Source organism: Caretta caretta, chromosome 14 (assembly GCF_965140235.1).
Source record: "Caretta caretta isolate rCarCar2 chromosome 14, rCarCar1.hap1, whole genome shotgun sequence".
Taxonomy (NCBI): Eukaryota; Metazoa; Chordata; order Testudines; family Cheloniidae; genus Caretta; species Caretta caretta.
The window spans coordinates 37,550,723-37,611,238 of record NC_134219.1 but is presented as its reverse complement, the minus strand read 5'-3'; the positions used below and the strand labels follow the sequence as shown (position 1 = coordinate 37,611,238).

The 60,516-nt window shown below is 44.3% G+C and overlaps 3 protein-coding genes across 3 annotated transcripts; all 3 read left to right on the top strand.

The window, feature by feature from the left end:
• Nucleotides 1-11,127: 11,127 nt before the first annotated feature.
• LOC142068961 (olfactory receptor 11A1-like) lies at nt 11,128-12,078 on the top strand. Its single transcript, XM_075119077.1, has one exon. The coding sequence runs from the start codon at nt 11,128-11,130 to the stop codon at nt 12,076-12,078; it is 951 nt and encodes a 316-aa protein (XP_074975178.1).
• A 10,385-nt stretch (nt 12,079-22,463) lies between these two features.
• On the top strand, nt 22,464-23,406 carry LOC142068960 (olfactory receptor 10A3-like). The gene is made up of 2 exons (XM_075119076.1): nt 22,464-22,732; nt 23,019-23,406. Exons 1-2 carry the CDS (start codon nt 22,464-22,466, stop codon nt 23,404-23,406), a joined length of 657 nt encoding a protein of 218 aa, XP_074975177.1.
• Nucleotides 23,407-40,240: 16,834 nt separating this feature from the next.
• On the top strand, nt 40,241-41,194 carry LOC125621842 (olfactory receptor 14A16-like). Its single transcript, XM_048819201.2, has one exon. It carries the CDS (start codon nt 40,241-40,243, stop codon nt 41,192-41,194), a length of 954 nt encoding a protein of 317 aa, XP_048675158.1.
• Nucleotides 41,195-60,516: the final 19,322 nt, after the last annotated feature.

The following is a 60,516-nucleotide window of genomic DNA, read 5'->3' as shown; positions in this document are numbered from 1 at the left end:
CCTCGACCATCCTGCCCAGGATTCTGGCCAGTCTCCTGATTGGGGACAAAACCATTTCTGTCAGTGGCTGTATGACACAATTTTATTTTGTTAAGTTTTAGTAGATGCAGAATGCTGTCTGCTAGCAGTGATGTCTTATGATCGGTATATAGCGATATGCAAACTGCTTCATTATGCAGCCCTCATGAATGGCAGGTTCTGCCTGCAGCTAGCAGCTGGGTCTTGAATAAATAGATTTCTGGCTATGACCATAGTAATAGTTCTTATGTTACAATTAACTTTCTGTGACCCCAATGAACTTGATCATTTCTACTGTGAATCCACAGAAATAATAAATCACTACTGCAGTGACACCAACCGGACGGAGCTTGCCAATACCATTGTGGCTGCTATATTCACTCTGCCCCCATTTGTTTTAACCGTGACCTCCTACATGTGTATCATCTTCACCATCCTGAGAATCCCTCCTCCATCGGGAGGCAAAAGGCCTTTTCCACCTGCTCCTCTCACCTCATCGTGGTGACAATTTTCTATGGGACCCTAATCATTGTCTACATGCTACCAAAAACCAACACACTAAGAGGCCTAAACAAAGTGTTCTCTGGCTTTTACACAATTCTGACTCCTATGGCCAATCCCTTCATATGCAGCCTGAGAAACAGAGAGGTGAAGGTTTCAGAGTGGTAGCTGTGTTAGTCTGCATCAGCAAAATCAACAAGGAGTCCTTGTGGCACCTTAGAGACTTACATTTGTTAGTGTCTAAGGTGCCACAAGGACTCCTCAGTTTTTTTGGAGAGTTGAAGGAGGCCCTGAGAAAAATTGTCAATATATGTGTAGATTTTACAAGAATTTAGAAATCACAAGGGTGTTTTTTTTTCTTATTGTATTAAGAGAAAATGCTGAAACTCAGGGCTGATTTATTGTGTTACAAAGACGGATTCTGGGTGGTCCCTAGTTCTGGCTAGGTCTTTGGGAATGAGATGCTATAATATTTGTGTATGTGCAAATATCTGAAATGTGAGATCAATCAATACCAGGATCTTTATATTCAGAATAAAATTGAACTGTATTACACTTGGTTTGAGTTAGGCAATCCCATACACTAAGCCCAATTAAGAATATAAAATAAAAAAAAAAAACAATTTACACTGGGATTATCATAGGATCCTAAGAGGGTTAGGCATCCAAATTTCAATGGGATTGTGTTACCTAACTCCCTTAGGTCCCTTGAAAATCCCAGTTGAATGACAAAATATTTGAAAGTATATATTTATTTTGGGTGCCTCACCCCCCACTTGAGACATCAGGATTTTTCAGAGTACATAGCATTTTCATAATCTGTTGTGTGTTCAATGCTGGGAAATGATCAGTTAACATCATCCTATCTAGGTGTATGACAGGGCTGTCACCAACATATTAACTCAGCACCTCCTGGTCATTAACAATGGGACACCTCAAGAAAGAAGAGTTTGTTGATATGGGGAGAAATTATACCAATTTGAAGAAATATGGACCCTCTTTGTTGATACTTTTGAATAAAGAATGCTGAAATAATGCCTGACTTCCATTCCACAGGACCTCTCTGCTTTCTCCTTCCTACTTCCTGCTCCCGTTCCCAACTTACATTTTTTGCTAATTTGTGTCTTTTTAAAATGGTTGTTACCCCCTTCCTCTCTTGCAATGTTTGTCTGATTTAGTATTGTCTAGTCTTGAATCTCTGGCAAGTTGTAAAGTAGCATAATTGCATTTTTAACTAGCCTGTAAAATATGCACTGTTGGGTAACATGTACAGGTTGAAACACTTGTTCTTGTTAATTTCTTTTTGAAAATTAATAAAAAATGAATCACAAAAATAAAATGACAGGACTCCTCACAATACTCCCAGGAGGTATGGACTTAATATCCCCGTATTGCAGAGGCACAAGGCAGATTACGGGATATGCCCAAATCCATGCAGGAAATCTGTGGTTGAGCTGGAAATTGAATGCAGATGTCCCACAACATGCTCCAGGGTCCAATCACTATTCCATCCTTCAGCACCTGAGTGGGTAAAGCCTCCTCATTCCCATTGGTTCACCTCCTGTGCCTTCTACTGGCCACAAAATACTGACCCCACAAGCAGAAGGTAAGGTTTGAGAAACAGGCATTTATTCACTGTAAGAGCCATTGGATGGCAAACAAGGCAACTGATGACAAAGGGGATGCTGTACTGTTTATTCACTTCCGCAGGTAGGTATTGTAGTTGTAAGAATGCTTGATAGAGATCTTGTAGGTGTTTGTCTCTGTCTGAGGGGTTGGAGCAAATGCGGTTGTATCGCAGAGCTTGGCTGTAGACAATGGATCGTGTGGTGTGGTCAGGGTGAAAGCTGGAGGCATGTAGGTAGGAATAGCGGTCAGCAGGTTTCCGGTATATGGTGGTGTTTATATGACCATCGTTTATTAGCACAGTAGTGTCCAGGAAGTGGATCTCTTGTGTGGACTGGACCAGGCTGAGGTTGATGGTGGGATGGAAATTGTTGAAATCATGGTGGAATTCCTCAAGGGCTTCTTTTCCATGGGTCCAGATGATGAAGATGTCATCAATATAGCACAAGTAGAGTAGGGGCGTTAGGGGACGAGAGTTGAGGAAGCGTTGTTCTAAGTCAGCCATAAAAATGTTGGCACACTGTGGGGTCATGCGGGTACCCATAGCAGTGCCACTGATTTGAAGGTATACCTTGTCCCCAAATGTAAAATAGTTATGAGTAAAGACAAAGTCAGAAAGTTCAGTCACCAGGTTAGCCGTGACATTATCGGGGATAGTGTTCTTGACGGCTTGTAGTCCATCTTTGTGTGGAATGTTGGTGTAGAGGGCTTCTACATCCATAGTGGCCAGGATGGTGTTATCAGGAAGATCACTGATGAATTGTAGTTTCCTCAGGAAGTCAGTGTTGTTCGAAGATAGCTGGGAGTGCTGGTAGCGTAGGGCCTGAGGAGGGAGTCTACATAGCCAGACAATCCTGCTATCAGGGTGCCAATGCCTGAGATGATGGGGCACCCAGGATTTCCAGGTTTATGGATCTTGGGTAGTAAATAGAATATCCCAGGTCGGGGTTCCAGGGGTGTGTCTGTGCAGATTTGAACTTGTGCTTTTTCAGGGAGTTTCTTGAGCAAATGCTGTAGTTTCTTTTGGTAACTCTCAGTGGGATCAGAGGGTAATGGCTTGTAGAAAGTGGTGTTGGAGAGCTGCCGAGCAGCTTCTTGTTCATATTCCGACCTATTCATGATGACAACAGCACCTCCTTTGTCAGCCTTTTTGATTATGATGTCAGAATTGTTTCTGAGGCTACTACCCAAGATCCATAAACCTGGAAATCCTGGGCGCCCCATCATCTCAGGCATTGGCACCCTGATAGCAGGATTGTCTGGCTATGTAGACTCCCTCCTCAGGCCTTACGCTACCAGCACTCCCAGCTACCTTCGAGACACCACTGACTTCCTGAGGAAACTACAATCCATCGGTTATCTTCCTGATAACACCATCCTGGCCACTATGGATGTAGAAGCCCTCTACACCAGCATTCCACACAAAGATGGACTACAAGCCGTCAAGAACGCTATCCCCGATAATGTCACGGCTAACCTGGTGGCTGAACTTTCTGACTTTGTCCTTACCCATAACTATTTTACATTTGGGGACAAGGTATACCTTCAAATCAGCGGCACTGCTATGGGTACCCGCATGGCCCCACAGTATGCCCACATTTTTATGGCTGACTTAGAACAACGCTTCCTCAGCTCTCATCCCCTAACGCCTCTACTCTACTTGCACTATATTGGTGACATCTTCATCATCTGGACCCATGGAAAAGAAGCCCTTGAGGAATTCCCCCATGATTTCAACAATTTCCATCCCACCATCAACCTCAGCCTGGTCCAGCCCACACAAGAGATCCACTTCCTGGACACTACAGTGCTAATAAATGATGGTCACATAAACACCACCCTATACCGGAAACCTGCTGACCACTGTTCCTACCTACATGCCTCCAGCTTTCACCCTGACCACACCACACAATCCATTGTCTACAGCCAAGTTCTGCGGTACAACCGCATTTGCTCCAACCCCTCAGACAGAGACAAACACCTACAAGATCTCTATCAAGCATTCTTACAACTACAATACCCACCTGCAGAAGTGAAGAAACAGATTGATAGAGCCAGAAGAGTTCCCAGAAGTCACCTACTACAGGACAGGCCTAACAAAGAAAATAACAGAACACCACTAGCTGTCACCTTCAACCCCCAACTAATACCCCTCCAATGCATTATTAAGGATCTACAACCTATCCTGAAGGATGACCCAACACTCTCACAAATCTTGGGAGACAGGCCAGTCCTTGCTTACAGACAGCCCCCCAACCTGAAGCAAATACTCACCAGCAACCACATACAACACAACAGAACCACTAACCCAGGAACCTATCCTTGCAACAAAGCCCGTTGCCAACTGTGCCCACATATCTATTCAGGGGACACCATCACAGGGCCTAATAACATCAGCCACACTCGCAGAGGCTCGTTCACCTGCACATCCACCAATGTGATCTATGCCATCATGTGCCAGCAATGCCCCTCTGCCATGTACATTGGTCAAACTGGACAGTCTCTACGTAAAAGAATAAATGGACACAAATCAGATGTCAAGAATTATAACATTCATAAACCAGATTTCAGAGTAACAGCCGTGTTAGTCTGTATTCGCAAAAAGAAAAAGAGTACTTATGGCACCTTAGAGACTAACCAATTTATTTGAGCATAAGCTTTCGTGAGCTATAGCTCGCTTCATCGGATGCATACTGTGGAAAGTGTAGAAGATCTTATTATATATATATATTATATATATTCATGCTTTGTGTGTGTATAATAAGATCTTCTACACTTTCCACAATATGCATCCAATGAAGTGAGCTGTAGCTCACGAAAGCTTATGCTCAAATAAATTGGTTAGTCTCTAAGGTGCCACAAGTACTCCTTTTCTTTTATTCATAAACCAGTCGGAGAACACTTGAATCTCTCTGGTCACGCGATTACAGACATGAAAGTTGCGATATTACAACAGAAAAACTTCAAATCCAGACTCCAGCGAGAGACTGTTGAATTGGAATTCATTTGCAAATTGGATACAGTTAACTTAGGCTTGAATAGAGACTGGGAGTGGCTAAGTCATTATGCAAGGTAACCTATTTCCCCTTGTTTTTTCCTACCCTCCCTCCCCCCAGACGTTCTTGTAAAACCCTGGGTTTGTGCTGGAAATGGCCCAACTTGATTATCATACACATTGTAAGGAGAGTGATCACTTTAGATAAGCTATTACCAGCAGGAGAGTGGGGTGGGGGGAGAGAAAACCTTTTGTAGTGGTAAACATCCATTTTTTCATGGTTTGTATGTATAAAAAGGTCTTCTGTACTTTCCACAGTATGCATCCGATGAAGTGAGCTGTTAAGCTCATGAAAGCTTATGCTCAAATAAATTGGTTAGTCTCTAAGGTGCCACAAGTACTCCTTTTCTTTTTGCGAATACAGACTAACATGGCTGTTACTCTGAAACCTGATTTACTGTGTAATACTCTGATGCTGTGTGGCCCTTGTTTCTCCCTCCATTTTTGGTGATCTGCGCTTATAACTCTTGAGGATGTATAAAGATTTGAAAGTCTAAGAGGAATCAATACCAGTACTGTTAGTCAGAATAAAATTGAACTGTATTTTACTTGCTGAATGTGAGTAAATGATATCTTGGTGAATTCCATACACTGAAATAACTTAGGGCTAGATCCACAAAGGGACTTAAGTGTTGCAATGACTCAACTTTAGCGCCATACCAGCCAGTAGGAACCTCAGCCCTGAGTTTGGCAGCCAGGCTCCCTATACGGTGCATGGGGAGAAGTAGGCGGCTAAGAAAGGGATCCCCAGAGACCAGCATGCAGAGCAAGGAGCTACCTCATCTAGCCAAGCAGAATAGCCGGTTAGAAGAGAGTTGCCTTACCCCCATCTCTCCCCTGGAGTTAGACATTATCTTTGTTTGCGATTTTCAGCTGGGAACCCTAAAGGGGGTGGGGGGCACTCAACAGGGTGTTGGAGACCCAGGTTCAGTCCCCACCCCCCTCTAATGTGGAGCAGGGATTTGACTGTGGGTCCTACACTGAAATGATTATATTGACTGTACCCAATTGGACAATGAATTGGCTAGTGTGAATGTATAACACTGTCTTCTACAGGACAGAATCTGTACTGTTTGGTTGCTTATCAAACACTCCAGTTGACCAATCAGAGGCCTATAGTTCTGGTACAAGATTATCTAATTTGTACAATTCCTGTGGCACTGAAGATCCACATGATCCTGAAACTTGTCAGGGATTTGGGAAGAACTTGTTTGTACTTTATAATCTCAGGTTATAATCACAATGCTTGGATGCTCTGGGCTTTTCCAAGAAGCCGAAAGTAATTTTCCAAATTCTCACAGGAATTCAGTGGGATTTTGCTGTATATTGTATACATTACCCCCTTTTTAAAATCCCAGCCTAAATATGTAAAGCACCTTGTTCTACCTGCATTTTATCTGAGTTTCAATCGGGTAACATTATGAAAGACACATAAGCTAACATCAAAAGTGACTTAGGAGCCTGTCCTGTTGACTTTCAGTGAGACTTCGGCTGCTAAGCCTTGGTAATTAAGACACTTTTGAAAATAGGATTTAGGCACCTAAATCTCTTAGAGACTTTTGAAAATGTTACCTGAACTGATTATCCAATGTTATTGGAGGGGGACTGGGTACAAGTGTGGCTGCTATTGAAGGCAACAGGAGGTTTCTTTGGAGAAAATGCAAGCTCAGCTAACTATCTTGAGATTTTCAAAGCTGCTTAAGGGAATTGAATGCGACATTGGTGTCTAAATCACTTAGAAAAGGAGGACTTGTGGCACCTTAGAGACTAACAAATTTATTTGAGCATAAACTTTCGTGAGCTACAGCTCACTTCATCGATGCATCTGATGAAGTGAGCTGTAGCTCACGAAAGTTTATGCTCAAATAAATTTGTTAGTCTCTAAGGTGCCACAAGTACTTCTTTTCTTTTTGCAGATACAGACTAACATGTCTGCTACTCTGGAATAAATCACTTAGGCAGCTCTGGCAATCTCAGCCATGAACTTTATTCCTAAGCCCGTTGCCAACTGTGTCCACATATCTATTCAGGGGACACCATCATAGGGCCTAATCACATCAGCCACACTCGCAGAGGCTCGTTCACCTGCACATCTACCAATGTGATCTATGCCATCATGTGCCAGCAATGCCCCCCTGCCATGTACATTGGCCAAACTGGACAGTCTCTACGTAAAAGAATAAATGGACACAAATCAGACGTTAAGAATTGTAACATTCAAAAACCAGTCGGAGAACACTTCAATCTCCCTGGTCACTGGATTACAGACCTAAAAGTGGCAATTCTTCAACAAAAAAACTTCAAAAACAGACTCCAACAAGAGACTGCTGAATTGGAATTAATTTGCAAACTGGATACAATTCACTTAGGCTTGAATAAAGACTGGGAGTGGATGTGTCATTACACAAAGTAAAACTATTTCTCCTTGTTTATTTCCCCTCCTACTGTTCTTGTAAAGTGCTGGAAATGGCCCACCTTGATTATCACTACAAAAGGTCCTCCCCACCTCCTCCCACTCTCCTGCTGGTAATAGCTCACCTTTCCTGGTCACTCTTGTTACAGTCTGTATGGTAACACCCATTGTTTCATGTTCTCTGTGTATATAAAATCTCCCTACTATATTTTCCACTGAATGCATCCGATGAAGTGAGCTGTAGCTCACGAAAGCTTATGCTCTAATAAATTTGTTAGTCTCTAATGGTGCCACAAGTACTCCTTTTCTTTTTGAGGGATACAGACTAACACGGCTGCTACTCTGAAACCTAGAATTAATTAGTTATTACTTCACAATCAAAATAACATTCACTCAGGAAACAGAAATTTGTTTAAGGATGAAAAGTGTTTTCTCTCTCCATGACTTTCCCTTTGAGACTAGAAGTTTGACTTTGCTGACATCGCCTAGAAAAAAATGAAACACTAACTTTTCCTTATCCGTTACGTTCCCCACAGCAGTCATGCCTCGGGAGACTGCACCTTCCCACAAAAGGATATATAATGAATCAGAGAAGACATTCCCCATTTGGCGCAGGCTGTGATGCACAGGACATGTTACCAGACATAACAGAGCCATGGTAGCTGTTCTGGGATATGATGTTCTATGTACTGTGCACATGGAAGTATATGAATGTGGTGGAGAGAGAAGATGGACTGAATAACCTGGATCCTGGTCCCAGAAATGCTGCGTGAGGAGGTGACATCAGTTTCAAGTTTGTGACTCACCCGCCTTAGAGGTAAATCTACCTTTTCCTGCCCACTCCTTGAATCTTGAGGTTTTTGAAGCAATGTAAGTTTGTTGGATTCCCATGAAATTAGTTACCTAAGGGGAATTTCACAATGATCTCTCTTTAAATTCTCTACCCAAAGCAATATGACTGAATTTGGAAAAAGAAAATATCTCTCAGGTCACTGCTATCCTAGCTCCTTGTATGGCCCCCATCACCATAGTATCTGGGCACCTCACTGTTTTTAATGTATCTATCCTCCCATCACCCTGTGAGGTGCTATTATCCCAGCTTTACAGACAGGGACCTTACACCCAGAGGGACAGATTTATAGAGGTGTTTCAGCACCTAAAGACATAGACACCCCTAGTGGGATATTTAATCGATGGGCGTTAGGTACCGCACCTACTCAGGCATCTGTGTGCATTTTTACGTACCTACCGGCGTTTGGAAATCTGGCCTGAAAGTCACACAAGGAGTTTGTGAAGAAGCAGGGAATTGAACCAACATCTCTCAAGTCCAAAGCGAGCTCTTCAAACACTGGCACATCCTTCATTCCTCTTTGAGCTTCCCTCCATACTACATACAGGACTGTGCCCTTGATGGCAGCTCTCCCCTCACTGGGGTGTTGAGAGCATTAGTGAGATGAGGTGGGTAAAGCAGAGCTGATATTTGCTGCTGTGCTCAGAGCTCAGGGTGCAGACATTGGCTATAAGTAGGCTTGGCAGAATTTGCTTTTCTTTTTCTTTTGCCCTTTTGATGATTAATATTGGGATTTTTACCTTTATGATTATTCCCAATTTTTTCACTATTTCAATTATTACAGTTGCAGGAAATGCAGTGGTGGTAGGTTGGGGTCAGGGTTAGGGCAGTGGGGATGCGGGGGGTGACAGCAGGGATACAGTTCACTTTCTGCCAGCTGAGGGGTTCAAGACACCAAAGTGAGAGGGAAGGCGGCTGCTCTGGCCCAGTGGAGCAGAGATCCATGGCCAGGGCTGCGAGCGTGTCACTCATGTGACAGCTGGGTGCAGAGGGCTCTTGCACAGCTGCGGGGCCAGTGACACCCAACCCTGCAGGTGTAAGGCGCAGCGGGAGGCTGGACTAATGGCGACTGTTACTGATCTTTCCTGTTGTTGATTTCAGTGTCTCAGCTGATATTGACGTTTACCAACATCTTTTGACTGAAATCAAATCCTGCTGAGCTATAAGTGTCAAAGAAGGCTGAAGGAAATCAGTGGGCCCCATCCCTGAATCAGTGGAGATTTTATCTTTGACTTCACTGAGAGAAGGCTCAGACTGAACAGAATTATTCCCGATTTGTAAAATTAACTGTGCATAGGTGTACGCAGAATCAGGTCCTTACTTAGCAGGTAATAAAGATTAGTAAATTGGTCCAATAAAAGATATTACCTCACCCACCTTGCTTCTCTAAGGATTAGTAATGGCAAGAGAGATTGTGGCTCTCTCATCTGCCATTCCTAACAAAAAGATGGGTGAGAGAGAGAATTAATATTTTTAACCACTGGTAAAGAAGAAGAGGATAAGAAATAGAGCAGATTTTTTTTTCAAATGGAATATTTTTGCATCAGAAACTGTCAGTTCATTGAGATCAAAATGTTCCATGGGTACATATTAATTTCTACAAAATTTTGTTTAGGAAAAATGTTATTGTACATATTTTATAAAATAATATCAAATGAAATAAAATATAAAAATAAACTAATATAAAATAAATTTAAATTATCAAATAGATTCAAATAAAATACAACTAATATATAAAATAACATAAGTAATATAAAATAAAAATAGTCAAGAAATAAAATTAAAAATAGATAAATACATTTAAAAAAAGACAAAGTTGGAATGAAAACCAACATGGAAATCATGGAATTGTTGATGAAATGGAAATGTGGGTTCCACACCACTATCATACTATGAAAATAGCAAATTGTATAAAATTAGAAATTGGTAAGGAGAGTTTTTTCTTGCAATAGAGGATAAATGTCTACCTAAAACGGTGGTTTCTAGCTGGATTTTTGTTTGTTTGTTTGTTTATTTTTAATGAAGTTTGGGTCTCCGTGTAGAGTGTCCCACTGCAGGACAATGAAATATTGTCCTAGGGAACGACAGGTATTTGCCTGTTTAGGATAAAAACTTTCAAAGGGCTCTAATAGCGTTAGACTGTCCATTTCCACTGCAATTCACCTGGAGTTGGCCGCCCAGCCACTGCAGTTCCGAGCCTTATTTGCTTGGTTTGTTTCTTTGTTGTGGCTTCCCCTAAAATATAAAATCCTGACCCGTTTCAGCAGTGGAACTCCAGCCTGTCAAAGGACACTGTTCTGCTTTGATAGACCAGGAAGTGAAATGTATGACTGTTTGAACCAATATCTATCTGTGTTTCTGTATGGTTGTACATGAGACCCATCACCACAGTACTTAGGTGCTTGGTGTGATCTGTCCATTTACTACACAGGTTTCCAGAGAGATTCACGTTTTGTTTAACCTGCAGTCTGATCAGATGTGAAATCTATCCCAGGGGTCAAGTGAGATGTTTTTTTCCCCATTTCCCATCCCCTAGCCTCCACTCTCTACTTAGCTATTGTTCAATAGCTAGCTGGGGGACAATGAAAACAATGCTAATGTTTTATTGAGTGACTGTTCTTCATTTATATCCCAGAGTGAATTTCTTTCCCGTACACACAACCTATGATGAATCCAGAACAGGGAAATCAAACGTCCATTGCAGAATTCATCCTCCTGGGATTCGGCACTCTCCCTGAACTGCAAATCCTTCTTTTCCTGCTGTTTCTAGTGATCTACATTACAACCATGGCTGGGAACATCCTCATTGTGGTGCTTATTATCGTTTATCGCCACCTTCACAACCCCATGTACTTCTTCCTTGGGAACTTGTCCTGCCTGGAGACCTGCTACACTTCAACCATCCTGCCCAGCATGCTGGACGGTCTCTTGAGTGGGAACAAAACTATTTCATATAGTGGGTGTCTCACACAGTATTATTTCTTTTCTTCTCTAGTTGTTACAGAATGCCTTCTCTTATCTGTAATGTCATATGATCGGTATTTAGCAATATGCAATCCAATGCACTATGCAGCCCATATGAGTGGCAGGTCTTGCCTCCAGTTTATAGGTTGCTCTTGGACAGGTGGCTTCCTATGTACTGGCATAATAATATTGCCGATATCCCAGTTATCTTTCTGTGGCCCCAATGTTATTGACCATTTCTTTTGTGATCCTATCCCCCTGATAAATCTCTCCTGTAATGATCCTCACCTGATGGAAATGTTGGCTTTCACACTCAGCTTGATTTTCTTACTGGTCCCATTCCTAATTACCTTGATGTCCTACATCTGCATCATTGTGACCATCCTGAGAATCCCTTCCACCAGTGGGAGGCAAAAGGCATTTTCCACCTGCTCCTCCCACCTCATTGTGGTGACCATGTATTATGGAACTCTACTGTTTGCCTATATGTTCCCAACAACCAACACACTGAGAGACTTCAAGAAAGTTGTCTCTGTCATCTACACTATCCTGACTCCCCTGGTCAATCCCCTCATCTACAGCCTGAGAAACAAAGAGGTCAAGGAGGCTCTGAGGAAAGCTAGCAGTAAATTCATGTTTGGACGACACTAACCCATCAATTTCCATAGTTTAAAATAAAATAGACATACCATAGGCTGGTTTAGTGCCTGAACTGAAGCCTGGTATAGTCCAAGATCGTGTTTCCATTAGCTCATTAGGCTTCCTGTCAGACTCTTACAGAGTCACAGCCATACGAGAAAGTGGAGACAGATAGGTCCTTAAAAAATGGGGTCACAGGTTTTAAGAGGTCTATGTAAGATACCACAGGTGAGTACTACCGAGCTGGTGGGAGTTTGGAACTTGTGGCTGCTCTAAGTTCAGACAATGAGGGGCGATTGTGCTCAGTGAGAGGGTGCAGGGATAATGGCCTCACTTGGAATGCTGAACATCCATTCCTTGTACGGTGAGAGACTTACATAAACACACACACACACATAAAAATACATGATTCCTTCATTATACAAATATGCAGTTGAAACATCACCATGGAATGCTAATGTTAGGAAATTGTATCATTAAATTGTGTTTCTTATAGTGTATTTCATCCCCAGGATTCCTTCAAAAAGAGTAGAAAAGCAAAAGGAAACCTTCTAACCTCTGCCACAGAACACAGGATGCCCATATAGTGCCCATCTATAAAAAGGGAAGTAAGGACAACTGGGGAATTGCAGACCAGTCAGCTTAACTTCAGTACCTGGAAACATAATGGAGCAAATAATTAAGCAACCAATTTGCAAACACCTAGAAGATAATGAGGTGATAAGTAACAGTCAACATGGATTTGTCAAGTACAAATCATGTCAAACCAACCTGATAGCTTTTGTTGACAGGGTAACGAGCCTTGTGGATGGGGGGAAGTGGTAGATGTGGTATATTTTAACTTTAGTAAGGCTTTTGGTATCATTTCATATGACCTTTTCATAAACAAACTAGGGAAATACAACCTAGATGGAAGTGAGCTATAGCTCACAAAAGCTTATACTCAAATAAATTTGTTAGTCTCCAAGGTGCCACAAGTACTCCTTTTCTTTTTGTGAATACAGACTAACACGTCTGCTACTCTGAAACCTAGATGGAGATACTATAAGGTGGGTGCATAACTGGTTGGAAAACCATTCTCAGAGAGTAGTTATCAGTGGTCCACAGTCATGCTGGAAAGGGGATAACGGGTGGGGTCCCACAAGGATCGGTTCTGAGTCCCGTTCTGTTCAATATCTTCATCAATGATTTAGATAATGGCATAGAGAGTACACTTATAAAGTTTGTGGACAATACCAAGCTGGGAGGGGTTGCAAGTGCTTTGGAGGATAGGACTAAAATGATCTGGACGACCTGGAGAAATGGTCTGAAGTAAATAGGATGAAATTCAATAAAGACAAATGCAAAGTACTCCACTTAGGAAGGAACAATCATTTGCACACATGCAAAATGGGAAATGACTGCCTAGGAAGAAGTACTGTGGAAAGAGATCTGGGGGTACTCCCTTGATGATTACTCTCTGGGAAAGGTTTTCCAACCAGTTATGCACCCACCTTACAGTACCTCCATCTAGCCTATATTTCCCTAGTTTGTTTCTGCATTACAATGGAATGCTGATAATCTGTTCTAATCTACCAAGTTAAAAGCAGCCGACTGATGGAAAGAGAGGCCAGAGTGACTAATTCACAGTTTAGACACTTGCGGAGCATCTACACTGCAGCCGGGGGGGTGGGAGGGTGGGGGGGGGGGTGAATGGCAACTTCTGTAGACGTAGCCACTCTAGCTGTACTCCAGCTAGCTCGCTAAAAATAGAAGCGAGAAAATGGTGGTATCGGCTTCAGTGCCGGCTGCACAAGCAGAATATCCCCTGGGCAAAGGGGCACTGCGGGCAGCAGAGAGTGAGGGATGGGAAAGGGGCAGCTCTGCTGTATCATGGATACTAGGGATAGCAGAGGGTGAAGGCTGGGAAAGGGGCGGCTATACTGGAAAATGGGCATCAGGGAAAGTCAAGGTTAATGTGACACATGTTTTATGCATCTTTTCTAATGATCTCTAGATGGCAGCTGTTCATATGGAATGGCAAATAGTCAGGAATTGTTAAATCCATGACTTCAGTTAAAAAAATATTGCTTAAATCGTTAAGAGTCAATAATCTTGGAATTAAAAATTTAAGCCACAGTGTGTGAAGATTCTGGTCCATCCCTGTGTTAGAGCCAATTTTCCGTTTAGACATGTATCCTTCAAAGTGTTAGGCAACGGGATTTCCTCGCTGTCTGCAATAGTTTTGCCAGAGATTATTTAAAAAACAAAAAACAAAAAAAGAAACCTCTTTTTCCAAAATACAATGATGTGAGCCACAAATGTTCCACATTTGGGCATTATGAACAACAAAGCTTTGTGGACACACAATTATTCACACTGGTGATACATTGGACTGAGACCTTATGACATGGTTAGGGAGCAAATTATGCTAGGAGAGGACTGGGAATAACAATCTGCTAGTTTGTTTTGCTTTCAGAAATAAGTGCATATTTGTATTCTTCTGTAAAGGCTGGAACAAACCTTTCCTTCAGGACAAGAAGCACAGTTTTGTAGTCAAGTTGCAGAATATATTGCAATACACATAACTGAAATGATTATATTGACTGTACCCAGATTGGACCGGCTAGTGTCATAAATATAAAGGGAAGGGTAATCACCTTTAAAATCCCTCCTGGCCAGAGGAAAAATCCTTTCACCTGGAAAGGGTTAAGAAGCTAAAGGTAACCTCGCTGGCACCTGACCAAAATGACCAATGAGGAGACAAGATACTTTCAAAAGCTGGAGGAGGGAGAAAAACAAAGGGTCTGGATCTGTCTGTGTGATGATGCTTTTACCGGGGACAGAACAGGAATGGAGTCTTAGAATTTAGTAAGTAATCTAGCTAGGTATGTGATAGATTATGATTTCTTTAAATGGCTGAGAAAATTGCTGTGCTGAATAGAATGACTATTTCTGTCTGTGTGTCTTGACACTTAAGGTTTTGCGTAGAGGGATTCTCTATGTTTTGAATCAAATTACCCTGTAAGGTATTTACCATCCTGATTTTACAGAGGTGATTCTTTTTACTGTTTCTTCTATTAAAATGTTTCTTTTCAAGAACTGAATGCTTTTTTTTATTGTTCTAAGATCCAAGGGTTTGGGTCTGCGGTCACCTATGCAAATTGGTGAGGATTTTTACCAAACCTTCCCCAGAAAGTGGGGTGCAAGGGTTGGGAGGATTCTGGGGGGAAAGACGTTTCCAAACGACGCTTTCCTAATAAAAATAAACCCAGATAAATGTTTGGTGCTGGCAGTGGAAGTCCAAGGGCAAGGGGTAAAATAGTTTGTACCTTAGGGAAGTTTTAACCTAAGCTGGTAAAAGTAAGCTTAGGAGGTTTTCGAACACATGAGTTATGAGGAGAGGCTGAGGGAACTGGGATTGTTTAGTCTACGTAAAGAAGAATGAGAGGGGATTTGGTAGCTGCTTTTAACTACCTGAAAGGTGGATCCACAGAGGATGGATCTAGACTATTCTCAGTGATAGCAGATGACAGGACAAGGAGTAATGGTCTCAAGTTGCAGTGGGGGAGGTTTTATATTGGATATTAGGAAAAACTTTTTCACTTGGAGGGTGGTGAAACACTGGAATACGTTACCTAGGGAGGTGGTGGAATCCCCTTCCTTAGAAGTTTTTAAGGTCAGGCTTGACAAAGCCCTGGCTGGGATGATTTAGTAGGGATTGGTCCTGCTCTGGGCAGGGGGTTGGACTAGATGGCCTCCAGAGGTCCCTTCCAACTCTGATATTCTATGATTCTATGATCTGTACCCTAGAGTTCAGAGTGGGGAAGGAACCTTGACAGCTAGTGTCAACATATAACACTGTCCTCTATAGGACGGAATCTGTACTGTTCAGTTGCTTATCAAACATTCCAACAGACCAATTAGAGGCCTACAGTTCTTGTACAAGATTATCTAATTTGTACAACTGCTGTGGCACTGAAGATCAATGTAACCCTGAAACTTGTCAGGGTTTTGGGAACAAACTATTTGCATTTTATAATCCCGGGTCTCTAACCTCCATGCTTCCATGGTCTGGGCTTTTTGAAGAAGCCTAATGTAGTTAGGTGCCAAACTCTCATAGCAATTCCGTGGGAGATGGGTGTTTATTGTGTACGTTACCAGCCTTTGAAAATCTCAACCTAAATGTGTAAAACACCTTGTTGCATCTGCATTTTATTTGAGCAGCAGCCAGCACCTCTCGTTTTAGAAATGCCATTGAGATAAGGGTAACATTTTCAAAAAATCTTCAGCAAACTTCAAAAGTGACACAGGAGCCTAAATCCCATTGCCTTTCAGTGAGATTTAGGCTGGTAAGCCTTCGTAACTAAGACACTTTGGAAAATGGGATGTAGGCTCCTAAATCACTTAGACTCTTTTTAAAATGTTACCCAAACAGATTGAATGAGCTTATTGGATGGGAACTGAGTACACGTGTGCTTGCAATGAAGGTCAACAGGGGGGTTTATTGCAGAAAATGAAAGATCAGCTAATGCTCTGCTGAGATTTTAACAACTTTCTAAGGGAACTGGATGGGAATTCAGTGTCTAAATCATTTAAGTGGCTCTGAAAATCTCAGGTGTAAATTTTATTTCTAGGGTTAATGAGTTATTTCTTGACAGTCAACGTAGCATTCACGCAATAAAGACAGAGATTTGTTTTAGCATTAGAAGTTTCTTCCCTCTCCAGGTCTTTCCCTTTGAGATTAGAAGTTTGACTCTACTGACATAGTGTTTGGTTTATTTTTAGACAAACTTTTCCTTGCTTGTTACGTTCCCCAGAACAGATGTGCCTTGGGAGACTGCACCTTCCCACAGAAGGATACATAATGAATCAGAAAAGACTTTCCCCACTTGGCGGAGGGTATGAGGCACAGGGCATGTTACTTGACATGACAATGGCACCTCAGTAGCTGTTCTGGGATATGACATTCTATTTACTGGGAACATGGAAGTACGTCAATGAGGTAGGGAGAGACGATGGACTGAATAACCTGGATCCTGGTCCCTGATATTCTAAGTGAGGAGGTGACAACAGAGACTCCAGCTGCTGATAGACTCGTTTTAGAGGTAAATCCATCTTTTCCTTCCTGCTCCTTTCAGCACAAGGTTCTGGAAGAAACATAAGTTTGTCATATAACTGATTCCATGGGAATCCAAGGGGAACTGGGCAATGATCTCTCTTAAAGTCCCAGCCCAAAGCAAAATGACTGAATTTGGACAAAGAAACGACCTGCCAGGTCACTGCTATCTTAGCTACTTATCTGGCCCCCATCACCATGGTATCTGGGCACCTCACTGTAATGAATGTATCTATCCTCCCACCACCCCTGTGAGGTGCTATTATCCCTGCTTTCCAGATGGGGACCTGATGCACAGAGGGACAGATTTACAGAGGGGTTTGGCACCTAAAGATACAGAGACAGTCCTAGTGGGCGTTAGGTACCACACCTACTCAGGCATCAATCCACATTTTTAGGTACCTACCGGCCTTTGTAAATTTGGCCTGACAGTCACAGAAGTCGTTTGACAAAGGAGGGAATTGAAGCAACATCTGCCAAGTCCACGGTGAGCTCTTCAAACACTGGAGCATCCTTCATTCCACTTCAAGCTTTCCTCCATGCTACACACAAGATTGTACTTTTCTTTCTGGCACAGACCTCGCTGGAGCATTGGGAGGATTAGTGAGATGATGCGGGTACAACAGAGCTGATATTTGCTGCTGTGCTCAGTGCTAAGAGAGCAGACACTGGCTATATACAGGCTTGGCAGAATTTGATTTTATTTGTACAATTTCAACAAATATTGTTTTGTATTTTTAAGTTTCTTTGTATTTTTAACTATTTTAGTTGCAGGAAATTCAGTGTGGGGGGGTTGGGGTCAGGGTTAGGGCAATGGGGTTGCGGGGGACTCCCAGCAGTGACAACAGAGGTACAGGTGGCTCCCTACATGGCCGAGGGGGTCCAAGACACTGTGGTGTAAGGTGCAGGGAAGGCGACTGCTCTGACCCAGCAAAGCAGAGATCTGTGGCCAGGGCTGCGAGGAGGAGGAGAACTATGAGCCCTGGGCCATAGCAGAGGTACACCCCCTAGTTGAAAGGTTCCATCTATGGGTAGAAGCCATCCAGCAGCAGGGTGGCCTTCCCCACTGCCAGGGACTCCTCCTCCTCCTCGCAGACCAGGCTGTGTCTCTGGGTTCTTTCCCTCCAGGACCACAGCCTGTCCTGCACCTTGCACCTGCAGGGATGGGTGTCACCGTGCTGTGAGAGCTGGGGGCACAAGGCTCCCTGCATGTCTGCGGGGCCGGTGACACCCATCCCTGCTGGAGCATGGCATGGGGGAGGCTGTGCTAATGCCGCCTGTGACCGATATATTCTGTTGTTGGATTCAGTGTCTCAGCTGACAGAGACGTTTACCCACATCTATCAATTGAAACCGAATCCTGTCGAGTCGAGCTATAAATTTCACAGAAGGCTCAGAGCATTAGCTGTCCAAATCCCATTGAAATCAAAGTGTCCCATCCTTGAAGTCAGTGGAAATTTTATCTTTGATGTCCATGACAGAAGCTCAGACTGAACAGTATTATTCCTGAGGTGTAAAATTAACTCCGTGCATAACTCTGTGCAGGGATCAGGTCCTTTCTTAGCAGTTAATAAGGATTAATAAATGTGTCTAATAAAAGATATGACCTCAACCACCTTGTCCTTATGAGGATCAGTAATGGCAAGAGAGACAGTCATCATAGAATCATAGGTCTGGAAGGGACCTCAAGAGGTCTTCTAGTCCACTCTCCTGCATTCAAGGGAGGACTTAGTATTATCTAGACGATCCCTGAAAGGTGTTTGTCTAACCTGTTCTTAAAAATCTCCGATGATGGGATTGCCTCCCTAGCAATTTATTCCAATGCTTAACTACCCTGACAGTTAGGAAGTTTTTCCTGATGTCCAACCTAAACTGCCCTTGCTGCAATTTAAACCTATTGCTGCTTGTCCTATCCTCAGAGGTTAAGAAGAACAATTTTTCTCCCTCCTCCTTGTAACAACCTTTTATGTACTTGAAACCTGTTATCATGTCCCCTCTCAGTCTTCTCTTCTCCAGACTAAACAAACCCATTTTTTTCAGTCTTCCCTCATAGGTCATGTTTTCTTGACCTTTCATCATTTTTGTTGCTCTTCCCTGGACTTTCTCCAATTTGTCCACATCTTTCCTGATATGTGGCGCCCAGAACTGGACACAATACTCCAGCTGAGGCCTAATCAACGTGGAGTAGAGTGGAAGATTTACTTCTCGTGTCTTGCTTACAACACTCCTGCTAATATATCACAGAATGATGTTTGCTTTTTTTGCAACAGTCTTACACCATTGACTCATATTTAGCTTGTGATCCACTATGACCCCAGATCCCTTTCCGCAGTACTCCTTCCTAGGCAGTCCTTTCCCATTGTGTATGTGTGCAACTGATTGTTCCTTCCTACGTGGAGTACTTTGAATTTGTCCTTCTTGAATTTCATCCTATTTACTTCAGACCATTTCTCCAGATTGTCCAGATCATTTTGAATTTAAATTCTATCCTCCAAAGCACTTGACACCCCTCCCAGCTTGGTATCATTGGCAAACTTTATAAGTGTACTCTCTATGCCATTATCTAAATCACTGATGAAGATATTGAACAAAACCAAACCCTAAACCAATCTCTGAAGGATCCCACTTGTGATGCCCTTCCAGCTTGACTGTGAACCACTCATAACTACTCTCTGGGAACTGTTTTCCAACCAGTTATGCATTCACCTTGTAGTAGCTCCATCTAGGTTGTATTTTCCTAGTTTGTTTATGAGAAAGTCATATAAGATGCCTTTTTAAAAGTTAACATATAACAAAAGCCTTATTAAAGTTAACATATACCAAATCTACCCCTTCCCTCCATCCACAAGGCTTGTTATCCTGTCAACAAAAGCTATCAGGTTGGTTTGACATGATTTGTTCTTGACAAATACATGTTGACTATTACTTATCACATCATTATCTTCTAGGTGTTTGAAAATTGGTTGCTTAATTATTTGCTCCATTATGTTTCCGGGTACTGAAGTTAAGACGACTGGTCTGTAGTTCCCCAATTTGTACTTATTCTCCTTTTTAGAGGTTGGCACTATATTTTCCCTTTTCCAGTCCTCCGGAATCTCTCCCGTCTTCCTTGACTTTTCAAATCTCATTGCTAAGGGCCCAGATATCTCCTCAGTCAGCTCCTTGAGTATGCTAGGATGTGTTTCATCAGGCCCTGGTGACTTGAAGACATCTAACTTGTCTAAGTAAATTTTAACTTGTTCTTTCCCTATTTTAGCCTCAGATCCTACCTCATTTTCACTAGTGTTCACTATGTTAGATGTCCAGTTCCTCCTAAACTTTTTTGTGAAAACAGAAACAAAAACGTTATTTAGCACTTCTGCCATTTCCGCATTTTCTATTATTGTTCATTGAGTAACGGGCCTACCCTGTCCTTGGTCTTCCTCTCACTTCTAGTGTATCTGAAGAATGTTTTCCTGTTACCTTTTATGTCTCCAGACAGTTTAATCTCGTTTTGTTCTTTGGCCTTTCTCATTTTGTCCCTGAATACTTGTGTTATTTGTTTATATTCATCCTTTGTCATTTGACCTAGTTTCCACTGTTGGTAGGACTCTTTTTTGAGTTTCAGATCATTCAAGCTCTCGTGGTTAAGCCAGGGCGGTCTCTTGCCAGACTTCCTATCTTTTCTACACAGTAGGATAGTTTGCTCTTGTGCCATTAATAATGTCTTTTTGAAAAATTGCCACTTGTCTTGAACTGTTTTTCCCCTTAAACTTGCTTCCCATGGGATCTTATCTACCCACTCCCTGAGTTCGCTAACGTCTCCTTTCTTGAGATCTATTATCTTTATTGTATTGTTTCCCTCCTACCTTTACTTAGAATCATGAACTCTGTCATTTCATGATCACTTTCACCCCAGATGCCTTCCACTTTCAAATTCTCAACCAGTTCCTCTGTATTTGTCAAAATCAAATCTACAACAGTCTCACCCCTAGTAGCTTTCTCCACCTTCTGAAATAAGCAATTGTCTCCAATTTGGCAGTTTGAAAAAATGGCAGATACGACAGCCGCAAAAAGAGAGAATTAATATTTTTTAGGCAAATGTAAAGAAAAGAAGAATAAAATGTAGAGCTAATAAAAATGTCTCTTGGAATATTTTCCATCAGAAAATACCAATTCATCAAGATCAAAATGTTACATGGAAACCAATTTATTTCTACAAAATTTTGTTTGGGAAAAAAAAGTTGTTAGATATTGTTTTATAAATGAAATAAAATAAAATAAAATTTCAATAATTTTAAAACTTACAAATAAAATGCAATAACAATAAAAACCAAGTCATCTAAAATAAAAATAATCTAGAAATAAAATTAATGACAAATGCATTTTAAAAAAGTCAAAATTGGCATGAAAACCATCATCTGAAATCATGGAATTACCCATGAAATGGAAATTTGGGTTCCTCACTGCTCTACTAATATGACAATATAACATTTCTTAAAAATTTCCAATAGAAATAATTTATGCAAGAGAGGGTAATTTTTTAGCAAAATGGGTGGATTCTCGCTTTAAAAGGAGATTGGGTAACTGTATGACCAGCAGTAACATTTCCAACACTGGGGGCTAACTGCAGGGTTTTTCAAATTTCATTCTTCCTTGCATAAGATGGTCACCTGGCTGAGTCTCTGTATGTGGAGCGTCCTACTGCAGGACTATGAACTATTGTCCTAGCAAAGGACAGGTGTTTCTGTCTGTTTAGGAGAACCTTTTCAAAGGACGCTAACAGAGTTAGGCTGCCAATTTCCCCTGCAATTAACTTGTAGTTGGCTGCCCACCCATTGCAACTCCCAGCCCTATTTGCTTGGTTTCTTTCTGTGTTGCAGCTTCCCCTCAAATATAACATTCTGACCCATTTCAGCCGTGGAACTCCAGCCTACTTTTTCTGCTTTTAGACACCAGACAGTGATATCTGTTACTAGTTGGACCGATACCTACCTAATCTGTTTCCTCTATCTGTGTTTCTGTGCGGTGGTGTGTGAGCCCCAACACCATAGTACCTGAGTGCTTGGTGCCATCTGTCAAGGTACTACACAGGTTTCCAGAGAGATTCACATTTTGTTTAACCGGCAGTCTGCTCAGATATGAAATCTGTCCCAGGGATCAAGGGAGATGGCATTTCCCCACCCCTGTCTTCTATTCTCAACTCAGCTATTTTTTCGGTAGCCAGAAGAGGGAGACAAAGAAAACAATGCTGACATTTACTGAGTGAATGTTGTTCATTTATATCACAGAGTTAATTTCTTCCCCATAGGCATGCCTCATGGTGAGCCCGGAACAAGGAAATCAAATGTCCCTCACAGAATTCATCCTCTTGGGATTTGGGACTTTCCCTGAACTGCAAATCCTTCTTTTCCTGCTATTTCTTGTGATCTACATTGCAACCATGGCCGGGAACATCCTCATTGTGACCTTAGTTGTGACTCATCAGCACCTTCACACCCCCATGTACTTCTTCCTGGGAAACTTGTCCTGCTTGGAGACCTTCTACACCTCGACCCTCCTGCCCAGGATGCTGGCCAGTCTCCTGAGATGAGGACAGGACTGTTTCATTTAGTGGGTGTCTCACACAATATTATTTCTTTGGTTCTCTGGCAGGTACAGAATGCCTTCTCTTATTGGTGATGCCTTAGTATCGGTATTTAGCAATATGCAATCCAATGCACTATGCAGCCAGTATGAGTGGCAGGGCCTGGATCCAGCTCGCAGGTGCTTCTTGGATAGGTGGCTTCCTAGGTAATGGCATAACAACGTTCTCAATATCACAGTTAACTTTCTGTGGCCCCAATGATATTAACCATTTCTTTTGCGATCTTATCCCCCTGATAAATCTCTCCTGTAATGATCCTCACCTGATGGAAATGTTGGCTTTCACACTCATCTTGATTTTCTCACTGCTCCCATTTCTATTTACCTCGATGTCCTACATCTGTATCATTGCGACCATCCTGAGAATCCCTTCCACCACTGGGAGGCAAAAGGCCTTTTCCACCTGCTCTTCCCACCTCATTGTGGTGACCATTTTTTATGGAACTCTGCTAACTGTCTATATGTTCCCAACGACCAACACACTGAGAGACTTCAAGAAAGTTCTCTCTGTCTTCTACACTGTCCTGACTCCCCTGGTCAATCCCATCATTTACAGCCTGAGAAATAAAGAGGTCAAAGAGGCCCTGATGAAAACTTGGAGGAAATGCAGTTTCTGACAATGTTAGCTGATCTGTTTCCTTAGGTTACAATGAAATTGATATAACATGGCGTGATTTGGGGTCAGTATCAAAGCCTACTAAAGTACAAGGTCACGTTTCCATTTGCTTCCATTGGTTTCTTGTCATGCTTTTGCAGAGTCACAGCCCTGGGAGAAATGGAGGTACATAGACCTTTTAAAACCCCATGACCCCATTCTTTTTCAGACCAATATCAGATGCCATTGGTGGGTACTACTGGGCTGGTGGGAAACTTGAACTGGTGACTGATCGAAGTTCAGACAATGGGGGGAGATTGTGCTCAGGGAGAAGGTGCAGGGTAAATGGATGCAGTTGGAATGCTGAGCATCCATCCCTTGTAGGGTGAGAGATACACCCAGACACATACAACACCTACATTATAAAAACACACACAACACCTACATTCCCATCTTTAAAAAAGGGAAGAAGGAGGATCAGGGGAACTACAGGCCAGTCAGCCTCACCTCAGTCCCTGGAAAAATCGTGGAGCAGGTTCTCAAGGAATCAATTCTAAAGCACTTTGAGGAGAGGAAAGTGATCAGGAACAGTCAGCATGGATTCACCAAGGGCAAGTCATGCCTGACTAATCTAATTGCCTTCTATGATGAGATAACTGGCTCCGTGGATGAGGGGAAAGCAGTGGACATGTTATTCCTTGACTTTAGCAAAGTTTTTGACATGGTCTCTGTCATAAATATAAAGGGAAGGGTAAACAGCTTTTAAACCCCTCCTGGCTAGAGGAAAAACCGTTTCACCTGTAAAGGGTTAAGAAGCTAGGATAACCTCGCTGGCACCTGACCAAAATGACCAGTGAGGAGACAAGATACTTTCAAAGCTGGATGGGGGGAGGAGAAACAAAGGTTCTCTCTGTCAGTGCAAAGTGACAGCAGAGATGTGGTATCTGCTAGTTTTCCATAAGTCTCTCAGGGTTACCCAAGATAACTTTGGGGATCTCTGTCTTGCATCTGGAATGTTTCCTGAAAGTGTCCAAACAGCTCAGAGAGACAGAACCATTCCCTGGATCCATTCTTACAGCTGTCTTCCCCGGAAAGCAGTCTGGCAAGTTTTTCCATCACAGCATGGTTATTTTCTCTGTTGACTAAATGCAGACTGGGTCTATGGATTTCCCTTTGTCTAACACAATGACCCGTGCTTTGAAGTTAGCATGTTCTTCATTTACATTTCCAAGGCTCCAATTTCATTTGATGGGCAAATGTAATTACTGGGATACATGTGATGTAAATTGCAATGTAACAGCATACAACAATCCTTCCTTAGTTTTCATGAAGTTCACACGTCAAGTAAATTCACACTTTTGATCTAGGGTTACTTAAGTACAGGGATAGCATACAACGGGTTACAGATAAGTGAAGGCAATATCCCGTTTCCTTTGAACTAAATTAACACTTGAGTGAATTAGTACACTTAACATTTCTTTGATAGTCACACGTTAGTGATGGTAATATAGCATGTAGTTCTGTTTATTTGCCTGAGATAGAACTTGGGGTTTTGTTTGCCCACTTGAATTTTGAGGTTTTTAAAATAGAATTGTGTGTGTCTCATACCCATATCAACAGATGTGAACAAAGGGGGGCGGGACACACTGTGTGTTGCTTCTGCCTACAGCCAGATGGGATATTTTAGTACAAAGAGAAAAGATACAAAATAGAGTTCAAGTCTTGCTGGATATGGCGCTGGAGGATCAAAAGCATCACACTTTGGGAAAAATTCCACAAAGACCAACAGACTTTGTTTTTGCTTTCAATTTTACATGTGTCACCAATTGTCGCCATCCCCAAATCCATGGCCAGTTCCATCACAAACACCAGATCTTATTCTGATTCTGGATGTGTTGCCCAAATCTTTCTCGTCTTCTTCTTGGCTTCAGCAGATTTTGCCTTACTGACCATCATGGTACTATGAGTCACTGATGAACAGGACAGCTTGTGTCCAAATGGCAGCCAGTGCCTGGATCAGTGGTATTCTCAACTCTGCACTGCACACTGGGATCATCTTTGAAATCTCCTTCTGTGCAGGCAATGTGGTGGATCAGTTCTCCTGTGAAATCCCCCAGCTCCTCAAGCTCGCGTGCTCTGACTCGTACCTCATTGAAGTTGGGTTTCTCATCTTTAGGGGGTCTTTCATGCAGGTCCCCACATCTGTACCCTAGAGTTCAGAGTGGGGAAGGAACCTTGACAATATGTTAGTCATCTTTTTATTATTTTAACCTAAATGAGTATACATCATAGAATATTAGGGTTGGAAGAGACCTCAGGAGGTCATCTAGTCCAATCCCCTGCTCAAAGCAGGACCAACGCCGACTAAATCATCCCAATCAAGGCTTTGTCAAGCCAGGCCTTAAAAACCTCTAAGGATGGAGATTCCACCACCTCCCTAGGTAACCCTCCTAGTGAAATAGTGTTTCCTAATATCCAACCTAGACCTCCCCGACAGTAACTTGAGACCACTGCTCCTTGTTCTGTTTTCTGCCACTACTGAGAACAGCCTAGATCCATCCTCTTTGGAACCCCCCTTCAGGTCGTTGAAGGCTGCTATCAAATTCCCCCTCACTCTTCTCTTCTGCAGACTAAATAAACCCAGTTCCCTCAGTCTCTCCTCATAAGTCATGTGCCCCAGCCCACTAATCATTTTCGTTGCTCTCCACTGGACTCTCTCCAATTTGTCCACATCCGTTCTGTTGTGGGGATGTAAAAACAGTGTCATTCTTGCTATGGTGGAAAGACTGTTTTAAAGAAAAACTTTTCCAGAGTTTCCAAAATAAAATCTGACTTGGACTAAGGAGGCCAAATCTGGATTCCATAGAAGTGATTGGGTTTAGCTCCCCACTTCAAAGAGATCAGGATTTGGCCAATAGACTATCTACACAAGGATCCAGATTTGGCTGACAGCACCCTGGAGAAAGCGAGTGTGACAGAGAGGTCAGGGTCAGATTTCCCAACTCAGCTAGATCAGCACCAATGCAGAGTAGACCCAATGACATCACTAGTTGACTCCTGGTGAGGTTTTGGCCCAAAGTCTCTGGGCTACACTCAGTAGTGACATGAACACTGGTATAAGTTTCTTGTCTGGGGTCATTTTGTTCTAGCCCTGGTGTAAGTGGTCAAGTGCCATCACATGCACTGATCTGGTCTTCCATACGCCTTCCCATGTAGATATACTCACACCCAAGCTGAGAAAGGATCTCAGAAGTTGGCCTGTTGGTAGTATTAGAATATCATCTTTGTGCATGGTTGTGTACACTACATATATGACAGACAAAAGCAGAGTATGTGATTAGCTAGAGAGACAGACAGACAGGACCATTCCTTGTCCTAACCCACAACCTCATTTAGTGATAATGATCGATTTCTATTTGATTGTGAATTACATGAGCTAGCTAGCTAGTGTGACAAAGTTTCTCCTCTACCTTGGTGGGTCTTGCGCTTATTGGTGGATTTGCTCGCCTTGGAGCTTCACGACAGCCCTCAGTTTGGCCATTTTTGTGAACCCACAGTCCAGGTCAACTCCTCCTGTGTCTGACCAGGAGTTGGGAGGTTTGGGGAGAACCCGGGCCCGCCCTTGACTCCAGGTTCCAGCCCAGGGCCCTGTGGAATGCAGCTGTCTAGAGTGACTCCTGAAACAGCTGTGCGACAGCTACAACTCCCTGGGCTACTTCCCCATGGCCTCCTCCCAACACCTTCTTTATCCTCACCATAGGATCTTCCTCCTGGTGTCTGATAATGCTTGTATTCCTCAGTCCTCCAACAGTCCACGTTCTCACTCCTAGCACCTCTTGCTCCCAGCTCCTTACACGTGCACCACAAACTGAAGTGAGCTCCTTTTTAAACCCAGGTGCCCTGATTAGCCTGCCTTAATTGATTCTAGCAGCTTCTTGATTAGAACACCTGCAGCCAATCAGCCTGTCTGTCTTAATGGTCTCAAGAAGGTTTCTGATTGTTCTGGAACCTTCCCTGCTACCTTACCCAGGAAAAAGGGACCTACTTAATCTGGGGCTAATATATCTGCCTTCTACTACTCTCCTGTAGCCATCTGGCCTTTCCCTGTCACACTAGATAATGAATAATCTATGGAAATTATTGTGCAAATTATTGTGCTGCTTTTCCTGTTAATGATTGTCTATGTCCAGATCATGATTTTCTTATAAGTATTCCTTATTACACATTATTTAGCAAAGATTTTGTATGATGATATCTTACTCCATCACTCATTTACAAAGAGCTCATCCTAACGCACTTAGTGTTTGAACTTTGAGCTGTTTTGACCGGATACATTTTTAACATGCTCTGGTTTGCTTCTCTGAACAAATGGAAGAATCACAGACAGGTTAGAAGAGACCTCAGGAGGCCATCAAGTCCAATCCCCTGCTCAAAGCAGGACCAACACCAACTAAATCATCCCAGACAAGGCTTAGTCAAGCCGGGCCTTAGGCCAATGCTCAGCTGATTTAAATTGTCATAGCTCTATTGAAGTCAACAGATCTCTGAGAATTTACACTAGCTGGGGATCTGCTCCAAACACTCATGATTATGAATCTAAAACACATGTCCTTTGAATAATCTGTACAATGGTCCTGATTCCGCAGCCACTTCAGCACGTTCATATGAGTTGCCCCATTGAAGGTTTAAAGGTAAACTCATGTTAAAGTCCCTGTTGAATATGGGTTAGGCCTATGGATAGGGCTTAAGCCTAACTCCAAACCAGTGCCAGACTCTGACACTCTTTCCATTTCTCTCCTTTCCCAGTCAAATAAAGTCCTGCAATTGGTGCATTGGAATTACTCTCCCCGTCTGGCGTCTTTCAAAAATTAGGATTGTGGGACCTGACGTGTCAGTGACTTTCGGCACCACACCGATGAATGGAGTAGAGAGAGAGAGAGCAACATTGACAAGGACTTGCACAGAGAAAGGACGCAGTGCCACTGTCCATGTCATCAGTGTTAGGCGTATTCTGATGTGAGGCTCCCACAGTCATGCCAGTTGAAGCTGTTCCAGTCTGGAAAAATAATTAAAGAGTTGTTGGAGCAGGGGGTCTGGACACTGGGTCTCCCAGGTGAGTGCTTTGACCACCAGGCTACAGGGTAATTCTCATGTGCTCTCTCTCCCTCTCTGACCAATGATTCTTTAATTATTTAATTCAAAGTGGAACAGCTTGAACAGGAGAGGTTGAGGGAGCCCCACATCGGAATATCCCACAACCAAGTGATTAGGACACTCACCCAAAAGTGGCAGATCCCCCTTCAAATCCCTTCTCCTCCTCAGGCTGAGGGGGGACTTGAACTGGGGGTTTCCCCATGGCCAGGTAAGTACCCTAACCACCGGGCTAAAAGTTAAACAGGAGGGCCTTCTCCTTCTCACACAAAACACCAGAGGTGCCTGATGCAAGGAGAGGGTTCCCACTTATGCATCACAAGCAGGGATAGGCATCACCCAACAGTTCTACATAGGCAACTATCTCTGTGAGGGGGCGGAGCCTGGCACATCCGTATCTAGTCATCATCTCCCAGTGGTCAGGTAGGCACCTCCCCACCACCTGCTGGCAACTGTGGATCCCATTTAGGTGTTTACCTCTCCCCATTCATTGAACAGGGAGACTGGGCTCCGAACACGGGCTTTAGGAATCATGGGGATTTTCTAAGTGCCTAAATGTTAGGTGCTGCAACGCTCATCGTTAGAATATCTAAAGGCAAAATTTTTAAAGGTATTTAGGTGCCTGGTGGGATTTTCAAAAGCATTTAGGTACCTAAATCCAATTGAAATCAAAGGGTGTTTTGAAAGTCCTACTAGACGCTTAAATACCTTAAAAAATCAGGTCCTAATTCCTTCTGTGAATCTAGCCCTGAGTGTCTGATATCCCCTAAGAGGCTTTAACAATATCATCCCAGAAGACTGAAGACAGATCCAAAAACAATATTTTTGAGCCCTTCCTGACACTGAAGGGCTTTGTAAACTGCAGCCATATCCAGACATGGGTTCTACTAATGGCCCTGTCCCTTTAAAATGAGCCAGACACAGACCCCAGGACCAAACACTCATGAGTTTGAGCTTTTAAAATATAAGGCTGCTCCCTTCTCAACTGAGATAGGGACCACCTCACCTCTAGATCATGCAGAACAATCTGGTCCCAGCAGGGTACACGAGAAAGGCTGATATTCATTGGATAGCTGACAGTCAGTGGTAGCTGGGCAGCTTTGAAAATGAGACCTCTTTGAAAATGCCAGCTGAGGGCTTTGTCAAGTGGAAAATTATCTATTGTCAGATTTTACAAATGACCCCTCTCTTCATCATTGGCCAAACAGAAACATCCATCCCTGAGCTTTGCAGTGTTCAACATCCAGCCTTGCCTTCATCACTGCCTAGGGGTGCACAGGGACCATTCCCCCGCCAGGCCGCTAGTGACTATGTTGGCATAAGCATCAAAGTTTGTGCCTTGTGATGGCTTCATGGTGGCCTTAAGAAATGGACTGGGGGTCTTTGTGCGGTTTCTAGAAGACGTGTCCCCAACACACAAACGTAGGCATCACTGGAAATAGATTTGCACTCTTTTGCTCCATTACAATAGAGAGGTCCAGAAGTATGCAGAAAGGAATCCTCTGTCCTATATAGCAAGGGTCCCTCCAGGGCAGGGGAGAAGCACACAAGCGGGGAGTGGGGAGTGAGGGAAAATTGCACAGCTGCCACCTGGGCTTCTATATATACTACTGAAAAATGTCAGACTTCAGAACCTTGGGCTAATCATCTGGCTGCTCAGGGTTAGGGTGGTGCAAAGAAAATTAGGATACAAGGGGACAAGACAGGAATCTCTGTATATTAAGTCTGGGATATTCAAAGGGGTCTAAGGACGTTTGAGAGGGGCTGAGGTCTCAGTTCACGCCCCATTTCCATGTGGATGCTACAAATATTGTCGAGCAGGATGGGACAGGCTGGCTCGGGAGATAAGAGATGAAGTTGCTGCTTTCACCTCTAAGTCACCTGTCCAAACCCAGCCCCACTGAGCAGGAGCCGAGGGCTAAATGCGCAAAAGCATTTAGGTGCCGAAGTCCAAAATTTACATCCTCTAAACCTCTGCTCAGCTGCTGGCTAACCCTGTAAGCACCTACATTTCCCTGGATAAAGTCCACTGTGGTCGCTATTGCAGAGGTATGCAGATGGTGGTGTATCAGTTGTGGAAACCCAAGGTTTGCTCCAATAGGCTCTTTTGCAAATGATAGGTGTAATGTTTCTGAAGTTCAAGTGAAGCCCAGGACTTAGAACTTGAGAAGATAGACACAGCGTTAGGATTATAAAGGGATTTAGGCACCTACCTATTCTAATAGGTGCCCAGTGGGATTTACAAGAGCACCTAAGCAGGTTAGGTGCCTCACTCCCATTGAACGTCCATGGGATTTAGCCACCTGGCTTACTTAGGAGCTTTGATTAATCTCCCTAGGTGCCTGTCTCCATCGGTAGGTGCCTAAATGGCTTGAGCAGTGCAAGACGGTATATTCCTGAGGTACAAGGCTGGGAGCTGGGGGGAGCTGTCTGGTGCCTTTCTTTGGGGGATTCATGAGTGGCTCTGGGAGCATTCATGTAATCTAGCTGGGTGTGTGGCTTCACATGCTTCTGGACTCAGTGATAACAGTACCTGGAGGGGTTTGCTGTTAGTCACTAGGAGAGCATTGTGAAAGACACCCCAGGCTAGTGAATTCAGGATCCACAGCAGTCCCACAGTCCCAGGTTGCACCCTGGGGAACATCATCACACACTCCCACTCTGCCTAGGCACACAGCATGATGGGAATGCTTTGCTCAAATGGTGACTTTTGGCTGGTGTTGGATCACAAGTCACTTTGTTATTGGGGGAGGGGTAATAAAGGGTTATGTATCCTTCTTGTGTGAATCAAGGGCAGCAGAACTGTGCTTGACATACCCCAATTGAGGATCTCACCCTCAACTAAACTGCACTTGCTAAGCAGGGGACATGGGTGCCAAAGGCCAGGGGAGTTATGGGGGTGTGTGTACCTGCTTGCCTGCCTGCTTGCCTGCCTACTAGCGTGGATCCTTCGTAAGGGGTTTTGGACATGGTTTGTTTCTTTCTCTCTCCACTGTGTAATAACAGAGCTGATTAAGATTCATTTGAGAGTCCTGTTGCAGACCAATAGAACTAAAACTGCTAATAAGCAGGTCTAAGCATGAGTCCTGCTTTAGGACAGTGTCTCTGATGCATAAGGCTCGCCCAATAACAGCTGAAATCACTGAGAGCTGTGTTATGTGGTGGGACCTCACAACATCCCAGAAGGTGCAGGATGGCTGGCGCAGCAGAGCAGCAGGGGCCAGAGCCACTACCTTTACATCGGAGAGAGCAAGGTGCCTTTCTTTCCATCCACCAGGGTGGGTACTGAACTCCACAGATGCACCTCTGAACTCTGGGCCTTTACTGACCAAGGACAGCAGCTGTGAGTGGGGTGCGGTGAAGGGATGGGCACCTTACAGAAACTTTTGGTTGTGGGACTTAAGAACCTGAGGCAAAAGGACACTGCCCAACATATTCTGGGGTGGGTGTTTTGCTCATGGTTTATGTTATGAATCCTGCTTGCAGTGTTTTCCCAAGTTAATGCCAGGTTCCTTTCCCCTTTTTTATTGTAAGCAGAGTCAGGATGAGCTCCACCCTGACATCGAGTGGTGAGTTGTGGCAAGTTGTGGAAAAGAACTTCAGGGGCTGATCTCATTTGCATAGGTACACACACCCCGCCTAGCATGAGCCCATAGCTGCCCAAATGGTCACTTTGGCTGGTGTGGGCTCCCCAGTGTCTCTGTTATTGGGGCAGGAAGAATAAATTGTTATTATCCTGATTATGTGAATCAAGGACAGTGGAACTGCACTTGGCCTTTTGTTATGATGGAGGGGCTTGCCATCAACTAAGTAGCACTCGCTAGACAAGGGACATTGGTTCCAAAATTCAGTGAATTGAGAGAGGTGTTAGTACTTGGTGTTATGGGTTCTTTTGGGGGAGGCTTTGAAACATCAGTTGTGCATTCTTCTTTCTCTAGTGTGAAATATCAGAGTTAATTTTGGGTTTATTAGGAGTCTAGCTACAGGTGCTGAGCTGAATTTGTTTTGGGCTTATGGTGGACTAGCACTGAGGTTCCTACTACTACAAGATGAAATTGCTAAAATTACTGAGCACTGTATTAAGCAGTGGGGAACCTGACAATATATTGCTGAGTGGAGTAGGATGGTGGGAACTGCTTGCAGGATGGCTGGTAGAGCAGAGCAAAGCCCTATGGAGCGCTGGGGCAGTCTACTTAGGATCATGTAAGGTGCCCCTTACCACACACACACACACACACACACACCCCAGACTGGGGAGTAACACTCTGCAGATGAACTTTTGAACTCTGGCGCTGGGCTTTTGGGTTCTGGGACTTTGGGTGATCTTTGGGTTGCTGGACTCAAGAGATATTTGGGTTGTTAGACTCAAGAACCAGAGGGAAAGGACATGGCCCAATCTGCTGGGGTGGGTCTTTGCTCATGGTTTGGTTGATGAACCCTAGTTGTGGTGTTTTCCCAATTTAATGCTGATGTCGTTTACCTCATGTTATTAAAGATTTTCTGCTCCACCGAGAATCTGTGCTTACAAGAGGGGAAGTATTGTCTCTTTGAGGCACCCAGAGTTGTGTGTAAGATTTTCCCAGGTCACTGGGTGGGGTCTTGAGCTGGTTTTGCATTTGCTTTGTTGAGAGGGAACCCCTGTGTAGTGAACCCGGCCCTTGCTGCTACCAACTCGGCCTGGCAGAAGGGTTACATTATTAAAAGTTTCTTTTCTACACTCGGACTCTGTGCTTGTGAGAGGGGAAGTGTTGCCTCTAGAGGCGCCCAATGGGGGATGTGTAATTTTCCCAGGTTACTAGCTGGGGGATCAAGCCAGTTTTGTGTTGTATTATTGAAAAGGAACCCCTAGATATTGAACCCGGCCCTTGTTGCTGCCAACTCCAACTGGCAGAAGGGTTACACAGGTTTCTTAAAAGTGAAGGGGCAGGTTCTCAGTTGGTCTAAATCATTATAGCTGGGTAGGTGCGACCGCGTGGTACTGCCGGCTGGGATTGCTGCCTGAGGCAGAAGCCTCCAGCTCGCATGATATTCCAGGCAGGACTGAATCTCCATGAAACGAAACATAAAGAAGAGAATTATCTGGAGTCTCTGACTCCCATTTGGTGCTCTAAGAGGAGAATGGCCATGTCTGTCCAGCTGCCCCGATCGACCTCACCAAGGTCTGCCAGGAGCACCCAGGAGGCATGCGCCAGCTATCAGCCCTACTGCACCGTCTGCTGTGAAGGCAAGGAGCTGCTGCTGTGTAGCAATGCAGTACCGCGTCTGCGAGCAGCACCCAGGAGACGTACAGTGAGCTGAGCGGGCTCCAGGCTTGCCGTGGTATGGTGTTTGCACAGATAACCCAGGAAAAAAGGCAAGAAACGATTGTCTGCCGTTGCTTTCACAGAGGGAGGGAGGAACGGAGGGATGGGGGGCCTGATGACATGTACCCAAAATCAACCGTAACAACGTTTTTGCCCTATCAGGCATTGGGAGCTTAACCCAGAATTTCAATGGGCAGCGGAGACTGCGGGAACTGTGGGACAGCTACTCACAATGCACCGGTCTGTAAGTCGATGCAAGCCACGGTATTGAGGACGCACTCCGCCGACTTAATGCACTTAGTGTGGACATACGCGATCAACTGTAAAAAATCGGTTTCTAAAAATTGACTTCGATAAAATCGACCTAATTTCGTAGTGTAGACATACCCTAAGGCAGTTAAGCATCTAACTCCCATTGTGCAGACAATGGGCTTTGGGCACCTGTTTTCCTGAAACCACTCTGAAAATCCCTGTCATATCCCACACCTTGGAGCAAGTGTCCACTGTCTGCAGCACCCACACCCCCTTGGTTCTGCTCTAATTACACAGGATGCTGCAGAGTCAGTTACAGGTCCCCTGCAGAGGGCCAAGCCCATTCCTGGGGCCTCTCCATAGAAATCAGGAATTAGTACCCGGGATACATGGTGCCCATTCTGTTGAGCTGTTTTCTACTCACTACCCTGATATTTTTTTTTCCTTTGACTACAGGGGTGTGAAAGGGACAATTCACCTTGGAGGTCCCTTGAATATGTGCCAACTACTTATGCCAAACTATTTGTTCTACCTTGTATTTAGTTGTGACACTCTGAATTCCTTTCCCACACCTGAGAAAGAGCTCTGTGTAGTTGGAAAGCTTGTTTCTCTCATCAACAGAAATAGGTTGGGTCAATAAAAGATATTACCTCATCCACCTTGTCTCTCTGTTCCCCGAAACAGCATCTTTAGAGAGCAGGACAGTCCCTGGTCTTAGCTTCCAGCACTAGACGTATGAAAGGAGAGGAAGTCTCAATTCCACCCCATGTCCACATGAATGCTATAGCCATCTCGGCGCAGGATGGGACGTGCTGGCTTGGGAGATAACAGATGAAGCGGCTGCTTTCATGTCTAGGTCACCTATTCAACCCAGCCCCGGTGAGCAGTGCCCCAGTGTCCTCCCGTTCTGAGCTCTGTGAAAAATTGCCTCATCTCCTTGGACACGTCATGAAAGCACGCACCAAACATCTCATCCATCCAAACTAGGATGCGTTAATCCCCTGTGAGGAGCCTCAGCAGAGACCATGGACCAGCGCGGACCTGAAGAGATCATCTCAAAATGGGAGAGGGTAGATCAGGCTCCCAGTCCCCTACACTACATGGTCTCTCCATGGAGATTGCGATAGCCATCAAAGGAGCCAATTGTTGCCAGTCAAAGTAAAGGTGGGTTCTGTAGGGATGGGCTTTAGTGTGGAACCAGAACCTCAGATCTTAAGCCCCCTCACCTGAGCTTTGGGGAAGTGAGGATCCCAAGAAGGAGCCCAGTGTCTGAGCTGGGCCCATCTCAAATTAAGTTGCAATTTCCTGATAGAAATAGTTTTCTTCTGTCAGCCACACAACCCTCAGCTCTGACATAGCAGGGAAGGCCCGGTCCTGATCCCACTGCAGTCACTAGCAATGCTCCCACTGACTTCAGCAGTTCCAGGGGTGGATCATAGAGGTGCGCGCCGTGTGTTCATTAGAGCATATTTCTCCAAGGAAATTTCTTCATTTCACAAGTTTTTTGTTTCATTTTCCCCCATTCCATACAGAGGTGGCCACATCAAGCAAAGGACATTTGTTTGGATGGAAATGTAGGTGGGAAAGGAAATGAAGTGATCTAGTCCAGGGTTGCACAGTTAAGAATGGAGAGAGCTACAAACATGGGCTGGGGCTTCCAAGCTGACTTACCCCAGTTCAAAGAGAGAGACGTTAATGGCATCCCTGTGTGTTCCCACACTGGTCATTGGTGCTGATATGCTCCCCCCATGGAAACCAGGAGTGATTCCACTGGATTCAGTGAGACTCGTTCTTCTCGCCCTCAGCCTGGTGTAAATAAAGAGTAACTCTAGTCGAGGAAATGGAGCTGTTTCTCCTCTTACTCACCCAGTGAGTGACTCAACAGAGTCAGGCCATTTCGACACTATGGACCTTACAGCTTTTACCTTTACCGCTGTGTCTACCCTTCGGATCTTACTACCTTTACCGCTTGTGTCTGTAAAACTTTTGTCGGTCGGGGTGGTTTTTTCACATCCCGACTGACAAAACTGGTAGTGTAGACAAAGCTTAAGGTGGGGGCTTTTGGTTAATTTATTGTTAGTTATGTTAATTGAAGGATGAATTCACAGCCATCAATCTCAATGAAGTCTGTGATTGATCCCGTCATTCGTACCTCGCAGTTTAACAATACAAGGCAGCAGAAGGAAACTGGAAGTTATGGAGGGGCTTATAACTCCGGAAGCCCTTGGTCAAATGACAACAAATTTGGAACTCGAATGCTACCCAGGCCTGCCTGAGGCACCCGAATTTCAAAGCTATCTGAGTAACCATTCAGCTTCTAGTGCACTTCCAGAAACTGAGCTTTAAACCATACAAAATGGCGGGAATGGAAATCCTCTAGCCCTCCTTCTGCATTGGCACAAGCGCACAATCCAACACGCAGACTTTCTTAAATTCCATTCTCATTTCGGGTCTCCCAAGATTTAGTGGGGGCCGTGCACTACCTTGGGTAAAATGAGACAGATTGAGACCAGTTTGACCTGCCTCACGTCAATAGTTTGATCTCTAGCTTTGAGCAAAATAAACAAAACCTAGAAACTTGTAACTGGGCTCATATCTCCACAACCCTTCACTCAAATGACCCCACATTTAGGTCACTAATCCTACCCTGCACCCTCCTAAGGCACATTAAATTTCAAAAGAATCTGACTAAGCTTGTCTTCTGTTTTTTCCTTTTTTTTAAAAGAAAGGAGGACCTTTAAACAGAAGTCATGGTGCAACCTTAACTAGAAGGGCGTTGCTGTGATGGTAATAATATTCATCAGTTCATTTACTGGTTGGGTACCCATCTTGCAGCTTTCTATGAACCCTGCTATTGGAATATTCCAGGAGCATTGAGATGGGATTGTGATGTTCAGCAATGAGAATCTCAGAGACAGGAACAAAGAAAAAACTAGACATCATGGCACAGATATTTAACTCATGTAACCTGGCCAAGTTCCATAGCACTCTGCCAATTTACATTGGCTGAGGAACTGGTCTAACTGACTTCAGTGGGGCTGGGGCTGATTTACACAACAGCTGTTTGGGGATCTGGACTCTTTGAGTCCAAGGCAGCTAGAGGTGATTTACAAAAACTGGGGCATTGACCCATTCACTCCAGTGGAGCTACCCTGATTTGAACTTGCTGAGGATCGGAACCACAGATTCCAATAGGTCTCGGGCTGATTTCTACTCTCTGGCTCTTTGTATTTCATCAGTTTCTCTAACATGAATGTCTCGTGTAAATTACACATTTTTAAACAGTGCATCTACAGCCAAAGGAGCTTTTTATTTTAATGTTGTCTGCCGAAAGGAAAAAAATGTTACTACTGAGAAAGCAAGAAAGCAAGCAAGAAAGAAAGCAAGAAAGAAAGAAAGAAAAGGAAAGACCTGGGCTATTCATCCCAATAAAAGTTGAAGATCAGATGCAGAAAATCTCCACAACACTGTCCCCAGTTCTGTCCCAAGTGGGAATGAATCGCTCTGTCACCCTTACAAGTTATACTTGTAATTCATCCCAGTGGACAAAGAGCTGGGAAAGAGGAGACTGGTTACGAATGTTTGATTCTTCTTTGGTTCAGTTTCACAGGCAAAGGATGTGGGTTGGAAACTGTGTAATGAGCCAGATCCCCAGCTGGTGTAAACGGATGTAGCTCCCTGGAAGTCAATGAGTCAGATCCCCAAGTCGTGTAAATAGCCCACGCTACTCTGAAGTCAGTGAAAGTGTGTCAGTTTACATCAGTTCAGGACCTGGTCCTTAATTTTTAGTGTTTGTCTCTCAGTGAGGAACTTCAAGCAGCCAGGGCAGCCTGAGCTGTGGGTTCCTCTGGTGGCTGCATCCCAAGAGCTGCTGGTGCAATGCAGGAGAAAAACACCTCTGCTCCCCTAGAGGTGACTATGTGGAGCTAATGAAGGAAAAGGCTATTCCAGGCCAGCTGAGACTCTGGTGCCAAGAGGCTCTTAGCTATTGTAGAGCCCATGTCTGTGCTACAAATATATGTTTTATTTTGCCATCCTGTGGGGACCCCCTTTGTGATCCAGCCCTGCCTTATTTTTAGCTAAAGGTCCTTCAAGAGATGCTGTCATCATGTGAGATGCAGGGCAGGTGCTGTTCCCCCTCTGGGGGGTTAGGGTCAACTAGGGCAGATTGTCAGGATGCTTTGCTCCTGAGGTGAGAGCAGAGCTGGGCTCACAGCCCTGGAGATCAGATTCAGCTATTTAGCTCCAGAGCAGGGATATCTTGGGCTGTGACCTTGTCTGAAGCTGGCACAAACCAGGATCAGCTCTAGAGCTGGGAGTGTCTTTCAGTCCCTGATCCCATTTAGTCCATCACCTTTCACCCAAGCCTGCCCTAGGAGGGAAGCAGGGAGGACCCATCTGTGCTAGGAACTGCAGAGAGACCCCCTGCAACTCAGGACATCCAGCGAAGCGATGCGACAACAGCTGGTGGATAATACAGTGGTGGTGCATGAGAGAGAGAGAGAGAACCAAACAATCCTGGCAGTGGGTGAATAGATAGAAAGATTAGATTAGATTAGATAATGACCAATGATTCCTAACACAGTTAGATCAAATGCATCGCAAATTGGAATAAAGACCAACAAAGTAAGTTTTCTATTTCAATTAAATATGTTAGAGTATTAATATATGGGGCAAATTTAATATCAGAAATATGAATTGCAATTAGAACTCTTGAAGACTTTTACTATCAAATTATGCAGACATCTAGAGATGATCCGATTTTTTTTTCCACCAGACTTTTCATTGAGGTTGTGAGAACCAAATAGTTTCAGCCAAAAACTGTTGGAACCTGAAAATTTTTAGGCATAATCAAAAAAAGTTTTGATTTTTTTATGGATATCGGAGACTTTCCATGTAAATATATTCAACTGAAAACTGAATTTTCCTTTGAAATAAAGTGGAAATTGTCTGACTTCTCCTAACTGGAAACTTAGCTTTAAGCCAGGGTGGGGAACATGAATATTGCCCAATAACACCATAATTTCCAACCCCATTCCCTCTATTGCAACCGTGTTTGTCTGTTTCAAAGGGGTAGCTGCAGGATGGTAAAACTGAATAAGTAGCAAAGTTGGTAGCCCAGAGAATGTGTTTTAAACATACTAACCTCTCTAAACTAAAGTCCTGAGAGTCGAAACTCCCAGACAAAGCCCGTCTATTTTGATCCTACCCAAGGACAGTCAGGAGGTTGATGGAACAAGAACCCAGATCTCCACTTCTACCATCATAACCTCTGTTCCTCACTGTTGCCTGCTAAACAAAAATACTGTCAACATGTGCACAGAACATGCACATAGGAAGACACAATCCATCCCCAAAAGAGTTCACATTCAAAGTACACAAGACAGACAAAGGGAAGGGGAGGAAAGAGAGGCAACAGTGACTGCTCCATGGTCACAAAGTGAAAGAGGCAAGACTAGAACCGAAGTCTCCTGACTCACACAGCACAGAAATAAAGTCACAGAGGGGAACCACACAACCAAGCAGCAACTGAGCGATTCGACCAGCCCATTGTCACCCAGCAATGGGAGTGCAGCTGGGATCTGGTGCCATAAATCAATGTGTAAGTAGGCATCAGGCGGCATGTGGGATGTTGGGGTGGAATCATCACAGAAAAGCTGCCATGCGGGAAGCTGGGTGATTCTGTGCTGTATTTCTGTTAAGTGGGAATCAGACTGTGCTGGCATTTCAGTATTTTAGTTGAGTTGGCCAAGTTGTGAGCCTGCTGTCTGTAGCAATAGGGGCATAATTTTGGCTCAGATTGTTGGATTTGGGTTGTACTTTGTTCCATCTTTCATCCTGCATTTGATCAAGCCACATCTTGGCCCAGATCCTCAGATGGTGTAAAACTGACCCAGCTCCAGTGACTTTAAGGGAGCGATGCCAATTTACACTCCTGTGATAACGCACCAGAGTAGTGCTCTGTTTGTGAGCGGTGAGGAGCCCTCACTACTCCAGTCAATGGAAGTGACAAGTGCTGTGCCCCTTTGACATTCACATCATGAGAAATCATGGAGAGGGGAATCAGAGTCATTCCCTCTCTCACTATAACCCTGACCATTGCTCTTGTCCTTCCCTCCACAGCCATCACACAATGAACTAGGAAAGAAAATGTCCAACCAAACCACCGTGACCGAGTTCCTTCTCCTGGGATTCTCTGATGTTCGAGAGCTGCAGATTTTGCACTTCATGGTGTTTCTAGTGCTTTACCTGGCAGCCCTGACAGGGAACCTTCTCATCATCATAGCCATAGCTCTTGACCACCACCTTCACATCCCCATGTACTTCTTCCTGATGAGTTTGTCCATCCTAGACCTCGGCTCCATCTCTGTCACCATCCCCAAATCTATGGCCAATTCCCTTATGAACACCAGGTCCATTTCCTATTCTGGATGTGTCGCCCAAGTCTTTTTCCTCATCTTCTTTGCTGAAGCCGACTTTGTCTTACTCACCATCATGGCGTACGATCGATATGTCGCCATCTGCAAACCACTGCACTATGAGACTATAATGAACAGGAGAGCTTGTGTCCAAATGGCAGCCAGTGTCTGGATCAGTGTAATTCTCTTTGCTTCATTGCATACCGGGAACACGTTTTCGATAACCTTCTGTGGAGGCAACATGGTGGATCAGTTCTTCTGTGAAATCCCCCAGCTACTCAAGCTCGCCTGCTCTAACTCGTACCTCAGTGAAGTTGGGGTTATTGGATTTGGTGTGTGTTTAACCGTAAGTTGCTTTGTTTTTATAATTGTGACATATGTTCAGATCTTGACCATGGTATTGAGAATCCCCTCTGAGCAGGGCCGACATAAAACCTTCTCCACATGCCTTCCTCACCTCATCGTAATTTCCATGTTTGTTTCTACTGGTGTCTTTGCCTACATGAAACCCATCTCCAGCTCTCCGTCAGCTCTGGATCTCGTGGTGGCTGTTCTCTATTCCGTGCTGCCTCCAGTGATGAATCCGATCATCTACAGCATAAGGAACAAGGAAATCAAAGCTTCCCTGAGGAAACTGACTGGGTGGAGGTTATTCAACAAGAATAAAATGTCTGTGTTTCTCTGATGAACATGGTTTTATCTGTGTTTTTTTTTTCCAAATACAATGAACTGATGACATTATTGTCCCCATAAAAATATGGTGTGTGATTTTTTTTTATGCAGAATGCTGTATGTATAGTGGTAAGTCCACACTAACTCCACTAAGTCAGTGGACAGGTTTCAGAGTAAATGCCGTGTTAGTCTGTATTCGCAAAAAGAAAAGGAGTACTTGTGGCACCTTAGAGACTAACCAATTTATTTGAGCATGAGCTTTCGTGAGCTACAGCTCACTTCATCGGATGCATACCGTGGAAACTGCAGCAGATATTATATACACACAGAGATCATGAAACAATACCTCCTCCCACCCCACTGTCCTGCTGGTAATAGCTTATCTAAAGTGATCATCAAGTTGGGCCATTTCCAGCACAAATCCAGGTTTTCTCACCCTCCACCCTCCTACACACAAACTCACTCTCCTGCTACAGCTGTAAAAAAACATAAAAAAACAGCTGTAGCAGGAGAGTGAGTTTGTGTGTAGGAGGGTGGAGGGTGAGAAAACCTGGATTTGTGCTGGAAATGGCCCAACTTGATGATCACTTTAGATAAGCTATTACCAGCAGGACAGTGGGGTGGGAGGAGGTATTGTTTCATGATCTCTGTGTGTATATAATATCTGCTGCAGTTTCCACGGTATGCATCCAATGAAGTGAGCTGTAGCTCACGAAAGCTCATGCTCAAATAAATTGGTTAGTCTCTCAGGTGCCACAAGTACTCCTTTTCTTTAAGTCAGTGGAGTTCTTCTTGGTTTATACCTGTATAAGTAAGATGAAAATCTATCTATCTCATGCTTTTATACTGCCACCCCTCACCATGTTATCTGAGTACCTTCCACATAAAATTAGTAGCCATTAGAAAGTACCCAGTGGACTTCATGGAGTCTCTGGTTCTTCTCCTTTTTTGGGGTCAAAACTTTGCTTTGGGGTATGATGGCTTTTGGGTTTCGGTTTGCTGGTGTGACAGCGCGGGATATGACAGCATCAGATCATAAACTCTGTGTTTTGCTATCTGGGTAAATATTGACATGGTGACTGCAGAAGTCTGGGCTTGCTCAATAGCCGTCTATCGCTCTTTGTTCATGGCAGCACTCTTACCTGAGAAAGGTGCCTGTTACTTTGCTGAAGGACTATCTCTCAGAGAAATCAAGACTGAAGTCTGGGGACTTTGATTTTTGTTGCCTTTCACCTACAGGCACCTACAGTTGTTTGGTTCCTGATTCTTTCTCAGATTTTTTTATTTTATTTTAGCGGGGTTTTTTTGTTTTTTTTAAATGGTGGATTGATTTGTTTCTTTATGAGGTGGGTGTGCCTTGGAACAGGAGCGCCGGAAGCTCCCTATAAGTGGGGGGGCCACTGACACCTGAACCCAGGCCCCACCTCCACACGGCCTCTTCCCCCAAGGCCCCGCCCTCATGCTGCCTCTTCCCCCGAGGCCCTTCCCCCCACTTGCTCCTCTCTGCCCCCTCCCCACCATCGCTCACCCTTAAGGCCAGTAAAAAATGGGAGAACATCGCCCTCCCACTTTTAAAAGTGATGGGGCCTGGAGAAAGTGAATGCAACAGAGACGTAAGAGTGAGATTCCCATCTCAGATAGACAAGTGCTAGCACAGAGTTGCTCCATTGATATCATCAGTTTAATACTGACGAGGTCTTGGCCGAAAGACACTGGACTAAGTTCAATAGTTACATAAACACTGGTGCAAGTTATTTGTCTGGGGTCATTTTGTTATAATTTGTGTAAATGGCAAAATGCCATCGCATGCACTGATCTGGTATTCCATATGCCATCCAGTGTAAATCTAGTCACCTCCAAACTGAGAAAGGATCTCAGAAGTTGGCCTATTAGTAGTAGAATATTATCTTTGTGCATGGTTGTGTACACTACACATACAATAGACAAAGGCAGGGTCTGAGATTAGATAGACAGACAGAGAGAGAGGACCATTCCTTGTCCTAACACACAACTTCATTGTGTCATAATGATAGATTTCTATTTGACTGTGAATAGATAGATAGATAATGAAGAATTTATGCACATTATTGTGACTCATTTCCTATTGAAGACTATGTACAGATCATGATTTTCTTATAAACATTAATTATTAAACATTATTTCCCAAAGAATTTCTCTGACATTGTCTTACTCCACAGCTCATCTACAAACAGCTCATCCTAAGTACTTGACATTTGAACTTTGAGCTGTTGTGACTGGATATATTTTTAACATTCTCTGTTTCCCTTTCCTGAGTAGATCAGTTGAATTGTCACACTCAGGTTCCTTAAAAAGGAAGGGGCCAGTCCTCAGCTGGCGTAAATTGTTATATCTCCATTGAAGTCAAGAGAGTTCTGAGAATTTAAACCACCTGAGGATGTGTTCCAAACACTCCTAGTTGTGAATTCAAAAGTCCCCTCCTTTGAATATTCTGCACTAAGGCCCTTGTCCAGCAAACCACTTCACCACGTGCTTAACTTTAAACACACGAGAAGTCCAATTGGAAGCTGGAAGTTAATCTCATGTTTAAGTGTTTTGTTGGAGTAGGGTTAGGGCCAACCTGTGCCAGACCCTGCCACTGCCTCAGTTTCTCCCCTTCCCCAATTAAACAAACTGCTACCATTGGTGCATTTGAATTTCTCTCCGCTTCTGGGGTCTGGTTATTGACATAATATAAAAGTTTGTCTCAAAGCCAGACTCTTGGAGCTGCCTTCTCCAGACTCACCAGGCCCTTACAGCCCCGTGGGCTCCTAGTTTTGTCACTCTAGCCAGGTCTCCCCTAGAATCATAGAAGCATAGAATATCACGGTTGGAAGGGACCTCAGGAGGTCATCAAGTCCAACCCCCTGTTCAAAGCAGGACCAATCGCCAACTAAAGCATCCCAGCCAGGGCTTTGTCAAGCCTGACCTTAAAACACTCTAAGGCAGGAGATTCCACCACCTCCCTAGGTAACCCATTCCAGTGCTTCACCACTCTCCTAGTGAAACAATATTTCCTAATATCCAACCTAAACCTCCCCCACTGCAACTTGAGACCATCACTCCTTGTTCTGTCATCTGCTACCACTGGGAACAGCTGAGCTCCATCCTCTTTGGAACCCCCTTTCAGGAAGTTAAAAGCAGCTATCAAATCCTCCCTCATTCTTCTCTTCTGCAGACTAAACAATCCCAGTTCCCTCAGCCTCTCCTCATAACTCATGTGTTCCAGTCCCCTACTCATTTGTGTTGCCCTCCGCTGGATGCTTTCCAATTTTTTCACATCCTTCTTGTAGTGTGGGGCCCAAAACTAGATACAGTATTCCAAATGTTGAATAGAGGGGAATGATCACGTCCCTCAATCTGCTGGCAATGCCCCTACTTATACAGCCCACACAGCCTCTGGCTGCTACGGAGAGCTTCTTCCCAAGTCCTCTCTGACCCTGGGTCCCATCTGGATCCCCTGCAGGAGACTCCCTGTGCCCTGAAATTCTTCTTGTCTTTACCTTGGATCAGGGCACCAGGACCAGCTCTTTCTGCTCCTCAGATCTTGCTGAGCAGTGGCGCTCTGCCAGGCCCATTCCAGACTATGGACTTCTCCAGAGAGACTTCCCCTGCATCTGTCCTACCCACTGGTCTGCCTTGCTCTGATGGATCAGGCTCCCTCCTGTGATACCTGGTCACCTGACCTACCCACAGCTCCAAACTCAAACCTGGGATTGATATCAGGACACAGGTATGGATGAGCCCATCTCCCCTTAAAGGGCCAGTCCACCCTGAGAAACTGGGATTTTCAACTGGGCCTAAGATATATAGACATCCAACTCCTATTGACTTACAATGGGAGTTCTGCCCATTATTCCCTTAGGCCCCTTTGAAAATCCCATCTCATTGCTTAAATGTCACTGATTCCATCAACTTTTCTGTCTGCATTGCCGGAATATTCACACAGGGGTCATGAACTCAGCTGAATCAAATTCCCTGAAAAAGTAACATTACGAGTCACCCAGGGATGACTTTTCTCTATTCAGTCAGTTCTTCCAATGATACAAGGGTGGTGCTCATTCCAGCTTCTGATGGACACAATAACATGTAGTTCACGTGTAGAGCTGGATGGAAAATTTTCCAATGAAACTGAGTTTTGTCCAATAATGAGGATTCGTAGAACTCCAAGAGTCATAGAACTCATGAACTTTTGAGTTCCATGAACCTTCAGTGAAGCAAAAGGCAGGTTGGCCCCCGAGCCCTGCCTGCCTACCAAGCTGGGGAGCCCAGTCTCTCAGTATCCATGTCTCCAGGGCAGCCCTGCCATGCCAGGGCTTCCAGCCTCCCTACCACAGAGCCGGGAGACTGAAAGCCCTGGGATCCCCATCTCTAATTGTGGCTCAGAAGCATGGAGCCTGGGAACTCTGAGAACCTGTCTTGAGCCAGGGCTCTCAGGACTTCTGGACCACTAACTCAGGCTTTGTGAATACCGGTGATTTTAGAACACTGAAGGGACAGATTTTTAAAGGTTTGTAGGTGTCCTGTAGGATTCTCAAAAGCAGGAGTTTGGGGGATTGAAAGTGTAGGGCTGCTCCCACAGCAGCTGAGATAGGGACCCTCTTACCTTTAGTTCACACAGATCAATTTGTTCCTAGCTGGGTATCAGTTAAAGGTTATTCCATTCACTGGATATCTGACAGTCCACCGTAGCTGGGCAGCTTTGAAAATGAGGCTCCTTTGAAAATACCAGCTGAAGGCTTTGGGAAGTGTGCGTCACTATTTTTTTTTTCAGCTCACGGGCCACCTCAATAGAGAGATTATCTTGTGAACACTTCCCTCTCATTCATGATCACACCACCTGCCTCAACACCCAGGCACAGTTAAGGGGACCATGTCCCTTGCCCATTCAAGTTCACATAACATGCCGGAATAAGCTACAACAATTGTGGGTATGGAAAAGTTATATTAGGAAAGCATCTGGGGATGGATTAAGGTCTAAACACTATCGGCCAATCTCCAGGGCCCGGCTCTCGGAGTCATGGCATTGCAGCAGAATCTCAGCTTTTATTTTCCAAGCAATAGTAATTTTCTAGTCCTAGTGCCTGGCAAGGAAAGCTTGAAAGTGTTATCCAAGCCTCAGACAACAGCCAAGCATAACCCTCAAAGCAATGTCCACCTGAGTCTGCAGAGAACCTGAACCAATTGCTCTGAGAGGGAGGAGTTGCCCTGAGTCAAACAATGCAACAATGCCTGTCTGAGTCTGCAAAGAGCCTGAGCCGATAGCTCTGAAAGCAGAGGTCTGCCCTGAGTGTAACCAACACAATGACTCCAGCTTGACTCAGTAGAGAGTCTGGGAGGGTGGTGTTAAGCAATGAGAATCTCAGCTACAGAACAAACACAAAATGAAGCATCAATGCAGAGATACACAGCTCTTGGAAAATGGCATAGCTCTTTAGAACTCTGCCAATTTACACCAACGGGGGATCAAGCCCCATTGACTTCAGTAAAATTAAGGCTGATAAACACCAGATAGGGATCTGGCCCTTCAAATCTTTTGAGTCTCTCTGACATACCTACAACCTGTGTGAATTAAACATTTTAAAAATGTCATGCAGCATTGCACCTGCTGCTTGATGAGCCATTGTCTGAGGTAAGAAAAAAATGTAATTACAGAGAAAGAAAGAAAGAAAGAAAGAAAGAAAGAAAGAAAGAAAGAGGAGAGTTGAACCATTCATCGCAATAGAAGTTGAAAATCAGATGCAGAAAATCTTAGCAACACTGAATTCCTCCAAAGTTGTGTCCCCAGTGGGAATGACTCACTCTGAAACCATAAAAAGTTACACTTCTAATTAACCTCCAAGGCAAAGGACTAAGAAAGTGCAGACCAGTTAGAAACTTGTGACTTGTCTTCAGTGCAGATTCACAGGCACTGAATATGGATTTGAAACTGTGTAATGGGACAGAATCCCAGCTGGTGTAAATTGACACAGCTCCACTGGAGAGAGTGGGCCAGATCCCAGCCTGTGTAAATCAGCATAACCGCATTAAACACATAGAAACGACCGTGGGCTAATACAATGATGGGTGCCTGATAGGTAGATAGACAAATAGTTAACTAAACAATCCTGATGGTTGAGAATCAAATGAATCACAGGTTGAGACAAACTTCACAGACCAGCACAGTAAATTTGCTATTTCAATTAAATACCTTTTTGAGGACTAATATTCAGGGGATATTTAAGAACATAAATGTGAAATTACAATTTGAACTCTTTTAGACTTTTAGTATCAATTTAATGAAATATCTGTAGCTGGTCAGAATTTTCATTCCCCTCTGCAAAAATCTGAATTTTCACCAGAACCCCAAAATATAACTTTTATGTATGTATTTATTTTTCACTTTTTGGCAGTGAAAATTTCAGCTGAAAAATGCAAATTTTAAACTGAAAACCAATTTTTTGTTTGTGTTCAGGGTTCCAAAAATAATCATTTTTTTTCAAGAAAAGAGTCCGAGAAAAATGTTGTTTAGCCGAAAACCCAATTTTCCATAAACCAAACCAACCAACCAACCAAACAATACAGCCACACGTAGCTTAACAAAGAGACGGTTCACAGTACTTGCATGGAGAGAAAAAACTGTGGGCCAGGCTCTAACTGAGACTTCATTGTGAGTTATGTATTCACTCTCAGTGATTAAGCCCCATGTTATGCCTGGAGAAACTGAGGCAGAGAGAATTGAGCTAACCTAGTGTCTTGATCACCTCTCTAGCCATTGTTGCCTGGTTGTACTTCTTATTTTAGGCTGAGATGTTGAAGGGAGTCTAAGGGAGTTAGGTGCACAAGGTATTGATGTACAAACCTGCCTTAGACCCTGAAGGTACGTACTCAAGGTCAATGGGACCAGAATACAGACCTCCTGGTCTAGCACCATATTGATTGCGCGGTACAGCTGCCAGCTGAGCACAAATTGCAGAAAATGTGTGCACAAAACATACACTGTGTTGTTTTCATATTTTAGTTTCATGGCAACATTTTTAGTCTATTGTCTGACAGAACTGGAGACCTTTTTTGCTAGGTCTGTTGAGCTTGGGCTCTATTTTTTTCTATTTTTTGAATTCATTTGATCAAGCGACATCATGGCCCATATCCTCAAATGATGTAAAATCATACAGATCCATTGACTATAAAAGAGCTATTCCAATGGACACTAGTGGGACAAAGCATAGGACTAGTGCTTTGATGGTCAGCAGTGAGGTGCACACACCATTCCTGGTCAATAGAAGTGGCAAGGTCTATGGTCCCTTGACATTCACCTCATGAGATATTACGAAGAGGGGAATCAGGGTCATTCTCTCTGTCACTCTAATCCTGACCATTGAAGCTGGTGAAGCTGTTCCACAGTATGAATATTTAGTCACTGGACTTAGCGTAAAACTGAGAGATGCTATGGCCTGGAGGTTAGAGCACTCAGCCAGAACGTGGGAGACTCAGAATCCGGTCCCCCTTCTCCAATGATTCATAAATAGTTATACACAGTGGAACAGCTTCTACAGGACAGATGGAGAAGGACCCGCCTCAGAATACCCCAGTGATTAGGGCAGTTGCCTAAGAAGTGAGATCCCTTTAGGCAGAGGAGGGAATTGTCTCCCGCATCCTAGGAGAATACCCGAACCACTGGGCTATAAGTTATGAGGGTGGCTCCCTCCTTCTCTCCTCCCCCACCCCAGCTTCTTGCAAAAAAATATTGTAGGCGCCTAACTCCAAGAGAGGGCCTGCAGCTTACAAATCCCTTTGGGAGCTTTGAGAAGCTCAGCCTAGACTGGTAGGTAAAGTTAGGATGTGTCATAGCTCATATTGCTCTCCATGTGTCAGCACAGACGAGTTTCCTCTCCTTTGTCTTGCTCCTAGTGCTTTTCAGAAATAGACCTGGAAATAGTTTCTCCTACGGGAAATTTAGGCATTTCATAGAAAAACGGAAAACCTGAAAACTACTTTTTTATATGAAAAATTTCTGTTTTCAGGATTTCTGTTTTCGAGTGAAAAATCAAAATTTTTTGAGGAAAATCAGGCATTTCCCGACAATATTTTTCATTTAGTGAAAAGCCCAATTTTACAACAAAAATGTTTTGATGGAAAATGTTTAACCAGTCATAGATGCTACGGCTTTTCAGGTACTCTCAGTTCTCTTGACTGAGCACTGAGCGTGAATAGTGTACAGAGGACACTCCTGCTCTAAAAACTGATGCTGTGAAAATGTATTCTTTCTTATATATTCACCGACAGAGTCTGTCACCCTTATTCATGTTGAGTATTTCCTTTTCCCCTCATGTAAAGTAATGTAAAGTAGTCCCACTGAAATCCATAGAACTTCTTATAGTAACATCGACTCAACATGACGAAAGGTGGTAAAATCTGGCCCAAAGTGTATACTCAGTGTCATTCACATCTAGTGAATTTTACTCCCCTTAGTTCTGCAGAAACAACACAACCCTGGACAGTCGGGGGGGTGGGGGAGAGGAATAAACATGGGGAAATAGTTTTACTTTGTGTAATGACCCATCCACTCCCAGTCTTTATTCAAGCCTAAATTAATTGTATCCAGTTTGCAAATTAATTCCAATTCAGCAGTCTCTCGTTGGAGTCTGTTTTTGAAGTCTTTTTGTTGTAATATTGCAACTTTTAGGTCTGTAATAGAGTGACCAGAGAGATTGAAGTGTTCTCCGACTGGTTTATGAAAGTTATAATTCTTGACATCTGATTTGTGTCCATTTATTCTTTTACGTAGAGACTGTCCAGTTTGAGCAATGTACATGGCAGAGGGGCATTGCTGGTACATGATGGCATAGATCACATTGGTAGATGTGCAGGTGAATGAGCCTCTGATAGTGTGGCTGATGAGATTAGGTCCTATGACAGTGTCCCCTGAATAGATATGTGGACAGAGTTGGTAACGGGCTTTGTTGCAAGGATAGGTTCCTGGGTTAGTGGTTCTGTTGTGTGGTATGTGGTTGCTGGTGAGTATTTGCTTCAGGTTGGGCGGCTGTCTGTAAGCAAGGACTGGCCTGTCTCCCAAGATCTGTGAGAGTGAAGAGTCCGGTCTGTTGTTTCGACCTTCAGAAGGAGTCCTCCCAGAATCCTTCTTTTTGTAGTGTTGGTAGGAAGGTCTCTGTAGATTAGTATGTTGTTCAGAGGTGTGTTGGAAATATCCCTTGAGTCGGAGATGTCGAAAATAGGATTCTAGGTCACCCCAGAACTGTATCATGTTCATGGGGGTGGAGGGGCAGAAGGAGAGGCCCCGAGATAGCACAGATTCTTCTGCTGTGCTAAGAGTATAGTTGGATAGATTAACAATATTGCTGGGTGGGTTAAGGGAACCATTGCTGTGGCCCCTTGTGGCATGTAGTAGTTTAGATAGTTTAGTGTCCTTTTTCTTTTGTAGAGAAGCAAAGTGTGTGTTGTCTAGTTTTTGTAAAGTCCAGCCACGAGCATGTTTGTGCGGAAGGTTGTTTTTTTATGAGCGTAAACAGCTTTGAGAGCTCATTCTTAAGCTTTCCCTGTTTGCTGTAGAGGATGTTGATCAGGTGGTTCCGCAGTTTCTTTGAGAGCATGTGGCACAAGCTGTCAGCATAGTCTGTGTGGAATGTAGATTGTAATGGATTTTTTACCTTCAGTCCTTTCGGTATGATTTCCATCTGTTTGCATTTGGAAAGGAAGATGATGTCTGTTTGTATCTGTACGAGTTTTTTCATGAAGTTGATAGATTTCCACTCCATACGGCTAAATGCAGTGCCTTCCGTAATGACAGGTTAATAGTTTTACTTTGTGTAATGACCCATCCACTCCCAGCCTTTATTCAAGCCTAATTTAATGGTGCCCAGTTTCTAAATTAATTCCAATTCAGCAGCCTCTCGTTGGAGTCTGTTTTTGAAATTTTTTTGTTGTAATATTGCGACCTTTAGATCTGTAATTGAGTGACCAGAGAGATTGAAGTGTTCTCCGACTGGTTTTTGAATGTTATCATTCTTGACATCTGATTTGTGTCCATTTATTCTTTTACAAAGAGACTGTCCAGTTTGTTCACTGTACATGGCAGAGGGGCATTGCTGGCACATGATGGCATATATTACATTAATAGATATTCAGGTAAATGAGCCTGTCAGGGTTCCTTCCCCACTCTGAACTCTAGTATACGGTTGTGGGTACCTGCATGAAAACCTCCTAAGCTTACTTTTACCGGCTTAGGTTAAAACTTCCCCAAGGTACAAATTATTTTACCCTTTGCCCTTGGATTTCCACTGCCACCACCAAACTTTATCTGGGTTCCTGAAAAAATGGAGTTTGGACACGTCTTTCCCCCCAAAACCCTCCCACCCCTTGCACCCCACTTCCTGGGGAAGGTTTGGTAAAAATCCTCACCAATTTGCATAGGTGACCACAGACCCAAACCCTTGGATCTTAGAACAATGAAAAAGTATTCAGTTTCCTTACAAGAAGACTTTTAATAGAAGTAAAAAGAAAAGAATCACCTCTGTAAAATCAGGATGGTGAATACCTTACAGGGTAATTTGATTCAAAACATAGAGAATCCCTCTAGGCAAAACCTTAAGTGACAAAAAAGACACACAGACAGGAATATTCATTCTATTCAGCACAGCTATTTTCTCAGCCATTTACAGAAATCATAATCTAACAAATACCTAGCTAGATTACTTACTAAGTTCTAAGACTCCATCCCTGTTCTGTCTCCGGCAAAAGCATCACACAGACACAGACCTTTTGTTTTTCTCCCTCCTCCCAGCTTTTGAAAGTATCTTGTCTCCTCATTGGTCATTTTGGTCAGGTGCCAGTGAGGTTACCTTTAGCTTCTTAACCCTTTACAGGTGAGAGGATTTTTCCTCTGGCTAGGAGGGATTTTAAAGGGGTTACCCTTCCCTTTATATTTATGACAGAGCCCCTGATGGTGCAGCTGATGTGGTTGGATCTTATGATGGTGTTGCTAGAGTAGATATGGGAACAGAGCAGGCAACAGGGTTTGTTACGGGGATTGGTTCCTGGGTTAGTGTTTCTGTGGTGTGGTGTGTAGTTGCTGGTGAGTATTTGCTTCAGGTTGGGGGGCTTTCTGTAAGTGAGGACTGGCCTGTCTCCCAAGGTCTGTGAGAGTGAGGGATCATTTTCCAGGAGATGTTGTAGATCGTTGATGATGTGCTGGAGAGGTTTTAGCTGGGGGCTGTACGTGATGGCCAGTGGTGTTCTGTTATTTCCCTTGTTATTTCCCTTGTCTGTCTTGTAGTTGGTGACTTCTGGGTACCCGTCTCACTCTGTCAATCTGTTTCTTCACTTCCCCAGGTGGGTATTGTAGTTATAAGAATGCTTGATAAAGATCTTGCAGGTGTTTGTCTCTGTCTGAGGGATTGGAGCAAATGCGATTGCATCTTAGGGCTTGGCTGTAGACAATGCATCTTGTGATGTGTCATGGGTGGAAGCTGAAGGCATGTAGGCAAGAATAGCAGTCAGTAGGTTTCCGGTATAGGGTGGTGTTTATGTGACCATCACTTATTTGTACTGTAGTGTCCAGGAAGTGGATCTCTTGTGTGGGCTGGTCCAGGCTCAAGTTGATGGTGGGGTGGAAATTGTTGAAATCCCGGTGGAATTCTTCAAGGACCTCCTTCCCGTGGGTCCATATGATGAAGATGTCATCAGTGTAGCGCAAGTAGAAGAGGGGCACTAGGGGACGAGAGCTGAGGAAGCGTTGTTCTAAGTCAGCCATAAAAATGTTGGCATACTGTGGGGCCATGCAGATACCATAGCAGTGCCGGTGACTTGAAGGTATACGTTGTCCCCAAATCTGAAATGGTTGTGGGTGAGGACAAAGTCACAAAGCTCAGCCACCAGGTGTGCCATGGCCACATCAGGGATACTGTTCCTGACAGCTTGTAGTCCATCCTCATGTTGAATATTGGTATATACAGCTTCTACATCCATGGTGGCCAGGGTGGTGTTTTCAGGAAGATTACCAATGCATTGTAGTTTCCTCAGGAAGTCGGTGGTGTCTCAAATATAGCTAGGAGTGCTAGTAGCATAGGGTCTGAGGAGAGAGTCCAAATAGCCAGATAATCCTGCTGTAAGAGTGCTAATGCCTGAGATGATGGGGCATCCAGGATTTCCAGGTTTATGGATCTTGGATAGCAGATAGTCTACTCCTGGTCGGGGCTCTGAGGGTATGTCTGTGTAGATTTGTTCCTGTACTATAGCAGGGAGTTTCTTGAACAGATGGGGTAGTTTCTTTTGGCACTCTTCAGCGGGATTGGAGGATAGTGGCCTGTAGAATGTGGTGTTGGAGAGTTGCCTGGCAACCTCCTCTTCATAATCCGACCTGTTCATTATGACTACAGCACCTCCTTTGTCAGCTCCTTGAATTATAATGTCAGAGTTGTTTCTGAGGCTGTGGATGGCGTTGCGTTCTGTGCGGCTGAGGTTATGTGGAAAGTGATGCTGTTTGTTCATAATTTCAGCCTGTGCAGATCTGTAGAAGTCCAGGTCGTCATTTCGACTGTCAGGAGTCCACAGAGAATTCTTCTTCTTGTAGTGTTGGTAGGAGGGTTCCTGTGGGTCAGTACACTGTTCAGTGGTGTGTTGAAAATATTCCTTGAGTCGGAGACGGCAAAAATAGGCTTCCAGATCACTGCAGAACTGTATCATGTGCGTGGGGGTGGTGGGGCAGAACGTTAAATGGCCACTCAGTGGCAGCATGTGGTAAGGTTGATATATGGGCAGCTATTTTCAGAAATGCCCACTAGATGGCAGCATATATTGAATATTAATAATGGGGTGGTGCAAGTACATCAGGCCATAATATTGGTCAGGCATCTCCCAAATGTGTAAGCTGGTGTTTAATCACGATCTCAAAGATTTTCCACACTGGAGCATTAGACTTTAAAAAAGGTGCAATTATACAAGTCCCATTGTACAAGTCCCATTGGGCATTGTTGGCTACAAAGCTTTGAAGACACAAAATGAACCAAGTGGAAAAAGGTTGAAGTGGGACCGTACTAAAAAGTATGAAGACCGAATACAAATATGAGGGAGCATTTACACATTGTAAATTGAAGGGGAAACTCATTTTCCAAAGGTAGATCAAATGTACCTGCTTATTCCTTCAGGTAACTGCAGGTCTCTTTACTGAGAAAAACCAGTTTCTGCAGAAAGAGGAGAGACAAGAACCTCAGCTGAGGATCCTGAATCGTGGCGCCAAGCCCTGAGAAATAAGAGCTCATTGCTTCAAGCTCGGGGTATCCTGTAGTTATGGGTGAGCACCATCTTCCTGACTGCATTTCTATACCACCACCAAACAGGGGCATAAATGTGCTTTGTGAATATTAGAGGGACAAGGTGGGTGAGGTAATATCTTTTACTGGACCAAATTCTGTTGGTGAACGAGAGAAGCTTTTGAGCTACACAGAGCTCTTCTTCAGGTGAATATTAACAGTTTTAGCCTCTCCTTCCCACTGCAGTGCCAGTCAGCATTCATGGCACCATTTAACAGAGATGGAGGCTGAGATCCATATCTTGTGACAGGTCCTCAGCTGGGGATCTGCCCCAATGACAGAAATGGAGCTACCTTGTTTTACACCAGCTGGGGACCTGGCTCAGTGTGTGCCCCAATGGGGTGGAGAATGCTGATAGAGTCTTACTAGCCCAGATCACACATGCCAGAGTGTTTCTAGACTCCGAGTTCAGAGACAGCATCTTCCACACCCTCACCCCACCACTGCCTTTCTTGTTGCTGTACTATCATCTCACAATCATTATGGCGTGGGAAGGATCACTCCCCGGTGAGGGTTGCACATCAGCTTGGTTTTACCTCTTCCTAAGATCCACGCTCTAAAGAGTACAATTTTATTACTGCTACATAGTCAACGTCAAGAAACAGAAAAGTCATTGCTAGTCCCTCACCATATCACCATCACCACCACATGAACTGAGGGAGAATTTAGTCCACTTCAGAACTTATGGCATAAACTGATCTCTTGTGAGTGGGTGAAAATTATTTCTTCTCCAACAGGGCACTGAAAGGCTGAATATACCAGGATATATTGTTCGATTTATTTTCATTAATTCTAAAAAAAGATGGATGCCTAAGGACACTAGACTGAGTCCCAGATTTTAGTTGATGTATTTATTGAATTTGACTCACAAGATAATGCATGATTAGTGAAATACAGCATTTAAGCATCATTGTTAAGCTCCAGTATGTCACTAGATGGGGTATGATAGTAGATAAAGAAATGATCTGATCTGTCATATCAGTACTCAGCTACCAGAGGAATGGGCTTTGGTTACAGTAGTTATTGCTCTGATCACGGCAGAGGGAGGTCTACATGGGTACCAATATCCTGTTCTCAAAGTGCTCTGAATTCTACATTTAACCTTAAAATCTGCCTGTAACCAGAAGAGGAAGGGGAGTTTCTGACTATTTACGTAATTAATTCATGAGACTTGATTAACTTTTGCCTCTATGTTCTTCCAATTCAATTGAACAGTTTGTTTGATTATTCCAAGACTTGTCCCATGGCAGACAGAGACTGGAGAACCCAAACGGCTGTCACAGAATTTATCCTTCTGGAATTCAATTTCTGTCCATCCTCAATGTCATCCTAATTTCTCGTCCATCCTGCCCGTGGAAGGAAAAGGCCTGGGTAGGGACCGTCGAATCGTGGAAGTCAACGAATGGCTACGCAGGTGGTGTCGGACAGAAGGCTTTGGATTCTTTGACCATGGGATGGTGTTCAATGAAGGAGGAGTGCTGGGCAGAGATGGGCTTCATCTTACGAAGAGATGGAAGAGCATCTTTGCGAGCAGCCTGGCTAACCTAGTGAGGAGGGCTTTAAACTAGGTTCACCAGGGGAAGGAGACCAAAGCCCTGAGGTAAGTGGGAAAGCGGGATACCGGGAGGAAGCACAGGCAGGAACGTCTGTGAGGGGAGGGCTCCTGCCTCATACTGAGAATGAGGGGCGATCATCAAGTTATCTCAAGTGCTTATATACGAATGCACAAAGCCTTGGAAACAAGCAGGGAGAACTGGAGGTCCTGGTGATGTCAAGGAATTATGACGTGATTGGAATAACAGAGACTTGGTGGGATAACTCACATGACTGGAGTACTGTCATGGATGGTTATAAGCTGTTCAGGAAGGACAGGCAGGGCAGAAAAGGTGGGGGAGTTGCACTGTATGTAAGGGAGCAGTATGACTGCTCAGAGCTCCGGTACGAAACTGCAGAAAAACCTGAGAGTCTCTGGATTAAGTTTAGAAGTGTGAGCAACAAGAGTGATGTAGTGGTGGGAGTCTGCTATAGACCACCGGACCAGGGGGATGAGGTGGAAGAGGCTTTCTTCCAGCAACTCGCAGAAGCTACTAGATCGCACTCCCTGGTTCTCATGGGCAACTTCAATCATCCTGATATCTGCTGGGAGAGCAATACAGCAGTGCACAGACAATCCAGGAAGTTTTTGGAAAGCGTAGGGGACAATTTCCTGGCGCAAGTGCTAGAGGAGCCAACTGGGGGGGGGCGCTTTTCTTGACCTGCTGCTCACAAACCGGGTAGAATTAGTGGGGGAAGCAAAAGTGGATGGGAATCTGGGAGGCAGTGACCATGAGTTGGTTGAGTTCAGGATCCTGACGCAGGGAAGAAAGGTGAGCAGCAGGATACGGACCCTGGACTTCAGGAAAGCAGACTTCGACTCCCTCAGGGAACGGATGGCCAGGATCCCCTGGGGGACTAACTTGAAGGGGAAACGAGTCCAGGAGAGCTGGCTGTATTTCAAGGAATCCCTGTTGAGGTTACAGGGACAAACCATCCCAATGAGTCAAAAGAATAGTAAATATGGCAGGCGACCAGCTTGGCTTAATGGTGAAATCCTAGCGGATCTTAAACATAAAAAAGAAGCTTACAAGAAGTGGAAGGTTGGACATATGACCAGGGAAGAGTATAAAAATATTGCTCGGGCATGTAGGAGTGAAATCAGGAGGGCCAAATCGCACCTGGAGCTGCAGCTAGCAAGAGATGTCAAGAGTAACAAGAAGGGTTTCTGCAGGTATGTTGGCAACAAGAAGAAAGCCAAGGAAAGTGTGGGCCCCTTACTGAATGAGGGAGGCAACCTAGTGACAGAGGATGTGGAAAAAGCTAATGTACTCAATGCTTTTTTTTGCCACTGTCTTCAAACAAGGTCAGCTCCCAGACTGCTGCGCTGGACATCACAACATGGGGAGTAGATGGACAGCCCTCTGTGGAGAAAGAGGTGTTAGGGACTATTTAGAAAAGCTGGACGTGCACAAATCCATGGGGCCGGATGAGTTGCATCTGAGAGCGGTAAAGGAATTGGCGGCTGTGATTGCAGAGCCATTGGCCATTATCTTTGAAAACTCGTGGTGAACAGGGGAAATCCCAGGTGACTGGAAAAAGGCTAATGTTGTGCCAATCTTTAAAAAAGGGAAGAAGGAGGATCCTGGGAACTACAGGCCAGTCAGCCTCACCTCAGTCCCCGGAAAAATCATGGAGCAGGTCCTCAAAGAATCAATCCTGAAGCACTTACATGAGAGGAAATTGATCAGGAACAGTCAGCATGGATTCACCAAGGGAAGGTCATGCCTGACTAATCTAATCGCCTTCTATGATGAGATTACTGGTTCTGTGGATGAAGGGAAAGCAGTGGATGTATTGTTTCTTGACTTAGCAAAGCTTTTGACACGGTCTCCCACAGTATTCTTGTCAGCAAGTTAAAGAAGTATGGGCTGGATGAATGCAGTATAAGGTGGGTAGAAATTTGGCTCGATTGTCGGGCTCAACGGGTAGTGATCAATGGCTCCATGTCTAGTTGGCAGCCGGTGTCAAGTGGAGTGCCCCAGGGGTCGGTCCTGGGGCCGGTTTTGTTCAATATCTTCATTAATGATCTGGTGGATGGGGTGGATTGCACTCTCAGCAAATTTGCGGATGATACTAAACTAGGAGGAGTGGTAGATATGCTGGAGGGCAGGGACAGGATACAGAGGGACCTAGACAAATTGGAGGATTGGGCCAAAAGAAATCTGATGAGGTTCAATAAGGATAAGTGCAGGGTCCTGCACTTAGGACGGAAGAACCCAATGCACAGCTACAGACTAGGGACCGAATGGCTAGGCAGCAGTTCTGCTGAAAAGGACCTAGGAGTGACAGTGGACAAGAAGCTGGATATGAGTGAGCAGTGTGCCCTTGTTGCCAAGAAGGCCAATGGCATTTTGGGATGTATAAGTAGGGGCATAGCGAGCAGATTGAGGGACGTGATCGTTCCACTCTATTTGACATTGGTGAGTCCTCCTCTGGAGTACTGTGTCCAGTTTTGGGCCCCACACTACAAGAAGGATGTGGATAAATTGGAGAGAGTCCAGCGAAGGGCAACAAAAATGATTAGGGGTCTGGAACACATGACTTATGAGGAGAGGCTGAGGAAACTGGGATTGTTTAGTCTGCAGAAGAGAAGAATGAGGGGGGATTGGATAGCTGCTTTCAACTACCTGAGAGGTGGTTCCAGAGAGGATGGTTCTAGATTATTCTCAGTGGTAGAAGAGGACAGGACAAGGAGTAATGGTCTCAAGTTGCAGTGGGGGAGGTTTAGGTTGGATATTAGGAAAAACTTTTTCACTAGGAGGGTGGTGAAAGACTGGAATGCGTTACCTAGGGAGGTGGTAGAATCTCCTTCCTTAGAAGTTTTTAAGGTCAGGCTTGACAAAGCCCTGGCTGGGATGATTTAATTGGGGATTGGTCCTGCTTTGAGCAGGGGGTTGGACTAGATGACCTCCTGAGGTCCCTTCCAACCCTGATATTCTATGATTCTATGATTTCTGGGTATGGCAGGCTTTTGCAGGATATGGATCCCAGAGTTTGGACTATGGGCTAAACCCCTGTACGACTGCGTAAAAGGAGCAGATCATGACCCTTTCTGTTGGACCCCAGAGGCTGACAGGGAATTTAAAATCTTAAAAAGAAAGTTGATGGAAGCCCCGGCTCTGGGCCTGCAGGATCTCTCTAAGCCGTTTCAGTTGTATGTACATGAATGAAAGGGGGTGGCCCTAGGAGTGCTCACACAGCTGTTGGGAGCATGGCGATGTCCCGTGGCTTATTTTTCTAAGCAACTGGATCAGGTTGCACAGGGTTTGCCGGCATGTTTACGGGCAGTTGCAGCTATTGCCCTAGTGCTTGAGGAAGCCGAGAAGCTAACATTGGGAGGGGTTATGCAAATCTATACTCCCCATATGGTCCCAGCCTTATTGGATGCAAAGGGTGGGCTCTGGCTCACCCAGGCTCGGATTGCTCGGTACCAGGCTAAGCTGTTAGAGAACTCTGAAGTCACCTTACAGCCTTGCCCCTCCCTTAACCCAGCCACCCTCTTGCCAGAGACAGAGGAACAGAAACATGACTGTTTAAAGATCATAGATGCCCAGTACTCCAGCCGTCCGGATTTAAAGGATGTACCCCTCCCAAATGCAAATTATGAGTGGTACACTGATGGTAGCAGTACTGTAATAGATGGGCAAAGGAGGGCGGGTTATGCTGTTGTGACCCTCCATGACACCGTGGAAGCTGAAGGTTTGCCTGCTGGGACCTCTGCCCAGCTTGCCGAACAAATAGCCCTGACCCGTGCACTTGAACTGTCAAAAGGAAAGCGGGTCAACATTTTTACTGATTCAAAGTATGCTTTTGGTGTGCTGCATGCTCATGCTGGCCTATGAAAGCAAAGGAAAATGCTGACAGCCCAAGGGTCCCAGCCAAGTACGGGCCCCAAATTCTCCGGCTCCTAGAAGCCGTACAACTTCCCTCGGAAGTGGCGGTGGTACACTGTAAAGCCCATCAAAGGGAAGATCAAGATGTGGCCAGAGGTAACGCCTGGGCAAATAGAGAGGCTAAGCATGCTGCCACCCTGCCATCCCCTCAGGCTGAGAACGCCCATAGGCATGCCCTTATCCCATCAGTAGGGGAGCTTCCAACCCCTCAGTACTCTGGGGAGGAGAGACAGCTAACTGACAAACTCGGTCTCTGGGAAAAGGAGGGATGGCTCTATTCCCCGGAAGGGAAGGTCCTCCTACCAAAGGGCCTGATCCGGCTGGTGCTGCAGAAACTACATCAAACCACTCATGCTGGCAGAGAAGCACTTATCCAACTAACGGGAAAATACTTTATCGCTTCCGGACGCCGACCCCTGGCTGCCCAGGCACAAGCAGACTGCTTAGTCTGCCAAAAGCATAACCCCCGACCGGGTCATCCTGTGCCATCAGCTGCCCTAGAACCCACTCCGGGCCCTGGA

Bases quoted from the DNA above. Each gene is read 5' to 3' on its own strand.
- LOC142068961 (XM_075119077.1), top strand. From the start codon at position 11,128: ATGATGAATCCAGAACAGGGAAATCAAACGTCCATTGCAGAATTCATC.
- LOC142068960 (XM_075119076.1), top strand. From the start codon at position 22,464: ATGGTGAGCCCGGAACAAGGAAATCAAATGTCCCTCACAGAATTCATC. The intron at 22,733-23,018 runs ATGAGGACAGGA...TTGCGATCTTAT, and splicing joins ATGCTGGCCAGTCTCCTGAG to CCCCCTGATAAATCTCTCCT.
- LOC125621842 (XM_048819201.2), top strand. From the start codon at position 40,241: ATGTCCAACCAAACCACCGTGACCGAGTTCCTTCTCCTGGGATTCTCT.